We start from the raw sequence: 71,874 nt of genomic DNA, 5'->3' as shown, positions 1-71,874 counted from the left end.
AATAAAATATTTAAAAAAAACCTGCTTCTGCTTGGCATTTAGCCTCTGCTGAACAGTTGAAACTAGGGACTTAGGCTTTAACGAATGTTATTTAAGTGGATAAAATCTGTCTGTAATCAACAACTGGCAGCCAAGATGAAGAGGAAGTACAGACCTTAAACAACTCTAACTACAAAGTTTGAACTAATAACTATAACTTTTTAGTTGTTTTTCCAGGTCTATCAAACATTTGGAAATAATTATTCGCTGTGTTCATGTATTCCACTATGTGCACAATTATTAGGCAAGTAACTACTGTATATTGACCATACCATCATTTTTAGGCAAATTTTCAAGCTCCAAGCTGGACAAACTTAAATACTTAATGGATTTAAGCATAGCTATGATGTGCATCTGTCTAATGAGGGAGGGTATAGCCTAAGGAGCTCAACGCCCTACGTAAAGGTGTGCATAAATATTAGGCAGCTTCTTTTCTTAAAGCAAAATAGGCCATAAAAGAGGCTTAGCTGTCTCTGAAAAGTCAAAAATGACCAAATGTCTCTCAGAGGCATTCAGCACTCTTGAAATTGCTATAATATTGTGCCATGATCACAGAACCATCAAATGTTTTGTTGCAAATAGTAAACAGGTTCGCAAGAAATTAACTCCCAAAGATTTAAGAACAACCTAGCAAGAAGCTACCAGGAACCCATTATCTTCCAGCGCTGTTATATTCCAAAACTGCAACCTACCTGGAGTACCTAGAAGCACAAGATATTCAGTGCACAGAGACATGGCCAAGGTGAGAAGGGCTTAAACCCAACCACCACAAAAATATCTGAAAACAGATTTTTTAAAGGTTTCATGGACTGATGAAATGAAAGTGACTCTTGTCACCCAAAGCTGGATCGGTAACAGGCACAGAGCTCCACTTTGAGTCAGATGCCAACAAAGTGGTGGTGGGGTACTGTTATGGGCAGGTATTATTAAAGATGCACTGGATGGACCTTTTTGGTTGAAATTGAGCTCAAATCGACTCCCAAACCTACTGTCAGTTTTTAGAAGATGCTTTCTTGAAGCAGTAATACAGGAAGAAGCATTTTTTTAAAGAGACAATGATTTTTATTCAAGGCAATGCTCTATCACATTCATCCAGGTACTCTTCTGTGTGGCAAGTCAGTAAAGGCATTAAAGATGAAAAACTTATGACATGGCTTCTTTCTCTCCTGACCTGAACCAAATTGAGATCTTTTGGGCTATTCTAAAAAGGGAGATTTACAGTGACAGAATACAGTCTACCTCTCTAAACAGTGTCTGGAGGACTGTGGTTGCTGCTGCTTAAAAGGCTGATTATCAACAAATCAAAAAAGTTACAGACTCCATGAATCAAATGCTTATCACTGTTATTGTTTCTCATTTGTTTTAGATTTTTTTTTTTAGATCAGGGAATGATGTGTTGCTTATTGATATATTTTAGCCTACTCATGTTGTGAGACAGGTTTTATTTAAGAGATTTTTTATTCTACAGGTCTGGCAGTAATCAGGCATTTTAATTTATTAAAGCACCAGGTTAGGGTTAGGGTTAGGGTCAGTGTTGCCAAGTTTGCTTTTTATAAGGGAACTTGTTTTTCTCTAAAGTTGCTTACAAATCTTGTGAGTTGCAGGCTGTGGTTTTTTAGATCCTGTTTTTGAACGTGAAGTGGCTTATTCGGGCTTGACTTTCTTTCTGAGGAAGGCCCTTTGATTATCTCCCAACTCCCCACAATAAAGCATCGGGTGGTCAGCAGATTTGACCTTTTCAAGCCCGTTTGCTGGCGCTGACTCGGCACACCCCAAACACACGCAAGCAATAGCCCAAAATGACAGAGAAATAATGAGACAGCATGAGAATGAGTATGTTGAGAAGATATGGGAAAAATATAAAATGTTTGTCTTTGAATGTTTTTGTTGAATGTGTTTACTGTCATTTTGCTGTTACATATCAAAAATTAGCTTTTTATCTGTTTAAAAATATTCAGTTAAGTTCCATTCAATTTATTTATATAGTGCCAATTCACAACACGTCATCTCAAGGCATTTTACAAAGTTAATTCAATTGTATTATACAGATTTCAAATCAGGTACATACCTTCCTTACCAATTAATCTTAACTATCAAACAGTTGGATTCAGTTTATTATTCAAATTGGTTAAAAGTTTTTCTATCTATGGAAACCCAGCAGATTGCATCGAGTCAGCGACTTGCAGCATTCACTCGTCCTGGATGAGCATTTAGAGACAGTGGTCGTTTGCATTGACTTTGCAGCAATCCCTCATACTGAGCTTGCATGTAGGTTCAATTCAATTCAAATTCAAAAATACTTTATTAATTTCAAAGGGAAAATAAATGTTGTTATAGCTCATATTATATAGGTTTCTTCAAAGAGCCGTTGTAGATGCTGATGGATGTGGGCAGGAAGGATCTCCTGTAGCGCTCCGTCTTACAGCAGATCTGAAGAAGCCTCAGACTGAAGACACTCTGTTGTTGTAGGACAGTCTCATGAAGAGGATTCTCAGGGTTCTCCATAATGTTCTTCATTTTATGAAGAATCCGTCTTTCCACAATGATCTCCAGAGGTTCCAGAGGAGTCACCAGAACAGAGCCAGCCTTCTTTATCAGCTTGTTGAGATTTTTTAAGTCCCTGGCTCTGATGCTGCTTCCCCAGGAGATTGTTGAGACCTCTTCTGGAGTTTCTGACAAAGCAAATCAGGTTAGATTGTATTAAATGCACTGGAGAAATCAAAGAACATGATCCTCACAGTGCTGCTGGCTTTGTCCAGATGACAGTGGGTTTGTTGGAGCAGGTGTATGATGGCATTTTCAACTCCAACTCCACAGCGATAAGCAAACTGAAGGGGGTCCTGATGGTTTACTGTTTGCTTACTCAGGTGGGCCAGCAGGAGTCTCTCTAGGACCTTCATGATGTGGGATGTCAGGGCAACAGGTCTATAGCCATTGAGGACTGATGGGTGAGTTTTCTTTGGTACCGGAACAAGACAGGAGGTCTTCCACAACACCGGAACCTTCTTCTGGACCAGGCTAAGGTTGAAGAGGTGCTGCAGAATCCCACAGAGCTGCTCTGCACAGGCCTTCAGGACTCTAGGTCTGACATGATCTGGACCTGCAGCCTTATTCAGTCTCTCCAGTTGCATCTTCACTTGACTTCTTGAGACACACAGGTGGAAGGGGGAAGCAAAGGAAGCATCAGCATCTTCTGATATGGTTGAAGGCAAACATGTAGAAGCAGAAGGGTCTAGGGCGGTGTTACTGGACAGCTGTGGGTCCTGTGGATCAAAGGAGGGTGGAATATCTGTTTGGCTGTGATCACGAGAGGAGGATGCGAAGCTTGTTTCTGAACTGAACCTATTGAAGAATTTGTTCAATTCATTGACTCTGTCCAGACCTTCATCGGTCCGATCATCCCTCTGCCTGAAGCCCGTGATCTTCTTCATCCCTGTCCACACATCTCTGATATTGTTTTGCTGGAGCTTGCTCTCCAGCTTCTTCTTGTACACCTCCTTGCTGTCTCTTATCTTGACTTTAAGTTGCTTCTGTAAACTCCTCAATAATTCCCTGTCTCCCTCTCTGAAGGCTCTTTTTTTCTTGTTAAGCAGGTCCTTCAGGTTACTGGTGATCCAAGGTTTGTTATTGGTCAAGCATCTCATGGTTCTGGTGGGGATGGTGTTATCCACACAGAAGTTTATATAGTCGGTTACACACTCAGTCATGGCATTGATGTCCTCTCCATGTGGCTGGCACAGTGCGTCCCAAGTCTGTAGCCTCAAAGCAAACTTGCAGAGCTTCTTCAGCTTCCTGTGACCATTTTCTCACAGTCCTCTTTATTACAGGTTGCCTCTGAACAAGGGGCTTATATTTCGAGCAGAGAAAAACAAGATTGTGATCTGATTTGCCTAGAGGAGGTCTTGCTGTAGAGATGTATGAGTCCTTGACATTTGCATAAAACAAATCCAATGTTTTGTTTTATCTGGTAGAGCAGCTGACAAACTGTTGAAACGTTGGAAGTGTAGCAGAGAGTGAAGCATGGTTAAAGTCACCAGAAATTGCCACAAAAGCATTGGGGTTTTGTGTCTGTAGCTTAGCAACAACTGAGCTGATGGCATCACATGCAGTGTCGGCAACAGCGGAAGGTGGATCGTAAACTGTTGCCAAAATAACACTGGTGAACTCTCTGGGTAAATAATATGGAAGAAAACTTACTGCCAACAGTTCAATATCTGGACTGCAGAGATGACACTTCACAGTTACATGTCCTGGATTACACCATCTGTTGTTCACAAGTATTGCCAGTCCACCTCCTTTACATTTGCCGCTCCTCTTTAAATCTCTGTCTGCTCGTATGGTTAAAAAGCCCGGCAGAGAGACGCTGGAGTCGGGGATATGATCCTGCAGCCATGTCTCAGTAAAACACATAATACTGCATGCCCGGTACTCTGGCTGTGTCCTTTGTAGGGCTTGGAGTTCATCCAACTTGTTTCTCAATGATCTCACATTGCCCATCATAATCGACGGAAGAGATGGTTTGAACTTCCTCCTTCTCTCTCTTCTCTTAGCTCCTGCTCTGCATCCACGGCATCTCCTTTTCAACTCATCAGGGATCTGGGGTTGTAGTTGAAGTATTATTTGAGCTTTTGAGATATTAATCAGCTGCTCCCGGTTGTAAGAAACAACCCCGTTGCCATGGCAATGCATCATAACAAATGTCCAAAAATAGAAAGTATTAGGAAAAATCCTCCAAGCTGCACAGCATCTGACACCGGAGAGGACAATTGTCCAAAAAAAATAAAAAATAATCAACTGTATCCACCACAAGAGGAATAGTTCCCAAAAAAGAATAAATCAGAATCAAAATTAACTGAGTGGCGCAATTCTAGAATAATTAGGTTAGGTTAGGTTGTTAATAATAATAGTTAGGTTAATAATTAGGTTATTAATTCTTAATAATTAGGTTATTCAAAGAATTTCTAATTTTCTAATAACTTCATTTGTATTGTGAAAGCGAACAGCATACTTTTGCTGTTGCTTATGTACAATGCCATAATAAATGTATATATTTATACTGTTTACAAGCTGCTTCTTTTTTACACAGTGTGGTGAGTTGCCCGTTGGGCTTTTTTTGGGCAGGTTTAGACTAAACTGGCTCAGTAATGGTTGAGGTGCAAACACACCCTCCATTTCCGCTACCTGTATGACCCCCTTTCTTTTCCAATAGTTATGGTCAAGCTGACAGAGAGAGGTATCCCAATCATTGTGGTTTTTAGTATAACAATGGCCATCAGTGGGCTCTAGATGGACAAACTGTCTACTTTTAAGGCTATGCTTAAAACTTTCATTTTTGATAAAGCTTATAGTTACAGTGGCTTAGGTTATCCTGAGCTATCTCTGTACGTATGCTGCTATAGGCTTAGGCAGCTGGAGGACATAATGACCTACTCTCCAATTTTGCATTATTTGCTGTTATTTCAGCTTTTAACTTTGTTCTCTCTCTTTTCTCTTCCTAGAAGCTACACCTGGCCTGACTCTGTGTCTACCTGTGACACCTTTCTGGAGAGGGGCATTGTCCAAGCTTCTGCTGGCAACAACTTAATGCTCACCCTCTACCGATGATCCACATAGCCCTGTCTTTCAGTGTTTAACTCTTTCTCTCTCCTAGACATGGCAATTGACTGAGCTTTTACTGTGACTAATTATATGTGCTCTCTTTCAGACTCTATCCTTGAAAACTGGCTCAAAGTTGATCTGTTCTTTCTTTCTAGGTGAAACGACTAAAGGAGCTACATCCACTAACATTTCATTTTCCTTCCCATAGAAAGGACTCCTGGATCAGTGCTTCTTTGTTCTCTTTGTGTCTCTGCTCTGTTCTCTCAAACCCCCAGTCGGTCGTGGCAGATGGCCGCTCACAATGACCCTGGTTCTGTTGGAGGTTTCTTCCTGTTAAAAGGGAGTTTTTCCTCTCCACTGTCGCTACATGCATGCTCAGTATGAGGGATTGCTGCAAAGTCAACGCCAGTGACTGTCCACTGTCTCTACATGCTCATCCGGGAGGAGGGAATGCTACAAGCCACTGACTGGATGCAATCTGCCGGGTTTCCTTAGATAGAAAAACTTTTTATCCAATTTGAATAAATAATAAAAATAATAATAATAAATAAACTGAATCTGACTGCACTGTTCAATGATTAGGATTAATTGGAATGTATGTACCTGACTTTTGTGAAGTGCCTTGAGACGACATGTGTTGTGAATTGGCGCTATATAAATAAACTGAATTGAATTGAATTGTTTCTCTCGCGAGATCTGCCAACACTGAATACAACTGTAGAGTCACATTAGATCTCCCCTTACTGACAGGTTGGTGAAGGAATGGGGCAAAGAGCCACTCACCTCTCATACTGAAATGCATTAATGAAAGTGCAGTGAATGAAGCAGGGCAAATTAGGTTAATCAAAAGCTTTCAGGGATTTTATGAAAATGCATCTAGCCTGCTGACAGTTTCCATCACGGCTAATGCAGCACGGTACTTAACTGGCTGAAAGGAGGCCATCTATGGCTGCTCTCACATAAGTTCCTGTGTGTCTCATCCTGTAGCTATTGTTCTGTTCATCTACATTGCAATTTCAAAAATTACACAGTGCCTAATGGAGATTGGAAAAATGAAACGTGCACAGTCCTGTTTTGATAAAACTAATTGTAGACATTATACGCTCATCAGAAGCTCCTCCTAAAGAAGCTGGGTTTCTGGTCTTACTGGCTTCAGTGTAATGCTTGCTGGAAATCAAAGCATTTGGGTAAATTTTAAAATGATGGTAAAAATGATGGTAAAAATGTAAACAGCAGTATAGTAAACATATCTGCTACTGTGAGTCAAAATGGTTTCCTGCAGTAACATGCATAAAGTAAATTATTTCTAGATTGTTATAGAGCACCGGAATTTCACTCTTCTCTATTTTTTGTGGCATTTCTGTGGCATTTACACGATTCGTAGTCTTTAATACAGTGGCTTGTAGAAATATTCATACCCCTTGAACTTTTCCATGTATTGTCACATTACCACCACAAACATAAATATATTTTATTGGGATTTTGTGTGAAAGACCAACACACAGTTGTATATATACACTGCTCAAAACAATAAAGGGAACACTCAAATAACACATCCTAGATCTGAATGAACGAAATATTTTCATTGAATACTTTGTTCTGTACAAAGTTGAATGTGCTTACAACACTTCTAGGATTGTCCTGCATCAGGAGGAACCCAGGGCCAACCGCAACAGCATATGGTCTCACATGGGGTCTGAGGATCTCATCTCGGTACCTAACGGCAGTCAGGCTACCTCTGGCGAGCACATGGAGGGCATGTGGCCCTCCAAAGAAATGCGACCCCGCACCATTACTGACCCACTGCCAAACCAGTCATGCTGAAGGATGTTGCAGGCAGCAGATCGCTCTCCACGGTGTCTCCAGACTCTGTCACGTCTGTCACGTGCTCAGTGTGAACCTGCATTCATCTGTGAAGAGCACAGGGCACCAGTGGCAAATTTGCCAATCCTAGTGTTATCTGGCAAATGCCAAGCGTCCTGCATGGTGTTGGGCTGTGAGCACAACCCCCATTTGTGGACGTTGGGCCCTCATACAATCCTCATCTTCAAAGCTCGGGAAATCTTTTTGATTTCCCAAGCTTTGAACATCTCACAGAGCACTGTTCAATCCATCGTCAGAAATGGAAAGAGTATGGCACCACTGTAGACCTACCAAGACAAGGCCGTCCACCTAAACTTACATGCCAAACAAGGTGAGCACTGATCGGAGATTCAGCCAAGAAGACCATGGTGACTCTGAACAAACTGCAGAGATCCACAGCTCAGGTGGGGGAATCTGGCCACAGGACAACTATTAGTCGTGCACTGCACAAATGTGGTCTTTATGGAAGAGTGGCAAGAAGAAAGCCGCAGTTAAAAGAAACCCATAAGAGGTCCCGTTTGCAGTTTCCCAGAAACCATGTTGGGGACACAGCAGACATGTGGAAGAAGGAGCTTTGATCAGACAAGACTAAAATTGAATTTTTTGGCCAAAATGCAAAATGTTAAATGTGGCAGAGAACTAACACTGCACATCACTCTGAACACACCATCCCCACTGTCAAATATGGTGGTGGCAGCATCATGCTGTGGGGGTGCTTCTCTTTTTTCATATTTTTTGTTCCTACAAGAAAGCTATTAGTCTAAAAGCTGCCCGACAGTTAGAACAAAACATTGACTGGCTGCTGTTGTCAAAGGGAGCCAGTCACGTAACTTGCCATTGTCAGTTCTCCATTTCTTATTAAAAACATGCAGTTTAACTCTGGGTGAGCAAGGGCAAGATCAATCAGAGGCAGTGTTCAGTTTACACACACAGACACACACAGCCACACACAAACACACACACACATATATACAGGGGTTGGACAATGAAAATAAAACACCTGTCTTTTTAGTGTGGGAGGTTTCATGGCTAAATTGGACCAGCCTGGTAGCCAGTCTTCATTGATTGCACATTGCACCAGTAAGAGCAGAGTGTGAAGGTTCAATTAGCAGGGTAAGAGCACAGTTTTGCTCAAAATATTGAAATGCACACAACATTATGGGTGACATACTAGCGTTCAAAAGAGGACAAATTGTTGGTGCACATCTTGCTGGTGCATCTGTGACCAAGACAGCAAGTCTTTGTGATGTATCAAGAGCCACGGTATCCAGGGTAATGTCAGCATACCACCAAGAAGGACGAACCACATCCAACAGGATTAACTGTGGATGCAAGAGGAAGCTGCCTGAAAGGGATGTTCGGGTGCTAACCCGGATTGTTTCCAAAAAACATAAAACCACGGCTGCCCAAATCACGACAGAATTAAATGTGCACCTCAACTCTCCTGTTTCCACCAGAACTGTCCGTCAGGAGCTCCACATGGTCAATATACACGGCTGGGCTGCTATAGCCAAACCTTTGGTCACTCATGCCAATGCCAAATGTCGGTTTCAATGGTGCAAGGAGCGCAAATCTTGGGCTGTGGACAATGTGAAACATGTATTGTTCTCTGATGAGTCCACCTTTAATGTTTTCCCCACATCCGGGAGAGTTACGGTGTGGAGAAGCCCCAAAGAAGCGTACCAATCAGACTGTTGCATGCCCACAGTAAAGCATGGGGGTGGATCAGTGACGGTTTGGGCTGCCATATCATGGCATTCCCTTGGCCCAATACTTGTGCTAGATGGGCGCGTCACTGCCAAGGACTACCAAACCATTCTTGAGGACCATGTGCCTCCAATGGTTCAAACATTGTATCCTGAAGGCGGTGCCGTGTATCAGGATGACAATGCACCAATACACACAGCAAGACTGGTGAAAGATTGGTTTGATGAACATGAAAGTGAAGTTGAACATCTCCCATGGCCTGCACAGTCACCAGATCTAAATATTATTGAGCCAGTTTGGGGTGTTTTGGAGGACAAGTCAGGAAACGTATTCCTCCACCAGTATCACGTAGTGACCTGGCCACTATCCTGCAAGAAGAATGGCTTAAAATCCATCTGACCACTGTGCAGGACTTGTATATGTCATTCCCAAGACGAATTGACACTGTATTGGCTGCAAAAGGAGGCCCTACACTATATTAATATATTATTGTGGTCTAAACCCAGGTGTTTCAGTTTCATTGTCCAACCCCTGTACATGCACATACACAAGCTGGATGTGCATGTGTATTGTTGCATTGAGAATTGTTGCTTCAAATTGTTGCTTTATAGTTTTAATTAAAGGTTACAAATTTATTTATGGAGTTTATTGTCTCAAGTATTTAACTGTAAAGGCGGGGTATGAAGTCAATAAATTCTAGTGTGATTTTAAGAGAAGTTGTTTGTGGGTTTTTTTTGTGTGTGTGGTGCGTGCTGATTGACTACGCCATTGCTCGGATTCACTCCTTCATTTATTGTTCCATAATACCATACCTCATCCAGGCTGGCTTTTTAGAACAATAGTTAAAGTAGACTCAAAGTGTTTAGCTGTTGATTCCTGATAATCAGGTTGTCCCTGCCTTGGTAATTTGATCACAAATGGTGGGACCCAGCCATAGATTACTGAATTGTACACCTGCAGGTATTAACTTTTCTACACATTTCAGTGTCACACTGACTTCCACTTCAGCACAGGAAGAGGAGGAGTCAGAGCTTAACAAAAACGCTCCAACATGACGGCTTCTTTCCACATGGGTCTCAGACGGGAACCGAAAAGGAGAGGCACGACGCACGTATGACTCCTCTTGGATCCAAAATTGACTACTATCACACCGATCGTATGCAACAAAGTTAAGTAATGACTTTAGTCAAGTGTGACTTGACTTTTCTTCTGAATCCTCCAGAAGCAGCACTTATCGAAGCAGAATTTCCCCACGACCTGGAAATGAAGGCCGGGACAGCATCGCAAGCCTTCCTGCGTGCACATCCAGGTAGCGAGAGCAACCCCTACTGAAGGAGCCGAAAATGCCTTTGCCGTTCTGTTCCGCCGGGCCAACTAAACAGCTGATCCCCTCAAAGCTACTGAGATTAGCTACAACACTAGTCCCTTTAATGCCCACGGGCGGATGACAGGACTTCCCTTAACTCGCCGCCCAGAAACCTTTTTTGGTTCACGTAAGAGGTAGTGTTTGGGATGAGACCATTAGTTACATAATCTAAATAATGTTCATTTAATGACTAACACCATTGAGAATTAGTCATCCAGAAGGTTGAGTTTGATTCAGCAAATCATTTTTTTGAAATATTATTTTAAGAAAATAATGTTTTATCTGATCTTGCAGTGTGAATGGTTGTTTGAAAGTATACCAATTATTGTCTAAGTTGGTTCTGAGTATAACTTCATTTCCAGATTCCTCAAGATAATCCTTGGTTCTCAAACATAAATAACATTGAATGGTAATGTTGCATCACTTTGTTGGTCACGGTTTTCAGCCATTTTTGATTCATTTGTTTATATTGTATATAGTTGGTCTTCCTTATCCTTTCATTTTGCTTGGTAGTTTAGTTGGATTGTTCTAGTACAGTAAAGAGTTTGTTGATTGATTTATGTTTGACTTTGAGTTGACTTATCTTTGTTAATAAATTCTTGTATTTTAAGAAATTGTGTGAATTTATTTTGTGTGTGCTGAGTTTTGCTGTTCAGTATTGTCAGAGCTTGGCTCATCACTTTCTCAATTGTCATAATACCACCGCCTTATTGGGCTAGTATTCACCTGACAACACTTAACAGAGCAAATGATTTTAAAATAAAATATTAATATTAAATATAAAAAAATATATTCATAGTAATAATCACAACACAAATCACTCAGTTTATTGATAAATGCCCTTAGGTAATGATAGCCACACAAGGTCCAACAAAAGTACAGGTCCTTCTCAAAATATTAGCATATTGTGATAAAGTTCATTGTTTTCCATAATGTCATGGTGAAAATTTAACATTCATATATTTTAGATTCATTGCACACTAACTGAAATATTTCAGGTCTTTTATTGTCTTAATACGGATGATTTTGGCATACAGCTCATGAAAACCCAAAATTCCTATCTCACAAAATTAGCATATCTTTAAAAGGGTCTCTAAACGAGCTATGAACCTAATCATCTGAATCAACGAGTTAACTCTAAACACCTGCAAAAGATTCCTGAGGCCTTTAAAACTCCCAGCCTGGTTCATCACTCAAAACCCCAATCATGGGTAAGACTGCCGACCTGACTGCTGTCCAGAAGGCCACTATTGACACCCTCAAGCAAGAGGGTAAGACACAGAAAGAAATTTCTGAACGAATAGGCTGTTCCCAGAGTGCTATATCAAGGCACCTCAGTGGGAAGTCTGTGGGAAGGAAAAAGTGTGGCAGAAAACGCTGCACAACAAGAAGAGGTGACCGGACCCTGAGGAAGATTGTGGAGAAGGGCCGATTCCAGACCTTGGGGGACCTGCGGAAGCAGTGGACTGAGTCTGGAGTAGAAACATCCAGAGCCACCGTGCACAAGCGTGTGCAGGAAATGGGCTACAGTTTCCGCATTCCCCAGGTCAAGCCACTTTTGAACCAGAAACAGCGGCAGAAGCGCCTGACCTGGGCTACAGAGAAGCAGCGCTGGACTGTTGCTCAGTGGTCCAAAGTACTTTTTTCAGATGAAAGCAAATTCTGCATGTCATTCGGAAATCAAGGTGCCAGAGTCTGGAGGAAGACTGGGGAGAAGGAAATGCCAAAATGCCAGAAGTCCAGTGTCAAGTACCCACAGTCAGTGATGGTCTGGGGTGCCGTGTCAGCTGCTGGTGTTGGTCCACTGTGTTTTATCAAGGGCAGGGTCGATGCAGCTAGCTATCAGGAGATTTTGGAGCTCTTCATGCTTCCATTTGCTGAAAAGCTTTATGGAGATGAAGATTTCATTTTTCAGCACGACCTGGCACCTGCTCACAGTACCAAAACCACTGGTAAATGGTTTACTGACCATGGTATCACAGTGCTCAATTGGCCTGCCAACTCTCCTGACCTGAACCCCATAGAGAATCTGTGGGATATTGTGAAGAGAACGTTGAGAGACTCAAGACCCAACACTCTGGATGAGCAAAAGGCCGCTATCGAAGCATCCTGGGCCTCCATAAGACCTCAGCAGTGCCACAGGCTGATTGCCTCCATGCCACGCCGCATTGAAGCAGTCATTTCTGCAAAAGGATTCCCGACCAAGTATTGAGTGCATAACTGTACATGATTATTTGAAGGTTGACGTTTTTTGTATTAAAAACTCTTTTCTTTTATTGGTCGGATGAAATATGCTAATTTTGTGAGAAAGGGATTTTGGGTTTTCATGAGCTGTATGCCAAAATCATCCATATTAAGACAATAAAAGACCTGAAATATTTCAGTTAGTGTGCAATGAATCTAAAATATATTAATGTTAAATTTTCATCATGACATTATGGAAAATAATGAACTTTATCACAATATGCTAATATTTTGAGAAGGACCTGTATATCTGGGGAGGCTCTTAAATTTTTTTCATGTACATGCAGGGGAGCTTTTTGAACATTTTTCAACGTAACACATCAGAGCTTCTAATATTCTAATATCATTTCTGCATTGAGCCTCATGAATATATGCCACTTATTGGGAGTTGAGCCACCTGACCGATATGTATGGTGTTTTGGTCGCAGATATTTAGGCTGTGAATGGCTGCGAAACTGACTTGGAAGGAGAGCCCAGATTGCATTGTAGATGCTACCTAGATGGTATCTAAAGCCACCTGGTCCGTTTTAATGTAGGTTTTTGCAGTTGTCAGTGCAACTCTTTGCTTTCCTTGTCTTGTTCTCAAGAGTGCCAGTTATTCTTGACATGTTCTCAGAACACTGAGTGTTCGTTTGGACAGATGGCTTTTCTGGGTAATGTTTGTCTACTCGTAGGTCTACTGGTCCACGCATCACTGCTCCTACTCATCTTGTCTTTGTGCATTTTGCCAAGGAAGAAATCTTTCCGTGCTTTGTGGAAACATAAAATGCTTACAACGGCCGGATTTTTCACAGGACCTTAAGATGGTCAATTACTCTTAAGACTTAAAAAGTTCCTTTTACCAGTACTTTGTGGTTTAAATCTCAAATTCTCTCATGTAAGTATCTTACCTCATTTGATGTCTGTGTAATTGTGAAACTGACTTGGAAGAAGAGCCCAGACTGTACTACAGATGCTACCTAGATCATATCCAATGCCACCTGGCCCGTTTTAATGTAGGTATTTGCAGTTGTCAGTACAAATTCTTTGCTTTTTCTTGTTTCCTACTCAAGAGTGCCATTTATTCTTGACATGTTGAAGTACAACCGAGTGTTGATCTGGACAGCTGGCTTTTCTTGGACATACCATGTACATTGTAGATGCTACCTAGACGGTATCTAAAGCCACCTGGTCCGTTTTAATGTAGGTTTTTGCAGTTGTCAGTGCAACTCTTTGCTTTCCTTGTCTTGTTCTCAAGAGTGCCAGTTATTCTTGACATGTTCTCAGAACACTGAGTGTTCGTTTGGACAGATGGCTTTTCTGGGTAATGCTATGTACATCTGAGTAGGCTGTTATTTTTGTCATGTACATGTTTAAAATAACCTGGCCGCATGACAACTAAACAAATATGCTACTCAGCTTTGCCTTTGAAACACAGCTATTTTTCAATGGCGTGTGGGCGTCTGTGTACCGTGTTCTCATTGCATGCTTCCTGAAGGTGTTGTGCCCCAGTGGCCTAATGGATAAGGCACTCGCATCCTCAGCCAGGGATTGTGGGTGTGAGTCCCATCTTATGTGAGAGCAAAACAATGCAGCAGGAGCAGAGTGGCGCAGCGGAAGCGTGCTGGGCCCATAACCCAGAGGTCAATGGATCGAAACCATCCTCTGCTATGCCTTGTTTGTTTACAAAGATCTCTGTGCTTTGGATTTTACACAGTTCCAATGACAGAGCTCAGAGACTAGTCGTGCCCTTCCCTGTTGAGGAAGTGGTTCTGCTGTGCATTGACAGCATCTCTTTGCATTTACCCTTGGTAGAGCGTGTCTACTCGTAGGTCTACTGGTCCACGCATCACCGCTCCTACTCATCTTGTCTTTGTGCATTTTGCCAAGGAAGAAATCTTTCCGTGCTTTCTGGAAACATAAAATGCTTACAACGGCCGGATTTTTCACAGGACCTTAAGATGGTCGATTACTCTTAAGACTTAAAAAGTTCCTTTTACAAGTACTTTGTGGTTTAAATCTCAAATTCTCTCATGTAAGTATCTTACCTCATTTGATGTCTGTGTAATTGTGAAACTGACTTGGAAGAAGAGCCCAGACTGTACTACAGATGCTACCTAGATCATATCCAATGCCACCTGGCCCGTTTTAATGTAGGTATTTGCAGTTGTCAGTACAAATTCTTTGCTTTTTCTTGTTTCCTACTCAAGAGTGCCATTTATTCTTGACATGTTGAAGTACAACCGAGTGTTGATCTGGACAGCTGGCTTTTCTTGGACATACCATGTACATTGTAGATGCTACCTAGACGGTATCTAAAGCCACCTGGTCCGTTTTAATGTAGGTTTTTGCAGTTGTCAGTGCAACTCTTTGCTTTCCTTGTCTTGTTCTCAAGAGTGCCAGTTATTCTTGACATGTTCTCAGAACACTGAGTGTTCGTTTGGACAGATGGCTTTTCTGGGTAATGCTATGTACATCTGAGTAGGCTGTTATTTTTGTCATGTACATGTTTAAAATAACCTGGCCGCATGACAACTAAACAAATATGCTACTCAGCTTTGCCTTTGAAACACAGCTATTTTTCAATGGCGTGTGGGCGTCTGTGTACCGTGTTCTCATTGCATGCTTCCTGAAGGTGTTGTGCCCCAGTGGCCTAATGGATAAGGCACTCGCATCCTCAGCCAGGGATTGTGGGTGTGAGTCCCATCTTATGTGGGAGCAAGACAATGCAGCAGGAGCAGAGTGGCGCAGCGGAAGCGTGCTGGGCCCATAACCCAGAGGTCGATGGATCGAAACCATCCTCTGCTATGCCTTATTTGTTTACAAAGATCTCTGTGCTTTGGATTTTACACAGTTCCAATGACAGAGCTCAGAGACTAGTCGTGCCCTTCCCTGTTGAGGAAGTGGTTCTGCTGTGCATTGACAGCATCTCTTTGCATTTACCCTTGGTAGAGCGTGTCTACTCGTAGGTCTACTGGTCCACGCATCACCGCTCCTACTCATCTTGTCTTTGTGCATTTTGCCAAGGAAGAAATCTTTCCGTGCTTTGTGGAAACATAAAATGCTTACAACGGCCGGATTTTTCACAGGACCTTAAGATGGTCAATTACTCTTAAGACTTAAAAAGTTCCTTTTACCAGTACTTTGTGGTTTAAATCTCAAATTCTCTCATGTAAGTATCTTACCTCATTTGATGTCTGTGTAATTGTGAAACTGACTTGGAAGAAGAGCCCAGACTGTACTACAGATGCTACCTAGATCATATTCAATGCCACCTGGCCCGTTTTAATGTAGGTATTTGCAGTTGTCAGTACAAATTCTTTGCTTTTTCTTGTTTCCTACTCAAGAGTGCCATTTATTCTTGACATGTTGAAGTACAACCGAGTGTTGATCTGGACAGCTGGCTTTTCTTGGACATACCATGTACATTGTAGATGCTACCTAGACGGTATCTAAAGCCACCTGGTCCGTTTTAATGTAGGTTTTTGCAGTTGTCAGTGCAACTCTCTGCTTTCCTTGTCTTGTTCTCAAGAGTGCCAGTTATTCTTGACATGTTCTCAGAACACTGAGTGTTTGTTTGGACAGATGGCTTTTCTGGGTAATGCTATGTACATCTGAGTAGGCTGTTATTTCTGTCATGTACATGTTTAAAATAACCTGGCCGCATGACAACTAAACAAATATGCTACTCAGCTTTGCCTTTGAAACACAGCTGTTTTTCAATGGCGTTTGGGCGTCTGTGTACCGTGTTCTCATTGCATGCTTCCTGAAGGTGTTGTGCCCCAGTGGCCTAATGGATAAGGCACTCGCATCCTCAGCCAGGGATTGTGGGTGTGAGTCCCATCTTATGTGAGAGCAAAACAATGCAGCAGGAGCAGAGTGGCGCAGCGGAAGTGTGCTGGGCCCATAACCCAGAGGTCGATGGATCGAAACCATCCTCTGCTATGCCTTGTTTGTTTACAAAGATCTCTGTGCTTTGGATTTTACACAGTTCCAATGACAGAGCTCAGAGACTAGTCGTGCCCTTCCCTGTTGAGGAAGTGGTTCTGCTGTGCATTGACAGCATCTCTTTGCATTTACCCTTGGTAGAGCGTGTCTACTCGTAGGTCTACTGGTCCACGCATCACCGCTCCTACTCATCTTGTCTTTGTGCATTTTGCCAAGGAAGAAATCTTTCCGTGCTTTGTGGAAACATAAAATGCTTACAACGGCCGGATTTTTCACAGGACCTTAAGATGGTCAATTACTCTTAAGACTTAAAAAGTTCCTTTTACCAGTACTTTGTGGTTTAAATCTCAAATTCTCTCATGTAAGTATCTTACCTCATTTGATGTCTGTGTAATTGTGAAACTGACTTGGAAGAAGAGCCCAGACTGTACTACAGATGCTACCTAGATCATATCCAATGCCACCTGGCCCGTTTTAATGTAGGTATTTGCAGTTGTCAGTACAAATTCTTTGCTTTTTCTTGTTTCCTACTCAAGAGTGCCATTTATTCTTGACATGTTGAAGTACAACCGAGTGTTGATCTGGACAGCTGGCTTTTCTTGGATATACCATGTACATTGTAGATGCTACCTAGACGGTATCTAAAGCCACCTGGTCCGTTTTAATGTAGGTTTTTGCAGTTGTCAGTGCAACTCTTTGCTTTCCTTGTCTTGTTCTCAAGAGTGCCAGTTATTCTTGACATGTTCTCAGAACACTGAGTGTTCGTTTGGACAGATGGCTTTTCTGGGTAATGCTATGTACATCTGAGTAGGCTGTTATTTTTGTCATGTACATGTTTAAAATAACCTGGCCGCATGACAACTAAACAAATATGCTACTCAGCTTTGCCTTTGAAACACAGCTATTTTTCAATGGCGTGTGGGCGTCTGTGTACCGTGTTCTCATTGCATGCTTCCTGAAGGTGTTGTGCCCCAGTGGCCTAATGGATAAGGCACTCGCATCCTCAGCCAGGGATTGTGGGTGTGAGTCCCATCTTATGTGAGAGCAAAACAATGCAGCAGGAGCAGAGTGGCGCAGCGGAAGCGTGCTGGGCCCATAACCCAGAGGTCGATGGATCGAAACCATCCTCTGCTATGCCTTGTTTGTTTACAAAGATCTCTGTGCTTTGGATTTTACACAGTTCCAATGACAGAGCTCAGAGACTAGTCGTGCCCTTCCCTGTTGAGGAAGTGGTTCTGCTGTGCATTGACAGCATCTCTTTGCATTTACCCTTGGTAGAGCGTGTCTACTCGTAGGTCTACTGGTCCACGCATCACCGCTCCTACTCATCTTGTCTTTGTGCATTTTGCCAAGGAAGAAATCTTTCCGTGCTTTGTGGAAACATAAAATGCTTACAACGGCCGGATTTTTCACAGGACCTTAAGATGGTCAATTACTCTTAAGACTTAAAAAGTTCCTTTTACCAGTACTTTGTGGTTTAAATCTCAAATTCTCTCATGTAAGTATCTTACCTCATTTGATGTCTGTGTAATTGTGAAACTGACTTGGAAGAAGAGCCCAGACTGTACTACAGATGCTACCTAGATCATATCCAATGCCACCTGGCCCGTTTTAATGTAGGTATTTGCAGTTGTCAGTACAAATTCTTTGCTTTTTCTTGTTTCCTACTCAAGAGTGCCATTTATTCTTGACATGTTGAAGTACAACCGAGTGTTGATCTGGACAGCTGGCTTTTCTTGGACATACCATGTACATTGTAGATGCTACCTAGACGGTATCTAAAGCCACCTGGTCCGTTTTAATGTAGGTTTTTGCAGTTGTCAGTGCAACTCTTTGCTTTCCTTGTCTTGTTCTCAAGAGTGCCAGTTATTCTTGACATGTTCTCAGAACACTGAGTGTTCGTTTGGACAGATGGCTTTTCTGGGTAATGCTATGTACATCTGAGTAGGCTGTTATTTTTGTCATGTACATGTTTAAAATAACCTGGCCGCATGACAACTAAACAAATATGCTACTCAGCTTTGCCTTTGAAACACAGCTATTTTTCAATGGCGTGTGGGCGTCTGTGTACCGTGTTCTCATTGCATGCTTCCTGAAGGTGTTGTGCCCCAGTGGCCTAATGGATAAGGCACTCGCATCCTCAGCCAGGGATTGTGGGTGTGAGTCCCATCTTATGTGAGAGCAAAACAATGCAGCAGGAGCAGAGTGGCGCAGCGGAAGCGTGCTGGGCCCATAACCCAGAGGTCGATGGATCGAAACCATCCTCTGCTATGCCTTGTTTGTTTACAAAGATCTCTGTGCTTTGGATTTTACACAGTTCCAATGACAGAGCTCAGAGACTAGTCGTGCCCTTCCCTGTTGAGGAAGTGGTTCTGCTGTGCATTGACAGCATCTCTTTGCATTTACCCTTGGTAGAGCGTGTCTACTCGTAGGTCTACTGGTCCACGCATCACTGCTCCTACTCATCTTGTCTTTGTGCATTTTGCCAAGGAAGAAATCTTTCCGTGCTTTGTGGAAACATAAAATGCTTACAACGGCCGGATTTTTCACAGGACCTTAAGATGGTCAATTACTCTTAAGACTTAAAAAGTTCCTTTTACCAGTACTTTGTGGTTTAAATCTCAAATTCTCTCATGTAAGTATCTTACCTCATTTGATGTCTGTGTAATTGTGAAACTGACTTGGAAGAAGAGCCCAGACTGTACTACAGATGCTACCTAGATCATATCCAATGCCACCTGGCCCGTTTTAATGTAGGTATTTGCAGTTGTCAGTACAAATTATTTGCTTTTTCTTGTTTCCTACTCAAGAGTGCCATTTATTCTTGACATGTTGAAGTACAACCGAGTGTTGATCTGGACAGCTGGCTTTTCTTGGACATACCATGTACATTGTAGATGCTACCTAGACGGTATCTAAAGCCACCTGGTCCGTTTTAATGTAGGTTTTTGCAGTTGTCAGTGCAACTCTCTGCTTTCCTTGTCTTGTTCTCAAGAGTGCCAGTTATTCTTGACATGTTCTCAGAACACTGAGTGTTCGTTTGGACAGATGGCTTTTCTGGGTAATGCTATGTACATCTGAGTAGGCTGTTATTTTTGTCATGTACATGTTTAAAATAACCTGGCCGCATGACAACTAAACAAATATGCTACTCAGCTTTGCCTTTGAAACACAGCTGTTTTTCAATGGCGTGTGGGCGTCTGTGTACCGTGTTCTCATTGCATGCTTCCTGAAGGTGTTGTGCCCCAGTGGCCTAATGGATAAGGCACTCGCATCCTCAGCCAGGGATTGTGGGTGTGAGTCCCATCTTATGTGAGAGCAAAACAATGCAGCAGGAGCAGAGTGGTGCAGCGGAAGTGTGCTGGGCCCATAACCCAGAGGTCGATGGATCGAAACCATCCTCTGTTATGCCTTGTTTGTTTACAAAGATCTCTGTGCTTTGGATTTTACACAGTTCCAATGACAGAGCTCAGAGACTAGTCGTACCCTTCCCTGTTGAGGAAGTGGTTCTGCTGTGCAATGACAGCATCTCTTTGCATTTACCCTTGATAGAGCGTGTCCACTCGTAGGTCCACTGGTCCACGCATCACCGCTCCTACTCATCTTGTCTTTGTGCATTTTGCCAAGGAAGAAATCTTTCCGTGCTTTGTGGAAACATAAAATGCTTACAACGGCCGGATTTTTCACAGGACCTTAAGATGGTCAATTACTCTTAAGACTTAAAAAGTTCCTTTTACCAGTACTTTGTGGTTTAAATCTCAAATTCTCTCATGTAAGTATCTTACTTCATTTGATGTCTGTGTAATTGTGAAACTGACTTGGAAGAAGAGCCCAGACTGTACTACAGATGCTACCTAGATCATATCCAATGCCACCTGGCCCGTTTTAATGTAGGTATTTGCAGTTGTCAGTACAAATTCTTTGCTTTTTCTTGTTTCCTACTCAAGAGTGCCATTTATTCTTGACATGTTGAAGTACAACCGAGTGTTGATCTGGACAGCTGGCTTTTCTTGGACATACAATGTACATTGTAGATGCTACCTAGACAGTATCTAAAGCCACCTGGTCCGTTTTAATGTAGGTTTTTGCAGTTGTCAGTGCAACTCTTTGCTTTCCTTGTCTTGTTCTCAAGAGTGCCAGTTATTCTTGACATGTTCTCAGAACACTGAGTGTTTGTTTGGACAGATGGCTTTTCTGGGTAATGCTATGTACATCTGAGTAGGCTGTTATTTCTGTCATGTACATGTTTAAAATAACCTGGCCGCATGACAACTAACCAAATATGCTACTCAGCTTTGCCTTTGAAACACAGCTGTTTTTCAATGGCGTTTGGGCGTCTGTGTACCGTGTTCTCATTGCATGCTTCCTGAAGGTGTTGTGCCCCAGTGGCCTAATGGATAAGGCACTCGCATCCTCAGCCAGGGATTGTGGGTGTGAGTCCCATCTTATGTGAGAGCAAAACAATGCAGCAGGAGCAGAGTGGCGCAGCGGAAGCGTGCTGGGCCCATAACCCAGAGGTCGATGGATCGAAACCATCCTCTGCTATGCCTTGTTTGTTTACAAAGATCTCTGTGCTTTGGATTTTACACAGTTCCAATGACAGAGCTCAGAGACTAGTCGTGCCCTTCCCTGTTGAGGAAGTGGTTCTGCTGTGCATTGACAGCATCTCTTTGCATTTACCCTTGGTAGAGCGTGTCTACTCGTAGGTCTACTGGTCCACGCATCACCGCTCCTACTCATCTTGTCTTTGTGCATTTTGCCAAGGAAGAAATCTTTCCGTGCTTTGTGGAAACATAAAATGCTTACAACGGCCGGATTTTTTACAGGACCTTAAGATGGTCAATTACTCTTAAGACTTCAAAAGTTCCTTTTACCAGTACTTTGTGGTTTAAATCTCAAATTCTCTCATGTAAGTATCTTACCTCATTTGATGTCTGTGTAATTGTGAAACTGACTTGGAAGAAGAGCCCAGACTGTACTACAGATGCTACCTAGATCATATTCAATGCCACCTGGCCCGTTTTAATGTAGGTATTTGCAGTTGTCAGTACAAATTCTTTGCTTTTTCTTGTTTCCTACTCAAGAGTGCCATTTATTCTTGACATGTTGAAGTACAACCGAGTGTTGATCTGGACAGCTGGCTTTTCTTGGACATACCATGTACATTGTAGATGCTACCTAGACAGTATCTAAAGCCACCTGGTCCGTTTTAATGTAGGTTTTTGCAGTTGTCAGTGCAACTCTTTGCTTTCCTTGTCTTGTTCTCAAGAGTGCCAGTTATTCTTGACATGTTCTCAGAACACTGAGTGTTCGTTTGGACAGATGGCTTTTCTGGGTAATGCTATGTACATCTGAGTAGGCTGTTATTTTTGTCATGTACATGTTTAAAATAACCTGGCCGCATGACAACTAAACAAATATGCTACTCAGCTTTGCCTTTGAAACACAGCTGTTTTTCAATGGCGTTTGGGCGTCTGTGTACCGTGTTCTCATTGCATGCTTCCTGAAGGTGTTGTGCCCCAGTGGCCTAATGGATAAGGCACTCGCATCCTCAGCCAGGGATTGTGGGTGTGAGTCCCATCTTATGTGAGAGCAAAACAACATAGCAGGAGCAGAGTGGCGCAGCGGAAGTGTGCTGGGCCCATAACCCAGAGGTCGATGGATCGAAACCATCCTCTTCTATGCCTTGTTTGTTTACAAAGATCTCTGTGCTTTGGATTTTACACAGTTCCAATGACAGAGCTCAGAGACTAGTTGTGCCCTTCCCTGTTGAGGAAGTGGTTCTGCTGTGCATTGACAGCATCTCTTTGCATTTACCCTTGGTAGAGCGTGTCCACTCGTAGGTCCACTGGTCCACGCATCACCGCTCCTACTCATCTTGTCTTTGTGTATTTTGCCAAGGAAGAAATCTTTCCGTGCTTTGTGGAAACATAAAATGCTTACAACGGCCGGATTTTTCACAGGACCTTAAGATGGTCAATTACTCTTAAGACTTAAAAAGTTCCTTTTACCAGTACTTTGTGGTTTAAATCTCAAATTCTCTCATGTATGTATCTTACCTCATTTGATGTCTGTGTAATTGTGAAACTGACTTGGAAGAAGAGCCCAGACTGTACTACAGATGCTACCTAGATCATATCCATTGCCACCTGGCCCGTTTTAATGTAGGTATTTGCAGTTGTCAGTACAAATTCTTTGCTTTTTCTTGTTTCCTACTCAAGAGTGCCATTTATTCTTGCCATGTTGAAGTACAACCGAGTGTTGATCTGGACAGCTGGCTTTTCTTGGACATACAATGTACATTGTAGATGCTACCTAGACGGTATCTAAAGCCACCTGGTCCGTTTTAATGTAGGTTTTTGCAGTTGTCAGTGCAACTCTTTGCTTTCCTTGTCTTGTTCTCAAGAGTGCCAGTTATTCTTGACATGTTCTCAGAACACTGAGTGTTTGTTTGGACAGATGGCTTTTCTGGGTAATGCTATGTACATCTGAGTAGGCTGTTATTTCTGTCATGTACATGTTTAAAATAACCTGGCCGCATGACAACTAACCAAATATGCTACTCAGCTTTGCCTTTGAAACACAGCTGTTTTTCAATGGCGTTTGGGCGTCTGTGTACCGTGTTCTCATTGCATGCTTCCTGAAGGTGTTGTGCCCCAGTGGCCTAATGGATAAGGCACTCGCATCCTCAGCCAGGGATTGTGGGTGTGAGTCCCATCTTATGTGAGAGCAAAACAATGCAGCAGGAGCAGAGTGGCGCAGCGGAAGCGTGCTGGGCCCATAACCCAGAGGTCGATGGATCGAAACCATCCTCTGCTATGCCTTGTTTGTTTACAAAGATCTCTGTGCTTTGGATTTTACACAGTTCCAATGACAGAGCTCAGAGACTAGTCGTGCCCTTCCCTGTTGAGGACGTGGTTCTGCTGTGCATTGACAGCATCTCTTTGCATTTACCCTTGGTAGAGCGTGTCTACTCGTAGGTCTACTGGTCCACGCATCACCGCTCCTACTCATCTTGTCTTTGTGCATTTTGCCAAGGAAGAAATCTTTCCGTGCTTTGTGGAAACATAAAATGCTTACAACGGCCGGATTTTTTACAGGACTTTAAGATGGTCAATTACTCTTAAGACTTAAAAAGTTCCTTTTACCAGTACTTTGTGGTTTAAATCTCAAATTCTCTCATGTAAGTATCTTACTTCATTTGATGTCTGTGTAATTGTGAAACTGACTTGGAAGAAGAGCCCAGACTGTACTACAGATGCTACCTAGATCATATTCAATGCCACCTGGCCCGTTTTAATGTAGGTATTTGCAGTTGTCAGTACAAATTCTTTGCTTTTTCTTGTTTCCTACTCAAGAGTGCCATTTATTCTTGACATGTTGAAGTACAACCGAGTGTTGATCTGGACAGCTGGCTTTTCTTGGACATACAATGTACATTGTAGATGCTACCTAGACGGTATCTAAAGCCACCTGGTCCGTTTTAATGTAGGTTTTTGCAGTTGTCAGTGCAACTCTTTGCTTTCCTTGTCTTGTTCTCAAGAGTGCCAGTTATTCTTGACATGTTCTCAGAACACTGAGTGTTCGTTTGGACAGATGGCTTTTCTGGGTAATGCTATGTACATCTGAGTAGGCTGTTATTTTTGTCATGTACATGTTTAAAATAACCTGGCCGCATGACAACTAAACAAATATGCTACTCAGCTTTGCCTTTGAAACACAGCTGTTTTTCAATGGCGTTTGGGCGTCTGTGTACCGTGTTCTCATTGCATGCTTCCTGAAGGTGTTGTGCCCCAGTGGCCTAATGGATAAGGCACTCGCATCCTCAGCCAGGGATTGTGGGTGTGAGTCCCATCTTATGTGAGAGCAAAACAACACAGCAGGAGCAGAGTGTCGCAGCGGAAGCGTGCTGGGCCCATAACCCAGAGGTCGATGGATCGAAACCATCCTCTGCTATGCCTTGTTTGTTTACAAAGATCTCTGTGCTTTGGATTTTACACAGTTCCAATGACAGAGCTCAGAGACTAGTCGTACCCTTCCCTGTTGAGGAAGTGGTTCTGCTGTGCATTGACAGCATCTCTTTGCATTTACCCTTGGTAGAGCGTGTCCACTCGTAGGTCCACTGGTCCACGCATCACCGCTCCTACTCATCTTGTCTTTGTGCATTTTGCCAAGGAAGAAATCTTTCCGTGCTTTGTGGAAACATAAAATGCTTACAACGGCCGGATTTTTCACAGGACCTTAAGATGGTCAATTACTCTTAAGACTTAAAAAGTTCCTTTTACCAGTACTTTGTGGTTTAAATCTCAAATTCTCTCATGTAAGTATCTTACTTCATTTGATGTCTGTGTAATTGTGAAACTGACTTGGAAGAAGAGCCCAGACTGTACTACAGATGCTACCTAGATCATATTCAATGCCACCTGGCCCGTTTTAATGTAGGTATTTGCAGTTGTCAGTACAAATTCTTTGCTTTTTCTTGTTTCCTACTCAAGAGTGCCATTTATTCTTGACATGTTGAAGTACAACCGAGTGTTGATCTGGACAGCTGGCTTTTCTTGGACATACAATGTACATTGTAGATGCTACCTAGACGGTATCTAAAGCCACCTGGTCCGTTTTAATGTAGGTTTTTGCAGTTGTCAGTGCAACTCTTTGCTTTCCTTGTCTTGTTCTCAAGAGTGCCAGTTATTCTTGACATGTTCTCAGAACACTGAGTGTTCGTTTGGACAGATGGCTTTTCTGGGTAATGCTATGTACATCTGAGTAGGCTGTTATTTTTGTCATGTACATGTTTAAAATAACCTGGCCGCATGACAACTAAACAAATATGCTACTCAGCTTTGCCTTTGAAACACAGCTGTTTTTCAATGGCGTTTGGGCGTCTGTGTACCGTGTTCTCATTGCATGCTTCCTGAAGGTGTTGTGCCCCAGTGGCCTAATGGATAAGGCACTCGCATCCTCAGCCAGGGATTGTGGGTGTGAGTCCCATCTTATGTGAGAGCAAAACAATGCAGCAGGAGCAGAGTGGCGCAGCGGAAGCGTGCTGGGCCCATAACCCAGAGGTCGATGGATCGAAACCATCCTCTGCTATGCCTTGTTTGTTTACAAAGATCTCTGTGCTTTGGATTTTACACAGTTCCAATGACAGAGCTCAGAGACTAGTCGTGCCCTTCCCTGTTGAGGACGTGGTTCTGCTGTGCATTGACAGCATCTCTTTGCATTTACCCTTGGTAGAGCGTGTCTACTCGTAGGTCTACTGGTCCACGCATCACCGCTCCTACTCATCTTGTCTTTGTGCATTTTGCCAAGGAAGAAATCTTTCCGTGCTTTGTGGAAACATAAAATGCTTACAACGGCCGGATTTTTTACAGGACCTTAAGATGGTCAATTACTCTTAAGACTTAAAAAGTTCCTTTTACCAGTACTTTGTGGTTTAAATCTCAAATTCTCTCATGTAAGTATCTTACCTCATTTGATGTCTGTGTAATTGTGAAACTGACTTGGAAGAAGAGCCCAGACTGTACTACAGATGCTACCTAGATCATATTCAATGCCACCTGGCCCGTTTTAATGTAGGTATTTGCAGTTGTCAGTACAAATTCTTTGCTTTTTCTTGTTTCCTACTCAAGAGTGCCATTTATTCTTGACATGTTGAAGTACAACCGAGTGTTGATCTGGACAGCTGGCTTTTCTTGGACATACCATGTACATTGTAGATGCTACCTAGACGGTATCTAAAGCCACCTGGTCCGTTTTAATGTAGGTTTTTGCAGTTGTCAGTGCAACTCTTTGCTTTCCTTGTCTTGTTCTCAAGAGTGCCAGTTATTCTTGACATGTTCTCAGAACACTGAGTGTTCGTTTGGACAGATGGCTTTTCTGGGTAATGCTATGTACATCTGAGTAGGCTGTTATTTTTGTCATGTACATGTTTAAAATAACCTGGCCGCATGACAACTAAACAAATATGCTACTCAGCTTTGCCTTTGAAACACAGCTGTTTTTCAATGGCGTTTGGGCGTCTGTGTACCGTGTTCTCATTGCATGCTTCCTGAAGGTGTTGTGCCCCAGTGGCCTAATGGATAAGGCACTTGCATCCTCAGCCAGGGATTGTGGGTGTGAGTCCCATCTTATGTGAGAGCAAAACAACATAGCAGGAGCAGAGTGGCGCAGCGGAAGTTTGCTGGGCCCATAACCCAGAGGTCGATGGATCGAAACCATCCTCTTCTATGCCTTGTTTGTTTACAAAGATCTCTGTGCTTTGGATTTTACACAGTTCCAATGACAGAGCTCAGAGACTAGTTGTGCCCTTCCCTGTTGAGGAAGTGGTTCTGCTGTGCATTGACAGCATCTCTTTGCATTTACCCTTGGTAGAGCGTGTCCACTCGTAGGTCCACTGGTCCACGCATCACCGCTCCTACTCATCTTGTCTTTGTGTATTTTGCCAAGGAAGAAATCTTTCCGTGCTTTGTGGAAACATAAAATGCTTACAACGGCCGGATTTTTCACAGGACCTTAAGATGGTCAATTACTCTTAAGACTTAAAAAGTTCCTTTTACCAGTACTTTGTGGTTTAAATCTCAAATTCTCTCATGTATGTATCTTACCTCATTTGATGTCTGTGTAATTGTGAAACTGACTTGGAAGAAGAGCCCAGACTGTACTACAGATGCTACCTAGATCATATCCATTGCCACCTGGCCCGTTTTAATGTAGGTATTTGCAGTTGTCAGTACAAATTCTTTGCTTTTTCTTGTTTCCTACTCAAGAGTGCCATTTATTCTTGCCATGTTGAAGTACAACCGAGTGTTGATCTGGACAGCTGGCTTTTCTTGGACATACCATGTACATTGTAGATGCTACCTAGACGGTATCTAAAGCCACCTGGTCCGTTTTAATGTAGGTTTTTGCAGTTGTCAGTGCAACTCTTTGCTTTCCTTGTCTTGTTCTCAAGAGTGCCAGTTATTCTTGACATGTTCTCAGAACACTGAGTGTTTGTTTGGACAGATGGCTTTTCTGGGTAATGCTATGTACATCTGAGTAGGCTGTTATTTTTGTCATGTACATGTTTAAAATAACCTGGCCGCATGACAACTAAACAAATATGCTACTCAGCTTTGCCTTTGAAACACAGCTGTTTTTCAATGGCGTTTGGGTGTCTGTGTACCGTGTTCTCATTGACTGCTTCCTGAAGGTGTTGTGCCCCAGTGGCCTAATGGATAAGGCACTCGCATCCTCAGCCAGGGATTGTGGGTGTGAGTCCCGTCTTATGTGAGAGCAAAACAACGTAGCAGGAGCAGAGTGGCGCAGCGGAAGCGTGCTGGGCCCATAACCCAGAGGTCGATGGATCGAAACCATCCTCTGCTATGCCTTGTTTGTTTACAAAGATCTCTGTGCTTTGGATTTTACACAGTTCCAATGACAGAGCTCAGAGACTAATCGTGCCCTTCCCTGTTGAGGAAGTGGTTCTGCTGTGCATTGACAGCATCTCTTTGCATTTACCCTTGGTAGAGCGTGTCCACTCGTAGGTCTACTGGTCCATGCATCACCGCTCCTACTCATCTTGTCTTTGTGCATTTTGCCAAGGAAGAAATCTTTCCGTGCTTTGTGGAAACATAAAATGCTTACAACGGCCGGATTTTTCACAGGACCTTAAGATGGTCAATTACTCTTAAGACTTAAAAAGTTCCTTTTACCAGTACTTTGTGGTTTAAATCTCAAATTCTCTCATGTAAGTATCTTACCTCATTTGATGTCTGTGTAATTGTGAAACTGACTTGGAAGAAGAGCCCAGACTGTTCTACAGATGCTACCTAGATCATATCCAATGCCACCTGGCCCGTTTTAATGTAGGTATTTGCAGTTGTCAGTACAAATTCTTTGCTTTTTCTTGTTTCCTACTCAAGAGTGCCATTTATTCTTGACATGTTGAAGTACAACCGAGTGTTGATCTGGACAGCTGGCTTTTCTTGGACATACCATGTACATTGTAGATGCTACCTAGACGGTATCTAAAGCCACCTGGTCCGTTTTAATGTAGGTTTTTGCAGTTGTCAGTGCAACTCTTTGCTTTCCTTGTCTTGTTCTCAAGAGTGCCAGTTATTCTTGACATGTTCTCAGAACACTGAGTGTTTGTTTGGACAGATGGCTTTTCTGGGTAATGCTATGTACATCTGAGTAGGCTGTTATTTTTGTCATGTACATGTTTAAAATAACCTGGCCGCATGACAACTAAACAAATATGCTACTCAGCTTTGCCTTTGAAACACAGCTGTTTTTCAATGGCGTTTGGGTGTCTGTGTAACGTGTTCTCATTGACTGCTTCCTGAAGGTGTTGTGCCCCAGTGGCCTAATGGATAAGGCACTCGCATCCTCAGCCAGGGATTGTGGGTGTGAGTCCCGTCTTATGTGAGAGCAAAACAACGTAGCAGGAGCAGAGTGGCGCAGCGGAAGCGTGCTGGGCCCATAACCCAGAGGTCGATGGATCGAAACCATCCTCTGCTATGCCTTGTTTGTTTACAAAGATCTCTGTGCTTTGGATTTTACACAGTTCCAATGACAGAGCTCAGAGACTAATCGTGCCCTTCCCTGTTGAGGAAGTGGTTCTGCTGTGCATTGACAGCATCTCTTTGCATTTACCCTTGGTAGAGCGTGTCCACTCGTAGGTCTACTGGTCCATGCATCACCGCTCCTACTCATCTTGTCTTTGTGCATTTTGCCAAGGAAGAAATCTTTCCGTGCTTTGTGGAAACATAAAATGCTTACAACGGCCGGATTTTTCACAGGACCTTAAGATGGTCAATTACTCTTAAGACTTAAAAAGTTCCTTTTACCAGTACTTTGTGGTTTAAATCTCAAATTCTCTCATGTAAGTATCTTACCTCATTTGATGTCTGTGTAATTGTGAAACTGACTTGGAAGAAGAGCCCAGACTGTTCTACAGATGCTACCTAGATCATATCCAATGCCACCTGGCCCGTTTTAATGTAGGTATTTGCAGTTGTCAGTACAAATTCTTTGCTTTTTCTTGTTTCCTACTCAAGAGTGCCATTTATTCTTGACATGTTGAAGTACAACCGAGTGTTGATCTGGACAGCTGGCTTTTCTTGGACATACCATGTACATTGTAGATGCTACCTAGACGGTATCTAAAGCCACCTGGTCAGTTTTAATGTAGGTTTTTGCAGTTGTCAGTGCAACTCTTTGCTTTCCTTGTCTTGTTCTCAAGAGTGCCAGTTATTCTTGACATGTTCTCAGAACACTGAGTGTTTGTTTGGACAGATGGCTTTTCCGGGTAATGCTATGTACATCTGAGTAGGCTGTTATTTTTGTCATGTACATGTTTAAAATAACCTGGCCGCATGACAACTAAACAAATATGCTACTCAGCTTTGCCTTTGAAACACAGCTGTTTTTCAATGGCTTTTGGGTGTCTGTGTACCGTGTTCTCATTGACTGCTTCCTGAAGGTGTTGTGCCCCAGTGGCCTAATGGATAAGGCACTCGCATCCTCAGCCAGGGATTGTGGGTTTGATTCCCATCTTATGTGAGAGCAAAACAACACAGCAGGAGCAGAGTGGCGCAGCGGAAGCGTGCTGGGCCCATAACCCAGAGGTCGATGGATCAAAACCATCCTCTGCTATGCCTTGTTTGTTTACAAAGATCTCTGTGCTTTGGATTTTACACAGTTCCAATGATAGAGCTCAGAGACTAGTCGTGCCCTTCCCTGTTGAGGAAGTGGTTCTGCTGTGCATTGACAGCATCTCTTTGCATTTACCCTTGGTAGAGCGTGTCCACTCGTAGGTCTACTGGTCCATGCATCACCGCTCCTACTCATCTTGTCTTTGTGCATTTTGCCAAGGAAGAAATCTTTCCGTGCTTTGTGGAAACATAAAATGCTTACAACGGCCGGATTTTTCACAGGACCTTAAGATGGTCAATTACTCTTAAGACTTAAAAAGTTCCTTTTACCAGTATTGTGGTTTAAATCTCAAATTCTCTCATGTAAGTATCTTACCTCATTTGATGTCTGTGTAATTGTGAAACTGACTTGGAAGAAGAGCCCAGACTGTACTACAGATGCTACCTAGATCATATCCAATGCCACCTGGCCTGTTTTAATGTAGGTATTTGCAGTTGTCAGTACCAATTCTTTGCTTTTTCTTGTTTCCTACTCAAGAGTGCCATTTATTCTTGACATGTTGAAGTACAACCGAGTGTTGATCTGGACAGCTGGCTTTTCTTGGACATACCATGTACATTGTAGATGCTACCTAGACGGTATCTAAAGCCACCTGGTCAGTTTTAATGTAGGTTTTTGCAGTTGTCAGTGCAACTCTTTGCTTTCCTAGTCTTGTTCTCAAGAGTGCCAGTTATTCTTGACATGTTCTCAGAACACTGAGTGTTTGTTTGGACAGATGGCTTTTCTGGGTAATGCTATGTACATCTGAGTAGGCTGTTATTTCTGTCATGTACATGTTTAAAATAACCTGGCCGCATGACAACTAAACAAATATGCTACTCAGCTTTGCCTTTGAAACACAGCTGTTTTTCAATGGCGTTTGGGCGTCTGTGTACCGTGTTCTCATTGACTGCTTCCTGAAGGTGTTGTGCCCCAGTGGCCTAATGGATAAGGCACTCGCATCCTCAGCCAGGGATTGTGGGTGTGAGTCCCATCTTATGTGAGAGCAAAACAATGCAGCAGGAGCAGAGTGGCGCAGCGGAAGCGTGCTGGGCCCATAACCCAGAGGTCGATGGATCGAAACCATCCTCTGCTATGCCTTGTTTGTTTACAAAGATCTCTGTGCTTTGGATTTTACACAGTTCCAATGACAGAGCTCAGAGACTAGTCGTGCCCTTCCCTGTTGAGGAAGTGGTTCTGCTGTGCATTGACAGCATCTCTTTGCATTTACCCTTGGTAGAGCGTGTCCACTCGTAGGTCTACTGGTCCATGCATCACCGCTCCTACTCATCTTGTCTTTGTGCATTTTGCCAAGGAAGAAATCTTTCCGTGCTTTGTGGAAACATAAAATGCTTACAACGGCCGGATTTTTCACAGGACCTTAAGATGGTCAATTACTCTTAAGACTTAAAAAGTTCCTTTTACCAGTACTTTGTGGTTTAAATCTCAAATTCTCTCATGTAAGTATCTTACCTCATTTGATGTCTGTGTAATTGTGAAACTGACTTGGAAGAAGAGCCCAGACTGTACTACAGATGCTACCTAGATCATATCCAATGCCACCTGGCCCGTTTTAATGTAGGTATTTGCAGTTGTCAGTACAAATTCTTTGCTTTTTCTTGTTTCCTACTCAAGAGTGCCATTTATTCTTGACATGTTGAAGTACAACCGAGTGTTGATCTGGACAGCTGGCTTTTCTTGGACATACCATGTACATTGTAGATGCTACCTAGACGGTATCTAAAGCCACCTGGTCCGTTTTAATGTAGGTTTTTGCAGTTGTCAGTGCAACTCTTTGCTTTCCTTGTCTTGTTCTCAAGAGTGCCAGTTATTCTTGACATGTTCTCAGAACACTGAGTGTTTGTTTGGACAGATGGCTTTTCCGGGTAATGCTATGTACATCTGAGTAGGCTGTTATTTTTGTCATGTACATGTTTAAAATAACCTGGCCGCATGACAACTAAACAAATATGCTACTCAGCTTTGCCTTTGAAACACAGCTGTTTTTCAATGGCTTTTGGGTGTCTGTGTACCGTGTTCTCATTGACTGCTTCCTGAAGGTGTTGTGCCCCAGTGGCCTAATGGATAAGGCACTCGCATCCTCAGCCAGGGATTGTGGGTTTGACTCCCATCTTATGTGAGAGCAAAACAACACAGCAGGAGCAGAGTGGCGCAGCGGAAGCGTGCTGGGCCCATAACCCAGAGGTCGATGGATCGAAACCATCCTCTGCTATGCTTTGTTTGTTTACAAAGATCTCTGTGCTTTGGATTTTACACAGTTCCAATGATAGAGCTCAGAGACTAGTCGTGCCCTTCCCTGTTGAGGAAGTGGTTCTGCTGTGCATTGACAGCATCTCTTTGCATTTACCCTTGGTAGAGCGTGTCCACTCGTAGGTCTACTGGTCCATGCATCACCGCTCCTACTCATCTTGTCTTTGTGCATTTTGCCAAGGAAGAAATCTTTCCGTGCTTTGTGGAAACATAAAATGCTTACAACGGCCGGATTTTTCACAGGACCTTAAGATGGTCAATTACTCTTAAGACTTAAAAAGTTCCTTTTACCAGTACTTTGTGGTTTAAATCTCAAATTCTCTCATGTAAGTATCTTACCTCATTTGATGTCTGTGTAATTGTGAAACTGACTTGGAAGAAGAGCCCAGACTGTACTACAGATGCTACCTAGATCATATCCAATGCCACCTGGCCCGTTTTAATGTAGGTATTTGCAGTTGTCAGTACAAATTCTTTGCTTTTTCTTGTTTCCTACTCAAGAGTGCCATTTATTCTTGACATGTTGAAGTACAACCGAGTGTTGATCTGGACAGCTGGCTTTTCTTGGACATACCATGTACATTGTAGATGATACCTAGACGGTATCTAAAGCCACCTGGTCCGTTTTAATGTAGGTTTTTGCAGTTGTCAGTGCAACTCTTTGCTTTCCTTGTCTTGTTCTCAAGAGTGCCAGTTATTCTTGACATGTTCTCAGAACACTGAGTGTTTGTTTGGACAGATGGCTTTTCTGGGTAATGCTATGTACATCTGAGTAGGCTGTTATTTTTGTCATGTACATGTTTAAAATAACCTGGCCGCATGACAACTAAACAAATATGCTACTCAGCTTTGCCTTTGAAACACAGCTGTTTTTCAATGGCGTTTGGGTGTCTGTGTACCATGTTCTCATTGACTGCTTCCTGAAGGTGTTGTGCCCCAGTGGCCTAATGGATAAGGCACTCGCATCCTCAGCCAGGGATTGTGGGTTTGAGTCCCATCTTATGTGAGAGCAAAACAACACAGCAGGAGCAGAGTGGCGCAGCGGAAGCGTGCTGGGCCCATAACCCAGAGGTCGATGGATCGAAACCATCCTCTGCTATGCCTTGTTTGTTTACAAAGATCTCTGTGCTTTGGATTTTACACAGTTCCAATGACAGAGCTCAGAGACTAGTCGTGCCCTTCCCTGTTGAGGACGTGGTTCTGCTGTGCATTGACAGCATCTCTTTGCATTTACCCTTGGTAGAGCGTGTCTACTCGTAGGTCTACTGGTCCACGCATCACCGCTCCTACTCATCTTGTCTTTGTGCATTTTGCCAAGGAAGAAATCTTTCCGTGCTTTGTGGAAACATAAAATGCTTACAACGGCCGGATTTTTTACAGGACTTTAAGATGGTCAATTACTCTTAAGACTTAAAAAGTTCCTTTTACCAGTACTTTGTGGTTTAAATCTCAAATTCTCTCATGTAAGTATCTTACTTCATTTGATGTCTGTGTAATTGTGAAACTGACTTGGAAGAAGAGCCCAGACTGTACTACAGATGCTACCTAGATCATATTCAATGCCACCTGGCCCGTTTTAATGTAGGTATTTGCAGTTGTCAGTACAAATTCTTTGCTTTTTCTTGTTTCCTACTCAAGAGTGCCATTTATTCTTGACATGTTGAAGTACAACCGAGTGTTGATCTGGACAGCTGGCTTTTCTTGGACATACAATGTACATTGTAGATGCTACCTAGACGGTATCTAAAGCCACCTGGTCCGTTTTAATGTAGGTTTTTGCAGTTGTCAGTGCAACTCTTTGCTTTCCTTGTCTTGTTCTCAAGAGTGCCAGTTATTCTTGACATGTTCTCAGAACACTGAGTGTTTGTTTGGACAGATGGCTTTTCTGGGTAATGCTATGTACATCTGAGTAGGCTGTTATTTCTGTCATGTACATGTTTAAAATAACCTGGCCGCATGACAACTAAACAAATATGCTACTCAGCTTTGCCTTTGAAACACAGCTGTTTTTCAATGGCGTTTGGGCGTCTGTGTACCGTGTTCTCATTGACTGCTTCCTGAAGGTGTTGTGCCCCAGTGGCCTAATGGATAAGGCACTCGCATCCTCAGCCAGGGATTGTGGGTGTGAGTCCCATCTTATGTGAGAGCAAAACAATGCAGCAGGAGCAGAGTGGCGCAGCGGAAGCGTGCTGGGCCCATAACCCAGAGGTCGATGGATCGAAACCATCCTCTGCTATGCCTTGTTTGTTTACAAAGATCTCTGTGCTTTGGATTTTACACAGTTCCAATGACAGAGCTCAGAGACTAGTCGTGCCCTTCCCTGTTGAGGAAGTGGTTCTGCTGTGCATTGACAGCATCTCTTTGCATTTACCCTTGGTAGAGCGTGTCCACTCGTAGGTCTACTGGTCCATGCATCACCGCTCCTACTCATCTTGTCTTTGTGCATTTTGCCAAGGAAGAAATCTTTCCGTGCTTTGTGGAAACATAAAATGCTTACAACGGCCGGATTTTTCACAGGACCTTAAGATGGTCAATTACTCTTAAGACTTAAAAAGTTCCTTTTACCAGTACTTTGTGGTTTAAATCTCAAATTCTCTCATGTAAGTATCTTACCTCATTTGATGTCTGTGTAATTGTGAAACTGACTTGGAAGAAGAGCCCATACTGTACTACAGATGCTACCTAGATCATATCCAATGCCACCTGGCCCGTTTTAATGTAGGTATTTGCAGTTGTCAGTACAAATTCTTTGCTTTTTCTTGTTTCCTACTCAAGAGTGCCATTTATTCTTGACATGTTGAAGTACAACCGAGTGTTGATCTGGACAGCTGGCTTTTCTTGGACATACCATGTACATTGTAGATGCTACCTAGACGGTATCTAAAGCCACCTGGTCCGTTTTAATGTAGGTTTTTGCAGTTGTCAGTGCAACTCTTTGCTTTCCTTGTCTTGTTCTCAAGAGTGCCAGTTATTCTTGACATGTTCTCAGAACACTGAGTGTTTGTTTGGACAGATGGCTTTTCCGGGTAATGCTATGTACATCTGAGTAGGCTGTTATTTTTGTCATGTACATGTTTAAAATAACCTGGCCGCATGACAACTAAACAAATATGCTACTCAGCTTTGCCTTTGAAACACAGCTGTTTTTCAATGGCTTTTGGGTGTCTGTGTACCGTGTTCTCATTGACTGCTTCCTGAAGGTGTTGTGCCCCAGTGGCCTAATGGATAAGGCACTCGCATCCTCAGCCAGGGATTGTGGGTTTGACTCCCATCTTATGTGAGAGCAAAACAACACAGCAGGAGCAGAGTGGCGCAGCGGAAGCGTGCTGGGCCCATAACCCAGAGGTCGATGGATCGAAACCATCCTCTGCTATGCTTTGTTTGTTTACAAAGATCTCTGTGCTTTGGATTTTACACAGTTCCAATGATAGAGCTCAGAGACTAGTCGTGCCCTTCCCTGTTGAGGAAGTGGTTCTGCTGTGCATTGACAGCATCTCTTTGCATTTACCCTTGGTAGAGCGTGTCCACTCGTAGGTCTACTGGTCCATGCATCACCGCTCCTACTCATCTTGTCTTTGTGCATTTTGCCAAGGAAGAAATCTTTCCGTGCTTTGTGGAAACATAAAATGCTTACAACGGCCGGATTTTTCACAGGACCTTAAGATGGTCAATTACTCTTAAGACTTAAAAAGTTCCTTTTACCAGTACTTTGTGGTTTAAATCTCAAATTCTCTCATGTAAGTATCTTACCTCATTTGATGTCTGTGTAATTGTGAAACTGACTTGGAAGAAGAGCCCAGACTGTACTACAGATGCTACCTAGATCATATCCAATGCCACCTGGCCCGTTTTAATGTAGGTATTTGCAGTTGTCAGTACAAATTCTTTGCTTTTTCTTGTTTCCTACTCAAGAGTGCCATTTATTCTTGACATGTTGAAGTACAACCGAGTGTTGATCTGGACAGCTGGCTTTTCTTGGACATACCATGTACATTGTAGATGATACCTAGACGGTATCTAAAGCCACCTGGTCCGTTTTAATGTAGGTTTTTGCAGTTGTCAGTGCAACTCTTTGCTTTCCTTGTCTTGTTCTCAAGAGTGCCAGTTATTCTTGACATGTTCTCAGAACACTGAGTGTTTGTTTGGACAGATGGCTTTTCTGGGTAATGCTATGTACATCTGAGTAGGCTGTTATTTTTGTCATGTACATGTTTAAAATAACCTGGCCGCATGACAACTAAACAAATATGCTACTCAGCTTTGCCTTTGAAACACAGCTGTTTTTCAATGGCGTTTGGGTGTCTGTGTACCATGTTCTCATTGACTGCTTCCTGAAGGTGTTGTGCCCCAGTGGCCTAATGGATAAGGCACTCGCATCCTCAGCCAGGGATTGTGGGTTTGAGTCCCATCTTATGTGAGAGCAAAACAACACAGCAGGAGCAGAGTGGCGCAGCGGAAGCGTGCTGGGCCCATAACCCAGAGGTCGATGGATCGAAACCATCCTCTGCTATGCCTTGTTTGTTTACAAAGATCTCTGTGCTTTGGATTTTACACAGTTCCAATGACAGAGCTCAGAGACTAGTTGTGCCCTTCCCTGTTGAGGAAGTGGTTCTGCTGTGCATTGACAGCATCTCTTTGCATTTACCCTTGGTAGAGCGTGTCCACTTGTAGGTCTACTGGTCCATGCATCACCACTCCTACTCATCTTGTCTTTGTGCATTTTGCCAAGGAAGAAATCTTTCCGTGCTTTGTGGAAACATAAAATGCTTACAACGGCCGGATTTTTCACAGGACCTTAAGATGGTCAATTACTCTTAAGACTTAAAAAGTTCCTTTTACCAGTACTTTGTGGTTTAAATCTCAAATTCTCTCATGTAAGTATCTTACTTCATTTGATGTCTGTGTAATTGTGAAACCGACTTGGAAGAAGAGCCCAGACAGTATTACAGATGCTACCATCTTGTCTTTGTGCTTTTCTGCGCTTTGTGGAAACATAAAATGCTTACAATGGCCGGATTTTTCATAGAACCTTAAGATGGTCAATTACTCTTATGAAGCCTCATGAATAAATGCCACTTATTAGTAGTTGAGCCACCTGACCGATATGCATGGTGTTTTGGTCGCAGATATTTAGGCTGTGAATGGCTGCTAAACTGACTTGGAAGGAGAGCCCAGATTGCACTGTAGATGTTACCTAGATGGTATCTAAAGCCACCTGGTCCGTTTTAATGTAGGTTTTTGCAGTTATCAGTGCAAACTCTTTGCTTTCCTTGTCTTGTTCTCAAGAGTGCCAGTTATTCTTGACATGTTCTCAGAACACTGAGTGTTCGTTTGGACAGATGGCTTTTCTGGGTAATGCTATGTACATCTGAGTAGATTGCTTTTCTGGGTATGTGATTGACAGGGGTTGGACAATGAAACTGAAACACCTGGATTTAGTCCACAATAATTTATTAGTATGGTGTAGGGCCTCCTTTTGCGGCCAATTCAGTCTCACCTGTTCGGTCGTTCACTGTCGAAACGCGTTGATCCACTTTCCCGGTTCCCCTCGGCCGATCCGGCGGTTACCAACACAGAATTCACTGTGCAGGATTTTTGTTCCCCAGACGTTCTGGAGGCTGCGCAGACTGGAACCCCACACGCACCTCTGGGTGCCAGGACGGCAGATTTTTAGCGTTCCGGCTCAAAGGACCACATAAATGTTAGAGTTAAAAAGCTGACAATTACAGACAAGTGTATGAATAAGACACAAGGTGAAAGTAAGTTTGACTTGCAAGGGTGAGACAGTCCTCTGCCAAACAGCAACTTCCTTCTCACAAAGGGAGAAGTCCTTGTACCAGCCTTTTATTTACAACTCACATTCTTATAAGTAAAAAGCGGGAATTGGTTCAGCCAATTATTACAGAGATTTCAACATAAAAAGCAGTCATTCCCATGTATGGTATGAGCATGTCATGTCCAGAGAGTGATCCCACTCCAGACCACATTCCTTAACTCTCCACTCCCTCTTACACACTAAAAAACAATCACAGGAATTATCTTAACTAGAGTAGAACTTAAAACATAAACCTAGTTTAAACTAAACAATGATAAATTATATACATTTTTCCAACAGAAACTAGTCTTTAAGAGAGAGCTAACGTCAGCTGGCATGACCACGTATTTCTGACTGTCAGCTCACTTGATCGCAGTTTGAGGTAAGAAGGCACAATAAGGAGGTTGATAAGTAGCGTCATATTTTCTCTAAACCCTTTGACTGTATTAAGTTTTGTTTTCTGGTGCTTTTGAAATGGCATTGCGCGGGCATGATGGAAGGGTTTCAGTTGTATTCATCATTGTCACTGTTGACTCCATTTCATATATTGGAGTAGGCAGAGAAATGTATTGTTACATCAGCCTCAACAAGAGTATTTTTCACCAGCTGCCTCCAATCTTTTCTTTTTTCCTACTTCCATAGCAGCTTGCTCTTTAACATCCTTTGACCATCATATTAGCTATCCCTCCTGCGCTTGTCCAAACCTTCTCACCCTTGCTTCTTTAGCTTTAACAGATCTTATCCCATCCCTTTTATCACTCACCATATAAATTCTGTTGGTTGAGCTGAGAATAAATATATTTGTATGTTATTATCAATTTAATTTGATAAAGTATAGAAATAAAGCCCAGCCTTTCAGGCTTATTGTTGATAGATTTGACACAAAATAAATTAATATGCTTTATTAATAGAACTAATAAGATTTAGGTTTACAGATAATAAAACAGACATTTCAATTGTTACATTTAATTGTCAACCAAGTGTTTCACATTGCCCACACTAAAATACATTATTTCAATATTTAAGAACCAAATTGTCCCTCAACAATTTGTGTTTGGAAAGCTGAGATGCACCCCTTTGTGTTTTTAAATACAGACTCATAGCTGAAACATGATGCTCTGATTCAGATTAAAGACAGTCAGCTCAGTTTTGTAACCATAGAAGTGCCCTCCAGTTGAAATGTCTTTTAGTCATAATCTGCCTGTGTTAGGGAGTTTGAGGGAGTTAAGTTGAGTTTGAAGTCTGTCTGCTTTCTCTGCACTGCCATGTTCTTCAGTTGCTATTTCAGTTAATTCATTTTTGTGTTCAGATTACCTTCTTTGATTCCTGTTAGATGTTTTAGTTTCTATTTCCTTGTAGATCTGTTTTCTCCCTGTTTAGTTTCTTTAGCTTCCTTGTTTACTTATTTCTGTTCACCTAAATGTTTCTGTTATCTCCCTGGACTCCCTGCTCATTAGTGTTAATTAGCCTCCCTTCTTTCGTTGCCTTGAATCTCTCTTTTCCTCCAGCTCATGGATGTCAAACTCCAGTGCTCGAGGGCTGGTGTCCTCAAACTTTTAAATGTGTTCCTGGTCCAACACACCTGAACCTATCTTTCAATGTTATCCACTGGATCCAGTTGCTAACTTCCCCCTTCCAAGTCTCTGTGTTCCTGCCTGTACGTTCAATTCTATAAGTTTATCTGTTCATATCATTAAAAGCATTCATCTGCTCACCATGCGGCTCCAGTCCTCCTGCTTGCACTTTGGTCCTGCTCCACCTCCACACACCCTTACACTCTTACCTCAATTCAATAATGCAGAAATCAAGTAGGGGGACCAAGACAGACACGTGGGAGTGGATAGAAGACAGTATAACCTTGAAGAGGCTTCAGCATTCACTTCACAGAGCACTGTTTTTCAAAACCTGTTGCTCATTGTTTATGAATTTTGCTGCTAGACTGGACAATTTGTCAGACAACCTAGAAAGTCAAACAAACAGAACACTACTAATGTCCCATTATAAATATTTTTACGTTTTACGTTGGCCTTGAAAAGTGCATTTGGCCATGTGGCACATGTACTGAGAGTAGGAAATAAGGCAGAATTAAATATTTAGGCCAGCGTAGGGCAAGAGCATGAGGTTAGAATCATGTTCCTGGAACTGCAGCTAAAAATGTTTATCACATGTATAAATTCTACAAGCTCATAAATGTGTAAGTTACAATTATATTAAAAATGACATTGAAAGTATACAGATTAAAATGTCAAAGTAATCAATGTAACCTTGAACAGCGGGTCAGATGACAGATGGTTGTGTCAATGCATGGATTTGTTCTCCACCGGATTGTTATGTTACGGAGCTGAGCACAGGTTAGTGTTGTTTGTGCATGCGGTTTTCTCTCTCTCACCTGTTCCTGCAGGGTGTGACAGGCAGGTGCAATCACACAGCTAAGGATCATCAGGGGTATTCAAGGAAGAGCTCTTAAGCAGCCCTAAAGGAGGCGTCAGATTGTTAACTCACCTGAGTGGTAATCAGACCAGCAGACTAGCTCTGTTACTCGTTTTCCTGAATGTGTCTTACAATTCAATTCAATTCAAAAATACTTTATTAATCCCAAAGAGAAATTAAATGTTGTTGTAGCTCATTATGAAGGTTTCTTCAAAGAGCCGTTGTAGATGCTGATGGCTGTGGGCAGGAAGGATCTCTTGTAGCGTTCTGTCTTACAGCACATCTGAAGAAGCCTCTGACTGAAGACACGCTGTTGTTGTACAACAGTCTCATGAAGAGAATGCTCAGGGTTCTTCATAATGTTCTTCATTTTATGAAGAATCCTTCTTTGCACAATGATGTCCAGAGTTTCCAGAGGAGTCCCCAGAACAGAGCCAGCCTTCTTAATTAGCTTGTTGAGCTTTTTGAAGTCCCTGGCTCTGATGCTGCTTCCCCAGCAGATGATGGCAGAAGAGATCACTCTCTCCACAACAAACTTATAGAAGATACAGGGGTTGGACAATTAAACTGAAACACCTGGTTTTAGACCACAATAATTTATTAGTATGGTGTAGGGCCTCCATTTGCGGCCAATATGTCAATTCGTCTTGGGAATGACATATACAAGTCCTGCACAGTGGTCAGAGGGATTTTAAGCCATTCTTCTTGCAGGATAGTGGCCAGGTCACTACGTGATACTGGTGGAGGAAAACCTTTCCTGACTCACTCCTCCAAAACACCCCAAAGTGGCTCAATAATATTTAGATCTGGTGACTGTGCAGGCCATGGGAGATGTTCAACTTCACTTTCATGTTCATCAAACCAATCTTTCACCAGTCTTGCTGTGTGTATTGGTGCATTGTCATCCTGATACACGGCACCGCCTTCAGGATACAATGTTTGAACCATTGGATGCACATGGTCCTCAAGAATGGTTCGGTAGTCCTTGGCAGTGACGTGCCCATCTAGCACAAGTATTGGGCCAAGGGAATGCCATGATATGGCAGCCCAAACCATCACTGATCCACCCCCTTGCTTCACTCTGGGTATGCAACAGTCTGGGTGGTACGCTTCTTTGGGACTTCTCCACACCGTAACTTTCCCAGATGTGGGGAAAACAGTAAAGGTGGACTCATCAGAGAACAATACATGTTTCACATTGTCCACAGCCCAAGATTTGCGCTCCTTGCACCATTGAAACCGACGTTTGGCATTGGCATGAGTGACCAAAGGTTTGGCTATAGCAGCCCGGCCATGTATATTGACCCTGTGGAGCTCCTGACGGACAGTTCTGGTGGAAACAGGAGAGTTGAGGTGCACATTTAAATCTGCCATGACTAGGGCAGCCCTGGTTTTATATTTTTTGGATACAAACCGGGTTAGCACCCGAACATCCCTTTCAGACAGCTTCCTTTTGGGTCCACAGTTAATCCTGTTGGATGTGGTTCGTCCTTCTTGGTGGTATGCTGACATTACCCTGGATACCGTGGCTCTTGATACATCACTAAGACTTGCTGTCTTGGTCACAGATGCACCAGCAAGATGTGCACCAACAATTTGTCCTCTTTTGAACTCTGGTATGTCACCCATAATGTTGTGTGCATTTCAATATTTTGAGCAAAACTGTGCTCTTACCCTGCTAATTGAACCTTCACACTCTGCTCTTACTGGTGCAATGTGCAATCAATGAAGACTGTCTACCAGGCTGGTCCAATTTAGCCATGAAACTTCCCACACTAAAATGACAGGTGTTTCAGTTTCATTGTCCAACCCCTGTATGCAGCATCTTGTTGCAAACACCAAAGGACCTAAGCTTCCTCAAGAAGTACAGTCTGCTCTGTCCCTTCTTGTAGATGGCTTCACAGTTGCATCTCTACTCTAGTCTGTTGTCCAGGTGAACACTGAGGTATTTAATCCTCCACCACTTCCACTTCTTCTCCTATGATGGAAATAGTTTTTGACTTATTCCTGTTTCTCTTAAAGTCTACAATTATCTCCTTTGTTTTAGTCACGTTCAAGATGAGATGATTGTTTCCACACCATGCCACAAAGCGGTCCACCACCTTCCTGTACTCATCTTCTTGTCCATCTCTGATCCACCCCACGACTGCAGAATCATCCGAGTATTTCTGCAGATGACAGGAGTCTGTCTTGTACTGGAAGTCTGAGGAGTTCAGAGTGAAAAGGAATGGTGAGAGTACAGTCCTCTGTGGTGCTCCTGTGCTGCTGACTACCTGGTTAGACTCACAACCCTTCAGTCTCACAAACTGTGGTCTGTTTGTCAGGTAGTCTTTGATCCAGGAGATTGTTGAGGCCTCCACCTGAGTCTTCTGGAGTTTCTGTCAAAGCAAATCAAGTTGGATTGTGTTAAATGCACTGGAGAAATCAAAGACCATGATCCTCACAGAGCTGCTGGCTTTGTCCAGATGACAGTGGGTTTGTTGAAGCAGGTGTATGATGGCATCTTCAACTCCAACTCCACAGCAATAAGCAAACTGAAGGGGGTCCTGATAGTTTATTGTTTGCTTACTCAGGTGGGCCAACAGGAGTCTCTCCAGGACCTTCATGATGTGGGATGTCAGGGCAACAGTTGTTACTGGACAGCTGTGGGTCCTGTGGGTCAAAAGAGGGTGGGATGTCTGTTTGGCTGTGAGCAGGAGAGGAGGATGCTGAGCTTGTTACTGAACTGAACCTATTGAATAATGTGTTCAGTTCATTGGCTCTGTCCAGACCTTCATCGGACTGATCATCCTTCCGCTTGAAGCCTGTGATCTTCTTCATCCCTGACCACACATCTCTGATATTGTTTTGCCGGAACTTCCTCTTGTACACCTCCTTGCTGTCTCTTATCTTGACTTTAAGTTGCTTCTGTATACTCCTCAATAATTCCCTGTCTCTTTTTTTTTCTTGTTAAGCAGGTCCTTCCGGTCACCGGTGATCCAAGGTTTGTTATTGGGGAAGCATCTCACGGTTCTGGTGGGGATGATGTTATCCACACAGATGTTTATATAGTCGGTTACACTCTCAGTCATGGGATTTATGTCCTCTCCATGTGGCTGGCACAGTGCGTCCCAGTCTGTAGCCTCAAACCAACCTTGCAGAGCTTCTTCAGCTTCCTGTGACCATTTTCTCACAGTCCTCTTTATTACAGGTTGTATCTGAACAAGGGGCTTATATTTCGAGCAGAGAAAAACAAAATTGTGATCTGATTTGCCAAGAGGAGGTCTTGCTGTAGAGATGTATGAGTCCTTGACATTTGCATAAAACAAATCCAATGTTTTGTTTTCTCTGGTAGATCAGCTGACAAACTGTTGAAACGTTGGAAGTGTATAAGAGAGTGAACCGTGGTTAAAATCACCAGAAATTGCCACAAAAGCATGGGGGTTTTGTGTCTGTAGCTTAGCAACAACTGAGCTGATGGCTTCACATGCAGTGTCGGCAACAGCGGAAGGTGGAACGTAAACTGTTGCCAAAATAACACTGGTAAACTCTGGGTAAATAATATGGATGAAATCTTACTGCCAACAGTTCAATATCTGGACTGCAGAGATAACACTTCACAGTAACATGTCCTGGATTACACCATCTGTTGTTCACAAATACTGCCAGTCCACCTCCTTTACATTTGCCACTCCTCTTTAAATCTCTGCTCATCTGGTTAAAAGGCCCGGCAGAGAGACGCTGGAGTTGGGGATATGATCCTACAGCCCTGTCTCAGTAAAACACATAATACTGCATGCCCGGTACTCTGGCTTGGTCCTTTGCACCTGAGTTTTGTGCTCCTCTCTCCCAGCATGGATCTATACACCAAAGACCCAGACCCCCGGCAGGTGGTCCGTGTTCAAGTTTACAGTTGGCTGGAAGTACTTCACTGTGCTTACCCGACCGTAAGCCTCTTTCAGTTTTCCTGGGACCTGTAAACCAAGGGAAGTACTTACCTTCCCCGGCAAACCTGCCTTGTAAATTCCTGCCGGTCCACCCTTCAACTCCACACATCGCTACTTGAAAAATATCAGGGAGAACCTCACCCGTCACAGTTGAGCCTTCCCTGTCAACCTCAGTCTCCGTGGCATTACTCACCTCGCTCCCTGAAACCATCTCCTCCATTAAACAGTAAGAATTATTCTATCTCTCTATTCAAGACTGAACATTTCCTCCAAGCTCCTGTACTCACTCACCTTTCTCTTTAACATTAATTATAAAAGTGTTCTATGTAATGAACATCAGTATCCAACTTTGAGTCAGGAAGACATTGGTGTTTTGGTCACAGAGAGGAAATTGAGTTAGGAAGGTAAGAAATACAGTGGCTTGTAAAAGTATTCATACCCCTTGAACCTTTCCACATATTGTCACATTACAACCACAAACATAAATATATTTTATTGGAAATTTATGTGAAAGACCAACACAAAGTGGAATACAGTTGTGTAGTGGAACGAAAATTATATATGACTTAAAAACGTTTTTACAAATACAAAACTGAAAAGGGCATTGTGCACAAGTAGTCAGTCCCCCTGAGATGATACTTTCAGGAACCACCTTTTGCTGCCATTACAGCTGCAAGGGGTTTTTAGGGTATGTCTCTACCAGCTTTGCACATGTAGTGGCTGAAATTTATGCCCATTCTTCTTTGCAAAACAGCTCAAGCTCAGTCAGATTAGATGGAGAGCGTTTGTGAACAGCAGTTTTCAGATCTTGCCACAGATTCTCGATTGGGTTTAGATCTGGACTTTGACTGGGCCATTCTAACAAGTGAATATGTTTTGCTTTAAACCATTCCATTGTAGCCCTGACTTTATGTTTAAGTTCGTTGTCCTGCTAGAAGGTGAACCTCCACCCCATTCTCAAGTCTTTTGCAGACTCCAAAAGGTTTTCTTCCAAGATTGCCCTGAATTTGGCTCCAATCCAACTCTCTGACCACCTTCCCTGTCCCTGCTGAAGAGAAGCACCTCAACAGCATGTGTCAGAGTCTGTATGTGTGTGTGTGTGTCATTATTTAGTCATCAGCAATCATCAGGCAACTTCTTCAGGCAGCTGGGTGCACTCGGAATAAAGGGGGCTGAATACTTTTGCACACATCGTTTTATTTGTAAAAAATATTTGAAAACATGTATACTTTTTGTTTCATATACCACTTTGTGTGGTCTTTCAAATAATTTTCCAATTAAAATCTATTCATGTTTGTGGTTGATATGTTACAATATGTGGAATGGTTCAAGGGGTATGAATACTTTAACAAGCCACTGTATCAATGCATGGATACTAAATGGGAGTAAAGATGTAACCTGACCCTGAGCCTATGAGAAAAATTCCCGAACAAGCCTCTGAACTTCAAATTTACCACAAGTGGAGCACAGCAGCTGAATTTGACTTTAAACCAGGTCAAGTATGATGTGAGGAGTATTAGTAAAAGACGATCAAGCCTAAACTCTGTGTTTTCTCTTTCATATTCCATAACGGGCTTTGAATGGAAGGGATTTAAAATGTAGTCTGGCTAATATGCTTTGGCCAACAATTCAATTCACTTCAGTTTTATTTATATAGCGCCAATTCACAACACATGTTTTCTCAAGGCACTTCACAACAGTCAGGTACATACATTCCTATTAGTCCTAACCATTGAACAGTGCAGTCAAGGTTAGTTATTTATTCAAATTGGATAAAACGTTTTTCTGTCTAAGGAAACCCAGCAGGTTATATCCAGTCAGTGACTTGCAGCATTCACTCCTCCTGGATGAGCATGTAGAGACAGTGGACAGTGACCGGGGTTGACTTTGCAGCAATCCCTTATACTGAGCATGCATGTAGCGACAGCGGAGAAGAAAAACTCCCCTTTAGCAGGAAGAAACCTCCAGCAGAACCAGGCTCAGTGTGAGCGGCCATCTGTCACGATAAACTGGAGGTTAGAGAGAACAGAGCAGAGACACAAAGAGAACGAAGAAGCACTGATCCAGGAGTCCTTTACAACAATGTCGTCTCAAGCCACCCCACAAAGGGTCCCACTGATGGTCATTGTTATACTAAAAACCACAAGGATTGGGATACCTCTCTCTATCAGATTGACCATAACCATTGGAAAAGAGAGGCGGTCATACAGGTAGCAGAAATGGAGGGTGTGTTTGCACCTCAACCATAACTGAGCCGGTTTAGGCTAAACCTGACTCCCCCTTACTCCAACCAACAGGGAGGGAGTAAGGCTCCCTCCCTGATAACCTAAGCCACTCTAATGATAAGCTTTATCAAAAAGAAAAGTTTTATGCCTAGCCTTAAAAGTAGACAGGGTGTCTGCCTCACAGACCAAAACCGTGAGCTGGTTCCACAGGAGAGGAGCCTGATAAGTAAAGGATCTGTCTCCCATTCTACTTCAGTCTGATGATGGACTGTTTACACTGTCGGGAGGACGTTAACAGGCACAAAGCCAAGCAGCCAACTTGTACAGAGGACATGAGAAGAAAGAAAAGGGTAAGCGGGGACACGTTGACCTTTACATATCACGCATTCACATCTGTGTTTTTTATTCCTTTTTTCTGTCTTTCTTCGCTTTCTTCCTCTTGCATTTCTTCATGTTTTCTTTTCTTTCTTTTTCATCTATCTTATTTTCTTTCATCTACAGCCTGTTGGAATACGTTGCTGCTCTGGTATTCTGCATGGTTTTCTTTGATTCTGAGAGTCCTCATCTTGTCAGACTTCAAAGAGCATCTGTTGCTACGGAGCAAGTCAAAACTCCTCCCGAAGCCTTATCAAAACACACAGTGCACGTTGTTTCTTGTCATAGTCCATGCCTTTGTTCCCATTTCCTCTTATTTTTACCACCAGATGAACAAGCATAACTGACAATGAAATATAAATTTTAAAAAGAGGTGAGTGGAGGTCTTGGTGCATAAATAGCTTTAAGAATAGTTTTCATGCCAAAGAGACATTTGCCAGTCTGTTTAGATACAGTGCATATTTGCCTCTAACAAATTCATTCTGTTTACTTTTTTGTCACACTTAAATGTTTCAGATCATCAGTACTGAGGTAGGGTGGATAATGGACTATTGAACACTGGAAGCTAATCAGGAGGCAATCAGAAGCATCTAGTGGAAGAAGGAACATAGGCAACTAGAAGAAGGGTGGCCAAATAACACTGAAGAGCAGGGAACCTGGAAAACAACAGAACATTTTAGTGCACAGAATAGGAAACTGCAAAACATAAACAGGGTCTAACACAAGAGTAAACGATAAAATAATGAATCTAAACATGAAGTCAAATAACAGCAACTGAAAAACGTACAAGACAATGTGGGAGAATAAAGTTACTAATTTAAAAATGATGAAGAGACAACTGGTTTCCTCTCAAGAGCTGACGTGGGGGAACTTTTATTCAGAAAACATCTCTAAATACATCTTTGTTAGAAGTATGATTATTGATTGATTAATCCTTATCAATAATTATAATTAAAAATCATAATTTGACAAAATTAATTTCTTAACCAAAATCCTCATTTATGAATCGAGACCAGAGATGTCTTCTGATGTTGTAATTGTGGCTCAACGCCTTTGATAATTACAACCGTTAAATACTCAGTAATAATTAATAACTATTACCGGAGATGTCACTGTTTAATCAACCGTTTCTGCCGAAACGTGTGGAACTTTTAACCTTATCTTGACTGACGAATCACTCTTGCACAAAATAAACCCAGAAACACCTTCTCTTTATCTATGTGAATATTTATTAAATCACAGCCTGATACAATCCGTTCTTCTGATTTAATAATCTTCACCTACTCAAACATGCAAAGTTCTACACAAAAGGGGTAAAATATCTAACTAAACAAAAATAAAGCAAAACAGCAGTGGGTGCGAATGGGATCAACCAGCAGATATGGCAAAAATTATAATATGACAAAAGGATATGGTTGTGAGTGGAGGTTGGGGCGCAGCTCCACTGTAACTCAGTTATACTCAGTCATAAAACCTCCCCCAACTCTTGAGCAGACAGAGTTAAAAAACTTTTGGCGGCAAGCTAGCAAGCAGTGAGGTTGAAGACAAAGAAAATGGGGAATTTCACCATGAGGTTATTTTAACAGTCCAGTCTCAGCGCATCTGCGCTTGCTCTCAGTTGTTCAATAACCACGCAAAACACACACAAAGCTGGGGAGCGCAGCTGCCTCCAGACGTCAAACACGGCACATCAAAGTTTCAATAACAAGGTTACATGCACATATCATTCAGAACTCGTACTCGTACTCGTAGTCTTCCGCTTTATCCGGGACCGGGTCGCGGGGGCAGCAGACTCAGCACAGGCGCCCAGACGTCCCTCTCCCCAGACACCTCTTCCAGCTCCTCCAGGGGGAGCCCAAGGCGTTCCCAGGCCAGCCGAGAGACATAGTCCCTCCAACGTGTCCTGGGCCGTCCCCTGGGCCTCCTCCCGGTGGGACGTGCCACCCGAGGAAGGCGTCCAGGAGGCATCCGGTATAGATGCCCAAGCCACCTCAACTGGCTCCTCTCGATGTGGAGGAGCAGCGGCTCTACTCCGAGCCCCTCCCGGATGGCCGAGCTCCTCACCCTATCTCTAAGGGAGTGCCCGGCCACCCTACGGAGGAAGCTCATTTCAGCCGCTTGTATCCGGGATCTCGTTCTTTCGGTCATGACCCAAAGTTCCTGGCCATAGGTGAGGGTAGGAATGTAGACCGGCCGCTAAATCGAGAGCTTCACTTTTCGGCTCAGCTCTCTCTTCACCACAACGGACCGGCACAGCGCCCCCATTACTGTGGCAGCCGCAACAATCTGTCTGTCGATCTCCCGCTCCATTCTTCCCTCATTCGTGAACAAGACCCCAAGATACTTAAACTCCTCCACTTGAGGCAGGAATTCCTCTCCAACCTGAAGAGGACAAGCCACCCTTTTCCGGTCGAGAACCATGGCCTTGGACTTGGAGGAGCTGATCTTCATCCCAGCCGCTTCACACTCAGCTGCGAACCACCCCAGTGCATGCTGTAGGTCTTGGCTAGATGGGGCCAGCAGGACCACATCATCTGCAAAAAGAAGAGACAAAATCCTCTGGTCCCCAAACCAGACATCCTCCGGCCCTTGGCTGCACCTAGAAATCCTGTCCATAAAAGTTATGAACAGGACCGGTGACAAAGGGCAGCCCTGCCGGAGTCCAACATGCACCGGGAACAGGTCCGACTTAGTGCCGGCAATGCGAACCAAATGCCTGCACCGCTTGTACAGAGACCGGATGGCCCCTAGTAAAGAGCCACCGATTCCATACTCCTGGAGCACCCCCCACAGGGCATCACGAGGGACGCAGTCGAATGCTTTCTCCAGGTCCACAAAACACATGTGGAGCGGTTGGGCAAACTCCCATGAACCCTCGAGTACCCTGTAGAGGGTATAGAGCTGGTCCAGTGTCCCACGGCCGGGACGAAAACCACACTGCTCCTCCTGAATCCGGGGTTCAACTATCGGCCGGACTCTCCTCTCCAATACCCTGGCGTAGGCCTTACCAGGGAGGCTGTGGAGTGTGATCCCCCTGTAGTTGGAACACACCCTCCGGTCACCCTTCTTATGTAGGGGGACCACCACCCCAGTCTGCCAATCCAAAGGTACTGTCTCCATCTGCAACGCAATGTTGAAGAGGCGTGTCAACCATGACAGCCCCACAACATCCAAAGACTTGAGGTAATCAGGGCGGATCTCATCCAATCTTGAAGCCTTGCCACCGCGGAGCTTTTTAACCACCTCGGTGACTTCAGCATGGGTGATGAAAGAGTCCAACCCCGGGTCCCCAGCCTCTGTTTCCACCAGGGAAGGCGTGATGGCAGGATTGAGGAGATCCTCGAAGTACTCCTTCCACCGGTCGATAATGTCCCCAGTCGAGGTCAGCAGTTCCCCACCCCCACTGTAAACAGTGTTGGCGAAGCACTGCTTCCCCCTTCTGAGGCACTGGACGGTTTGCCAGAATCGCTTCGGGGCCAACCGCTAATCCTTCTCCATAGCCTCACCAAACCCCTCCCAGGTCCGAGTATTTGCCTCTGCCACCGCCCGGGCCGCGGCACGCTTGGCCCACCCATCAGCCGCCTCAGGAGTCCCACACGCCAACCACAGCCTATAGGACTCCTTCTTCAGCTTGATAGCGTCCCTTACTGCCGGTGTCCACCACCGGGTTCGGGGATTGCCGCCGCGACAGGCACCGCAGACCTTACGGCCGCAGCTACGGGCAGCAGCATCGACAATAGATGTGGAGAACATGGTCCATTCGGACTCTATGTCTCCAACATCCCTCGGAATCTGGTCAAAGCTCTCCTGGAGGTGAGAGTTGAATACATCCCTGGCCAAGGGGTCCGCCAGACGCTCCCAGCAGACCCTCACTATGCGCTTGGGCCTGCCAAGTCTGTCCGGCTTTCTCCTCCTCCAGCGGATCCAACTCACCACCCGGTGGTGATCAGTGGACAGCTCAGCCAATCTCTTCACCCGAGTGTCCAAAACATGCAGCCGAAGGTCTGATGATACGACAATAAAGTCAATCATTGACCTCCTGCCTTGGGTATCCTGGTGCCAAGTGCACTGATGGACACCCTTATGTTTGAGCTTGGTGTTCATTATGGACAATCCGTGACTAGCACAGAAGTCCAATAACAGAACACCGCTTGGATTCAGATCGGGGAGGCCATTCCTCCCAATCACGCCTCTACAGGTGTCACTGTCGTTTCCCATGTGGGAATTGAAGTCCCCCAGCAGAATAATGGAGTCCCCAGGAGGGGCACTATCCAGCACCCCCGACAGGGACGCCAAGAAGGCCGGGTACTCTGCACTACCACTCGGCCCGTAGGCCGAAATGATAGTCAGAGACCTCTCCCTAACCCGAAGGCGCAGGGATGCAACCCTCTCATCCACCAGGGTAAACACCAACATGAGACGGCTGAGCTGGGGGGCAACAAGCAAACCCGCCACAGCCCGCCGCCTCTCCCTGCTGGCCACTCCAGAGTAGAAGAGAGTCCAGCCCCTCTCGAGGAGATGGGTTCCAGAGCCCACGCTGTGCGTGGAGGCGAGCCCGACTATTTCTAGTTGATATCTCTCGACCTCCCGCACCAGCTCAGGCTCCTTCCCCCCCAGCGAGGTGACATTCCATGTCCCTAGAGCCAGCCTAAGCATCCGGGGATTGGGCCGCCGAGGTCTCCACCAACTTTCGCCGCCCAATTCTCTTTGCACCGGTCCCTCACGCTTCCCCCTGCAGGTGGTGGGCCCACTGGGGGATGGTCTCGAGGAGCAACCCGGCCACAAGGCGCTCTCCGACGAGTCCCGACCCCAGGCCTGGCTCCAGGGTGGGACCCTGGCTCCGCCGTACCGGGCGACGTCACGTGCCTCGATTCTGTAGTCGTCATGAGGGATTCTCGAACCGCTCTTTGCCTGACCCGTCACCTAGAGCCTGTTTGCCATGGGAGACCCTACCAGGGGCATTTAAGCCCCAGAAAACATATCCTCTAGGATCATTCGAGCACTCAAACCCCTCCACCACGTTAAGGTGGCGGTTCACGGACAGGCACATTAGATTAAATGGTGAATCTCATCGCACTAAAACCTACTGTACCCTGCCCAGGCTTTCTAAGAAAGAAATAAAAATAAAGGATGGGTTTTACTTGTTGAAATCTTCTTTCTCTGCGGAGTCGAGAGCGAATGGAGGGGGGAGTTGAAAGTTACTGTGCGTCCACAGTTAACTTCAGGAAAAGCGGTCAATTTTCGTCCTCTGGCCTCCTTGGTGAAAGGGAAAATATGATCTGACCATCAAAGTCGATTAGAACAAAACAAGGTGGCTCCTTGAAACCCCGTGGTTTTTTAGTTACGTGTTAAACTCACGTCTTCGATCGGCAAAGTGAAATTTCTGGCCTTCTTAGTGCGGGTAACATAATAGCATCCAAAAGATCAGACACTTGTTTAGCATTCAAGATAGGTTTTCCATCTGATTTCAAAAAGGAGCGATGTTTCCACAAGGCCCCGAAATCATGCACCACTCCGAAACAATATCTTGAGTCTGTGTAAATAGTTACAGTCTTTCCTTCTGCCAACTTACAAGCTTCAGTCAAAGCAATTAATTCAGCTGTTTGAGCTGAGTAATGCGCTGGCAAAGGACCTGAGCGCAAAACAGCTGAGTCAGAGCACACTGCAAATCCTACTTGGGTCAGACCTACTGCAGAACGGGAGGAAGACCCATCTACATACAAGATAAGATCAGGGTTAGTCAAAGGGGTGTCTTGCAAGTCAGGACGAGGGGTACAAACAACATTTAAGACAGCTGCACAGTCATGACTTTCACCATCCTCCTCGGTAGGCAGAAGTGTGGTTGGATTTAAAGTGTTACAACGTTTAATTGTAATGTTGGGCATGTCCAATAATATTGAAGAATACCTCAGCCACCTTGCTGCTGATAGATGAGATGTCTTTTGTTCCAGGACGATGATGGAAACAGAATGTGGAACAAAAACTGTCAGTGGATTATATCCAACAACGTCACGTGATGCCAACACTGCTTTCTCAGCTGCAGCAACAGCTCGCAAACAACCAGGCAGCCCAGCTGCAACTGGATCAAGCTTACTGAAATAATAAGCCACAGGTCGCAATTTATCACCATGAGATTGCAACAACACAGATGACATGAAACCAGATTTTTCATCCACCATTTGAATAAATGGCTTGTCAGAGTTTGGTAAAGCCAATGCAGGCACAGAAGACAGGGCTGTTTTTAAATCAATGAAAGCCAGTTCTGCCTCATCTGTCCATTCAATTTTGTCTGCAGCTGCCAAGCTCCTCCCATATGTTAAACTGGCCAAAGGCGCTTCCAGCTCAGAGTAATTCAGAATGTGAGCTCTGCAATAACCTGTCATACCCAAAAATGACATAATTTGTTTCTTGGTGACAGGTTTTGGGATTTTCAGAACAGCTTCAATGCGCTGAGGGGACAGTTTTCTGCTTTTATGTGAGAGAACATGACCAAGAAATGTCACTTCTTCCTGTACAAACTGCATTTTAGATCGTGAAACTTTGTGACCCTTCTTATGAAGATGTTGAAGCAGTTTCAAGGTGTCTTTCCTACACTGATCCGCTGATCCTGCTGATAATAATAAATCATCAACATACTGTGTAAGGACAGTTCCAGGAGACAGAGTCAAATCAGCCAAAGAGTCCTTCAGAGCTGTGTTAAAAATAGTTGGACTCTCTGTGTAGCCCTGACAAAGACGAGTAAAACAATACGGCTTCCCATCAAACTCAAAAGCAAACCAATACTGACTGTCCTTGTGTACAGGGACAGAAAAAAACGCATTTGCCAGATCTATCACTGAAAAATATTTAGCTTCTGGTGGAATTTGTGACAGAATCATAGAAGGGTTCGGAACTGATGGTGCACGGGCCACAACAGAGTGGTTGACAGCCTGAAGGTCCATGACAAATCTCCATTCGTCAGGCTCTCCAGGGGGCCTAATTTTTTTCACAGGGAACAACGGTGTTCTCACAGGTGAATTTGGACAGGGTACAATTACCCCAGCTTTAAGGAGGGAATCAAAAACAGGACGAATTCCCTCCAAAGCTTCCTTCTTCAATAAGTATTGTTTCTGACATGGCTTGTAGTTTGATTTAGGAGTAACAACAACTGGCTCACAATCTGTAATAAGACCAACATCATATTTGTGAGCAGCCCACAATGAATCAGGCAGCTCTTCAAGATCTGCATCCGCAGAAGAAGCCGTAGCTAAAAACAGATGTGAATGTGAAATCAGTTGCACTGTATGATTACAGGAAACAACAGTGGGACAATGTCTTTTAAAAGCATTTTGAGAAGGAGACGCAAACACATATGGGACATCTGTCTCCCTCCAATCCGTGGCAAGGAGACAACATCTAACAAAAAACCCCACATCCTTCCATTCCATATTTTCAGACTTGGCCAATGTTACATGCGGCACCGAACCAGAAACTTGAAAAAGATGCAGCTGTTCAGAGGTCAAAGTCACAGATAAAGCTGCTATGTGATCATTCCAGTACATGTCAGAGAGGTGCACTCTCTCATTTGTAATTTTGTACCAACTGTCCTCATAATCAAAATCAGGTCCTTCAGATACATGTGATGTACAATGCAGATCATCTGCACTCATTATCTCACTATCAGGTGTCACAGCATTTACTGCCAATGTGACAAAATGTTGAGGTACAGGACCAACTGGAAGCTTCCACTCATATGCATATAAGGGTTGATCTGGGGCCCAATGTACTGCAGTGTAGTCATAGTCAAAGTTTTTCTGAGTGTGAACTGTCAATCCATCAGGGTTTGAAATAATAGCAATATTTAATCTGCACATCAAATCTCTACCCATCAAATTTAAAGGACACAAAGGAGACACCAAAAAAGAGTGTTTTAACTGCACTCCCTGTGGAGTGGAACACTTTAGAGGAACAGAAAAACTTTCCCTAACTGTTTCACCTGAAGCACAGACAGAATGAACATAACAACCACTCAGTTTTGGCTGCTCTTTAATACATTTAGCTGATAAAACAGAGTGTGTCGCTCCTGAATCTACAACAAAAGAAATTTCTTCATCCATCACCATCATAGAAAAGAGGCATTCTTTTAAAAGCAGGGTTCTGTGTATGGAGATATGTGCCTGGTAAAACTACAGAGGCACCTTCTAAGTGTAATATGGCCTCTGTAAGCAACCTATGTGAATCAGTATTTTCATGCAACTGTGTATGTGTTTGTGAAACCTCACGCTCCTTAAGAGACCCCTCCTCAATGCAAGTGGCAGCCAGATCCAGGGTCCCGTCCTCCTCCCGTCAGTTACCGGTGTCCGGCTGCTGCAGTTTCTCTGGACATTCATTCCTCCAGTGTCCCAACTTTCCACATTTATGGCAAGCATCGGAGCGGGACCACTGTCCCCTTCCCCGACCTCTGCCCCGGCGTCCCCGGCCTCGTCCTCGAGGAAAAGAACCACGTTGATTTGTACTGCAGTACAGGGTCAAGGCAGCGTTATGCAAATCAGTCTCTCTTTTGTCCGCTTTTTTCTTCTTCCTGTCGTTGATAACATCATCGCTTTGTAAAGCATGTCTTTTCAGCTCCTCAAAACGCACCCCATGTCTCCAACCAACATAAAGAGTCTTAGTTTGTGCTGCGATCTCAGGGAGAAGTCCTTCCATAATATATCCACACAGCATCTTTTCCCAGGGGCCCAAAACAGTAAAGTCAGCGGGGCGCTCCATACCTGAATGTTTATTGAACGCTTCTTCCATCCGGTAAAGAAAATCAGCGACAGTCTCATCAGGACGTTGTTTAACTTGTTGTAGCACGGCACAATCACTCCTCTGTGGAAATTTTGTGATCAAGTCAGTGCACAAATGTTCTATGGCATTATACCATGGTCCATTACGATGATTTAAATCACCATTTTCACCTCCAGTTGTCACGCCAAGGCGCACTGCAGGATCTGGCAATCTCAGACCAACTAACTCTCCAGGTTTGATTTTTGCTGCCAGGAGCCGGCGAATTTCTGTGCCGGTAGGTCTCATTTCATGGCATAAAGCTTTAAATTCCATAGCAAACTTTCTTCCGTCTCCTACGGGATCCGGAAGTAAGGCGGCGCTGGCTTGGATGTCTGCTGCAGTCCACGGTCGAAACACCAACTGAGGCTCATTTGTTCCGGCTACTTCCAACATAGGGCATTGATACTCTTCTTCCTCTTTTTTATCTTCTTCTCGTTGTCTTCCACTTCGTAGCCATGTAAACTCATGAAAGTTAACAGGAGAGGAGAGGAAAGGTATTTTGTGGTCCTTTGATGAACCCGGTCGCTGCTCATCTGTAGGCTGGTGCATAATCACACCTTCCGCTCCGCTGGGGCCGCTGTGCTGAGTGAGGTCAGCCTGCACTGCAGGTGGATGTGTGAGTTGATTCACGGGCTGATACTGAAGCGGACTGGCGAGTTGTCCTGGCTGACTTGCGGACAGATTTGCTGGTTGGCCCGCTTGGATATAGACAGGAGGGTGAAGCATCACTAGGTCTATATGGAGGTGGAAACGTGGGGTCATCAACGGCACGACCAGCATTGTCATACCTGTTTCCCACGTCCCCGGACAAATCTTTTCCCCCTGCCATTTGTTTCAATTCGGATTTTCTTTCCCTACGCATAGCCTCCGTAATCCATTCATTCCAACATTGTACCCATTTTTCTCTCTGATCTAAATCTTGTTTTTTAATCCTTTTTTTATTTTTTATTTTCTCCCAATCACCATCCATCAACTGTTTTATTTTATTCAACTGATTTACACTCAAACTTCCACCTTGTGGAAAACCAAACTTGTCCTCCCAAATTAAAGCACATGTAACACAATCATCTCCCCCTTTTTCTTTCATTATTTTATAAATCGCAGAGTCTGGAGAAGGAGACACCCCTGATGCCTTTGAGGTTCCGGAACCCATTTTTTCTTTTTACCTGTTCAGCGGCACGTCTGCCGACTGGCTTTTCTCCTTTATGAGGTGTAGAAAATTGCAAAAAACCACCCGCAAAACCCTTTGTTCTGCTTTTTGTTATCGTTTCCAATAACAACCTCCCTGTTTACCTCTTCAGGGTGACCAGGCCCTCAGCTGATGTCCTCCCTCTCACAACTCCAGAACCTAATTAATTAATTAGGAGATGATGGTTAATGTGTAAAAAAAAAAAAACATTATATCATACAGAGCAACTTCTCACCCAGATATATTTGTAGACAATTAGTTTGGATCCAATCAACCAGAAGCCGCAGGCGAGCACCCGGACTCCACTACCGTAATATGAAGGTGGACTGAGGACAACGTCTCAGGCTGGCCAGGCGTCCGTGTCCCCTCCTGCGGTCTCCTCTGGCACGTTAGATCCTGTTTGTGACGCTAAAATTGTTGTGGAATTTAATTATCAAAGTGGAGAGAAGTTGACTCACAAGAAGAGAGAAAATACGGACTTTGTCTTAATATGTTTTATTCAAAGGCATTCAGCGTTTGAATGACTCTGTCACCGAGCAAGTCAGTTAAACAGAGCCCCGAACGCTATTTTCACACAGTATTTATACCAGAACAAGACAATGTTATCTCAACTGCAAAGAGTCCATGTTCATGACCCCAACCCTTCTTCAGTTCAACAGTGACAAGGTTATCTAGGCACAGACCTAACTGCCCTTCCTGACATTGTCCTAAAGATAGGTCTGAACCATCAAACGTCTGACAGCTTCTTCCTCTAACAGATGTTCTGAGGAGTAAGATAAAAAAGGTCATACACTGTAAATTGCTTACTGCAAGAATTCCCATCACAGTATCACAAGATTTCCTGGTTGGACTGCAACAACAGACCCATTAATCATTTCTCACACCAAGAACCTTTTCCCAATGTAATCTATTATCTGAAGGCTTGCATGTTTACTCAGAGTGAACAATTCTTCACAGAATTCATCTTATAATGGTAAAAACAGTAATAACACTTTTTAATCTAATCAAACAAAGCTTTATGCTTCCACAAAAACAGACTATGCACTCAAACCCAAAACCTAACACAGGCAGATCGTGACATTACCCCTTCCCTTAAGGGCAGATCCAAGAAGCCCTTCATAGTCCGTGGAAACGAACCAAAAACACAAAACAACTCTAACAATAGGGCAGGCGGAGGGGGCCTCAGAAGGAAGGCAAGAACCAAAATACAAAACTATCTGACCAGGGTTGGCGGAGGGGGGTTCAGAAGGAGGAAGGGGCAAGAACCAGTACACAAGATAGAGTTCAGGTGGACGGCCAGAGTAGGCACACAGTTCAGGCGGACAGCCGGGAGGTCATCCCAAGGAGAAACCGAGTTTAGCTGGCCAGAAGTGTTGAGCTCTCGGCGGCCTGCGATGATGACGAATGACAAAAGCGGTTCGACCTCTGGCGACACCTCAGGTCCTGCTTCTGAGGGTCAGCACGACATCTCTGCTCCTGCTTTTACTGAGGGTATTCCCGACGCCTCAGCTCACGTGCCTGCTTCTACTGAGGGTATTCCCAACGCCTCAGCTCACGCGCCTGGTTCTACTGAGGGTGAGCACGATTCATCATCTTGTGCTTCTGAGAATCAGCGCAACGGCTCTACTCCTCCTAACCAGCCATCATCACAGCTGTCTCCACCTGACCATCCGTCCATCACGTTGTTCCCGCTTCCGGTTCCTGAGTTCCGTGAGGGGTTCGAGAGCTAATTGCCTCAGTCTCCAGAGCCTCGACGACAACTCAACTGCAGATCATCTGAGCTCCACTGCAGATCATCTGGGCTCTATCGTGAGTTCCTTCAACGTTCCAATGGCTCCTCCAAGATTCCCACCGTCATTCTCCAGGGCCTCACCGAGAGTTCCTCTAGTTCCACCATGGTTCCAAGGCTCCCGAGCTTCACCGTTAAAAGATTCCCAGAGGGTCCTGTATGCTTTACGGGCCGCCAAGGGTTCAACATCACTGTCAGCCTCCAGGTCCTTGTCCTCGCCGCTGTCACCAGCTACCAAGATCTCAACACCCCTGGTCTCCTGAACACTGCCTCTAGGGATGACCTCCCGGCCATCCACCCGAACTCTGTGCCTCCTCAGGATGACTTCCCAGCAGTATGCCTCAACTCTGTGCCTACTCGGAATGACCTCCTGGTTGTCCGCCTCAACTCTGTGCCTCACCAAGACGTTCTTCCAGCTGTCATCCTGAACACTGTCTTTTTTCTTGGTCCCAAGACTCAGGCCCCTACCGTCCTCCTGGACATATCCTAATCCCTCAATCCCCCTCCCAGCCAAAGACCCTATTCTGGCCCACCCATAACTGCACACACATGGCCTACCCTAAAGGCCAGGGACACCCAAGATGCATCCCCCACCTGGCGCACAGTCAGCCTAAGGTGTAAACCTTTCTTAATAGAAAAGGTTTTTGTTTTTTTTCTGTGTCCTCTCCAGCAGAGGAGCACTCAGGATTTTAGTCTGAGTGCCAAGCAGAAGCCCAACACATTTACTTTCACAACTGGAGCATTACGGTAATGTTATAATGCTCCACTTGATATTCATAAAATACATTTTATTAGAAACTGTTTTATGGATGTATTATTCTGTGGCTTTTCTAATCATCTCTTTGCTTAAATATATCTGCCCTTGTTGCTCATCTGCCGCACCGCTCACTGCTACAGCTTACACAACATAACTGTTGATATCACATAAGATGCAACACATAGTCGAGGATAAACTGATACAAGAGGATGACACCTTTTAGGAGGGTTAAGAACAGGCACAGATAAAAGTAGGACTCACGCTCCATTCTTTGCTCCTCTCGGTTCATCCCTACGATGGGCTGAGGGGGGCCTACTACCGAAGGTGAATGCCACTCTGTATCTGTTCAATTGCATACTCTGTACACTGATCATTTTGGCATTAAATCTTGATTTTATACTTAACCATTTCTCATTATTTCACAAGGTAACTTCTTTGTGAGACCAACCCCGCAAGGAGGACCCCAGGCAACGGCTGCAGGGGGGACCAAGCCTTCAGTACAGACCGCAGTGATCTCTTTCGTTGTCCAATGAGCTAACCCCTCCCTCCTACTTCCCCATGTCTAAAGGGATTGCTCAATACAGCTCTCTATCCAAAGGGTCCGGACTTCCCTAAACCTGAAAGGTCTTACTAAGCAGGTTTACTGAAAGTTCTGTTTAAGCTGGTGTCCGGAAATGACTCGTCTAGCCTCTGAGAGCATTCATCCAAAAGTCTCGCCCTTCTTCAACTGGAGGTCCGGGCGACCGAGTAGCCTCTCGCAGTCATCCACACCTTCGACAGTCACTTTTGTTCACGGCTGCTCATTCCCTAATTTACAACTGGCTCTTGGTATATGGGCTAGGTTAATTTTAGTATCTCAGCACGAGCCCCAAGGCCACTGTTTTAACAAACTTGACTAAGGCAACCTATGAAAACCTGCTAAAATATCTTAGAACCAGGCAACAAGACTTTTTACCACCAATGAAAAACCAACAATACGGTGACTCGAATAATTGAATGTCCACGATTTGACTAGAATTTTATATGCTTTCTTTAATTAGGGACACTTTTGCAGGGGTCAGTAACAGCTTAAATTCGGCAACACAAAATAATTTCAATAATAGAAATGAATCAATCAACTCAACCTGTCATTCCCTGATGTTGAAACAAGGGGGTTTGAAGAGGCTTTGAAGACGGAGGCTCATCCATGCACCTGATGGAGAAGATTCTTCAGGTAACAACGAGTGATTTCTTGGAGGGAATACAACTTAATCTTCAGTTTTCTTCCTTTAAGTGGCAGGCACTGATGCTCCAGGCTTTGATGGTTAAACAGGATCTTTGTTGTTATATGTCTCCGAAGACTAGTTTCCAGAGGCTGAAGAGTTGAAGGAAACCCTGAGACATAAATGAGGTTGATTCAGGACTTCCAGAAGCCTGAAACTTAGAGCAATCAGCTGTTCACCGATCAAGTTCACTTCTGTTGTCTGGATAAAAAGGCTTTAGATGAAATCAGATTCTTAATTTTGAGGCACAGTCCTTTCTGGGCTCACGGGTTGCTCCTCTTTTTTTATGCAGTTGATCAGTGGGGCTGTGTCTCTGTTCCTTTTCCATCCAAGCTTATTTTCTCCGTCCGAACTTGTTCGCTGGTTTTCTGCGAGGAAAACACCCCGTTTCTGCTCTCAGCGTTGTTTTTGTAGCGCTTGATGCCTTCACCGGTCAGGCCCTTATTAGGCTTCTTAGCTATTGCACAACCTTTTCAGCTCAGCTTCTTGATCATTGCTCAATACTTTAGTCATGGTCATTGTGACCTACTAATTCTGCTTCTCAGCCTTGGAGATGCCAATAATAGCCACGCTGGTGTGTAGTCGTATCCTCCCGTCGCTGTCAGCATGCAGCTGGCTCTCGTCACTCCCAGTCATCCTACAGTTCTTTCCCTAATCTGCTCAGTTTTAAACTTTACACAGTATTACACATTTCATTCTTCAGCCTTCAGCATTCACTTTAAAACACTGTTGCAAAACCATCACTTCATTATTTTTATTCATGCCTTACAAATGATTAATGTTATATTTCTTTCATATATAGCTGATTGAGAATGTCAAACCTTAATGTTTTTTCCCTCTAATTCTCAGTTCTTAACCACATTTCAATAATAAATCTTTTAACTTGTTAATCAAAGACTACTAATTTTATTCAATACATGTGAAAGAATATAAAATCATCATACATAATTTCTTTGGATATACTTGTTTATACTTCTGCAAAAGATAAGACAGATAACATGTGGCAGATAATATGTGGCTCCACACAGGGCTCTCCAGTCTCTCAGCTCCAGAATATGAGAACATGCTTGTCCTCACTGCTTCAACAGTGTGTTTTAATAATTATTGCATGGATTACACATAAGGATATAAGGATATTTATTGTAACTTTTATGGAGTTAACTGTGAGCAGTTACTAAATGTTGCATGGATTACATGGAAAGATCTCACCTTATTTTGACATCTCATCAGGTAGGCAGAAATACCTGTTTTAAAACATTTTCCGCAAGGTGGCTATTAGACAGACGCCTTTACTGCAAGGCTCGGATCTTACGTCTCTTTTTCTGGACTTTCACTGATCCAGATTTAAGTACTGAGTGACATCCACTTAGTCTATATTGTTGTGGAAAATGGTGAAAAAGATGAAGAGGTAAAAAGACGTCAGAAATAGAGAACTCATGCATGAGATAGAAAAAACTAATCAGTGATTTAACGAAGAAAGGTTTGAATAAGATAGCGTATTCGGCCCGAGGAGCGGGGATCGGTTAACCTCAGGGTGATTGATTGGTTGAATTAATTGGTGAATTGATCTATATGGATTTAATCTGTGGATTGGATAATTAATTGATTGATGACTCAATGATCTTGACACTGCGGAAAACTTGCGTACGAAGTTAAAGAAAATAAGTCCCCACCTGTTTTTACAGGCACACCTCACGTGAAACAGTAGTATTGATGTTGATTGAGAGTAATAAAAAAATTTCTCACAGTGGTTGAATAAGATAGAGAATTGGCTTTGGAGGATCGAAGATTGGTTGGAACTCCAGCGTAGCAAAAGATATTCTCCACCTGTTTTTACAAGCTCGCCTCAGTAAACAGTAATATGGTGAATGATGATTAATGTTTTTACATAACTTGTACTGTGTGAAAGAGATCGGTGGATTGAGGAAGTGTGTAGTCCTGAAAGCTAGCGGTGATAACAAGGACTGCACGCTGAATCCATCCTCCGGTGATTTTAACAGATGGTTTCAGGTTCAGAATGATCAAATTAGACTCAAATTTAACACAAGATGAAATACACCTTAACAGAATTACTGGACTGGACTGAAATGGAGAAAACTTACGTTAACTGAAACAAACTTTAGTCACTTGAAATAAATACAAAGTGTAATTAAAAGGGATGTGTTTATAAAACTGGGTAAGACAAACTAAGCTTATAAGACATAACATGCTCTTCATTTCTGTGTTCATCAATTTCATTAAGCCTTCTAAACAGATGAGGAGTGAGTTTTTTCCACAGGTATCAGTTACAGTTAAATGTAATTGAACCAGATTTTAAAAAATGGTATCTATGGTTGAGATTTAATACTTACTTTCACAATTTAATGAACACAATACTCTGACCCTTTTTGAATCCTACACATAAAAAGAGACCGATTGAGGTATGGAAAGACAGTAAAACAAGCACTAGAACTAATTAAATTAGCACTTCACATTATTAGAAGAATAGCAACTAATAAAAACTAGTGACCCCACTCTTAAATATAATAATGACTTTCTGCATTAGAAAATATAGATAGATCTAAATAAGGCTAGATTAGAATAGAAAATTCAGAGCCGTTATAATCTTGCTGATGAATACTGTTGGAATAATTGAATATAGATTTATCTTATATTTTCTCCTATTCTTTAACTTGACTATTTTATCTTATAATCATTCAAGATGTGTGTGAGTAAAGGATGTGTGAGTTTTGTCTGCAGGCAAAGATCATAAATAGGAGCTGAACTAGCAGAGAAGGAAGCAGTCCAGTTGAGGAGGTCATAAAGATGAAGGCTGATTACACTCAACAAAAGGCACAACTGACCCTACAAGTTGGAGGAGACTGTGGGAAATTTGTTGTTAAAAGATAAAGCTGTTTATGACCTGTTTACGATGCAGCTGTTGTTTTCCCCCATCCTTTAGAGAACAATGTTTTTGTAAACTAGGGACCCCCGAAAGACAATAAAAAGAGGAAGCGGTCGGATAGGCTTCAGAGCGGTGCGAGATCTGTAACTGAGCATATCTTGACCGTCTCTCCTCGCAAAGCGAGTAAAAGGAACTAATACTTTGTCTCTCTTTTCTTTTTGTGTTGTTATAAATATTGTTAGGTTGGTTAAACCTGACATTAATTTGGTCCTTCGAGAGCCGGATTCCAACTACGCCTGATGGTTCCAGCGGGTCAGTAGACTCCAGGAAAAGACCGTGCGCACGGAGTGAGCAGAGGAAATTACAGACAATGCACCACAATTACAGACAATGCACCACAACACCAACACCCTGAGGAGGACATCTGGCAAGAGACTGTCCTGATAAGAGAAAATAATGATTTAGCATGACTAGGACAGAAAACAAGTTAAATTGTTCCTAGTACCTCAGATACCATGAAAACAAAATATCAAAAACACAGGGGCAGGATATTCTCTTAAGTTTCCAGGACCTTCTCTCCCTAGATAGTATTAAATAAAGTAACCCCTATAAAAGTCATGGTAACTTATGTTTATACAGAAAGGAAGAGTACGTCAGTTGCTGAAGTAGTGTTAGAGGAAGACACTAGAAAGCTCTGCAACATGTGGTCACCTCCACACATATCTTTATTCAAGGATAAAGAACTCAAGGGGCATGATATGGGGAGAATAGTGCAGAGGGTAAAAGATGTCACAGACTGGTTTGTAAAAATAATGAATACAGAAACTAGTGCATCCACAGGATTAATTAGAAAATTATTATTATGGACAGTGACAGTGCAGGAAGGGATACATTTGCATACAAAACAACAATGAGAACTATTCCTTACTGAACAGGAGGAACAGTGTTTGAATGAAGTCCCTGATAAATTATGGTCAACAGACCCTACTGATGTGGGTTTAGTAAAGGAGCATTACCTGTTCAAATTAGAGCAAAAACAGAATACAGGCCCAGAATAAATAATACCCTTTGAAATATGATGCTCGTGAAGGAATAAAACCAGTAATAAAGGATTTAATAACTGCAGGGGTGATAATAAAATGTGAGGACTCACCATGTAACACCCCCATTTTTCCAGTTAAAAAACAACCTCCATCAACAGGAAAGATAGGCAGTTCTGGTTTGCCTTTACCTTTGAGGGACAAAGATATACTTATACCAGACTACCTCAAGGTTACTGTGAAAGTCCAACTATATACTTTCAGGTAATGAGTGCAAGTATGGCCAAGTTTGACCCTCCAGGAGGTAGTCAGAGTTGATTATATGTTGATGATGTGCTACTAGCCTCTCCTGATGAGGAGACTTGTAAAAATGATACAATAGCATTATTAAAACATTTAGCAGAAGAAGGACAAAGTTAGTAAAAAGAAACTTCAATTGTTTAAAAATGAGGTTAAATACTTAGGTCACAATCTTAGCGCAGGGGGACGCACAATTGTAGAAGAAAGAAAGACGGCAATATTACAAGTTCTAAAACCAGTAACAAAAAAGCAAATTATGTCCTTCCTTGGACTAACTAATTATTGTAGAAACTGGGTGCCAAATTATGCAGAAATAGTAACTCCATTAAACAAATGAATGTATGAGGAAGAGCTGAAAATGACGTCTAAATTGAAATGGAGTGTAGAAGCTGAAGAAGCATTTACCAACATAAAACAAGTTCTAGTTTCCAGTACTGCTTTAGCATTACCAGATTATAGTAAACCGTTTGTTCAGATGGTAGATTGCAAGGGACATTTTATGACTTCAGTTCTGGTTCAACAACATGGAGATAAAATGAAAATAATAGCCTATTTCTTTTCAAAACTAGATAGTGTTGCGTGTGTGCAACCATATTATGTGAGAGCTGTAATTGCAGCCTAAAATGACAGTTGCAGTGCTGCAATAGTGTTGTTTAACCTTTTAACCTTAAGAGTTTCCCATGCAGTTTCAGCATTAATACTGCAGAATTAGGAAAAAAAAAAGAAGAAAAAAATTAGAAGTGATTTGCAGGATCACGAAATAGTTTATGTGAATAATTTCTCTAAAAAGATGAGAGGGAGAAGACACAAACAGGATATGCATTGGTGACAATGGATATAGTGTTAGAAAAGATGCAACTACAAAGCTCACTACAGGAGATAGAAATGTGGAAAAAACATGGAGCTGAATTAAAAGATGAAAACTATATTTGACCAGATAATAAACCTGTCCTACCAAAGAACCTATAAATGGAAGCAATATTTGAGCCATCGTGTTTTCATAATGTCTCAACAGGGGGGAATAGTAGGACAGATATATTAATATTATATAACATATTGATTAAATTCTAAAAAATTCTTATTAAAAATTTTTGTAAAACATGTTTAGCATGTGAAGAACATTATTCACAAGGGAATTTAAGACAACGAAGGGGACAATTTGCAAAACTAAGATACCCTTTTCAAACAATTCATATGGATTTTATTGAGTTAAACCATAGTGAAGGGAAAAAGTTTTGTTTAGTCATTATAGATGCATTTTCTAAATGGATAGAACTACTTCCAATTAAACATTACAACTACCTCAGGGCTAACACCCTATGAAATGTTATGTGGAAGACCATACAGATTACCACAGTTAAAAAATAAGTGGGAGTTAGATGAAGAAGCTAACCTAGTTGATTATATGAGGAGTATGTTAGAAAGCAACAGAAATAAATTTAAACTAATGAGGAATGTTCTATTTCCCAGCAGGAAAACTAACTAGTGAAACCAGGAGACTGGGTGTTAATAAGGAGTGTAAAGAAGAAGCATTGTTATTCACCTAAGTGGGATGATCCATATTAGGTATTATTAACCACTGCAAGGGCAGTACAATAACTGAGAGATGAACCTGGATTCACCTTACACATTGTAAAAAGATCATTTCGGTTGAAAGCTCCGTCAGGGGAAGTGATTTATAGACTGATAATAGGGTGGACCCAGACATTTAGAGTCTGGAGAGACCCGAAAGTCAGTGAAGACAATTAAGACACTGGAAACATTTAGAGGAGTGAAAATTTCAGCCAAAATGATTTCTAGATGGATGTGCAATGCTTTCCGATGCTGGGTGGTTATATATATATATATATTTTTTTTTTTTTCTTATATTGATTTTTTTGTTTTTCTGGTACTTCTGGGAACCAGTCAAGATGAATTAGAATATAACAACATCTGTTATGAGTTATATGAAACAAGTAGCACTAAATCAAGGAAGGCAAGATAACCTAACTATGTGTACTAAACAAACTTCTTATACTTATGGTATTCAAGTGTGCATGAAATCTAAAACCATAGCTGTGGTGCTGATCCCACTCATTAGCTTGACCAAACAAGGAAGGAAAGGACAGGATTATAGAAGTTATAAATGGTACTTAACTAATGATAGAAGAGACACCTCATGGTCCATGATGGTAGCTGATGAAGGAAATAATTGGAAACCAGAGTGGGGCACCACTGCTTATGCTAGTCATCAAAAGAAGTTGTTTAAGTTCCATAAAGCTGATAATGTAATCCAGGTTACAAAGCGAAGAGAGTGAAAATTATGTTAGGAAAGTTAACCATAAATGACTAAGTTCCAGGTTATTACAGGAGTATCAGGAACAAATAATAACTGATTATTGATGGTAGAGCAAGCGGCTAACATGACTAAAAGTGATTGTGTTGTGTGTTTGGGTTCCAGGCTTTTATTATACATAATTCCAACTGTGATACCACAACTCTGTGTGATGGAAGTAATGAATCAAACTAATACTAATGAAATGTGTCAGCACAAGGATTCTGTTTTTCCTGTAATTAGAGCAGAGAAGGATAAATCAGTTTTCCATTAGCGAGTCACCACTGGACACTATACATGTATAAATATGACAGAGAGAGGTAATAAATTGGTAAATCTCATTGCAGTATGGTGTATTACAATTGTAAAAGTAAACAAGTGTTTTAAACTAGTCTCTATAGGAGAAATTTGGTGGTGGTTGTTTGATTGATTACCTTCAAAAGTAACAGGACTCTGTGCTTAATTACTTTATGGTTATATCCTATGTTAGTAGATGAAGTAACAGATGGACTATTTAGTGTTAAATCCACATGATTGGTGTGATAGGAAGTGCAGAGAAGCAGCTTGGCAGATTGAGGGAGGCTCTACATACATAGATGGTATAGATGAAGATAAATTAACTGATCAAGTAGCTGCAAGATTTGAATCAAGTATCTGTTGGTGGTGTACGATGAACAGAAACGTAGACAGGATCAACTATATTCACTACAATGTACAAAAACGAGGAAATTGGACACAAAGCGGGTTTGAACTGTCCATGACCGATTGGCTTCAACTTCCCTGATGGCATTCCAGAATAGAATTGCTTTGGACATGTTGTTAGCTGAAAAAGGAAACGTTTGTGCTATTTTTGGAGAAAAATGTTGCACATTCACACCTAACAACACGGCTGCTGGCTCATGGCAGCCTAACGAAAGCCATAGAAGGTTTGAGATCTCTAAATGGCAAAATGAAAGAGCATTATGGAGTAGACGCCTCGATGTGGGACTCCTGGCTGGATGTGTTTGGGAAGTATAAAATTTTAGTATCATGAGTAATAATTTCCTTTGCAGTGTTTGCTGAAATTTTGACATTGTGTGGATATTGTTGAATGCCCTGCTTTTGTACTGTTAACCGTCTCATTACCACAGCTATTTCTCCTATGGAAGCAGAGTTACACAACTCTATCCGTTATTTAAACATCAGGATGATGAAGATGACGAGGATGGTATTGACCACTTTTCTGACCTGTATGCAGATCCATTTCTATATGATTCTGTGATTTAAATGTCAGTAAGTACCTCTTGTCTTTGTACTCATGAAAATAATCTTACAGTAAAAAAATTTGACAGAAGTGGCTGTTAAGTGATATGAGAATATGAGCACATATAAGATATACAGGGGGGAAATGTTGGAATAATTGAATTTAGATTTATCTTATATTTTGTCCTATTCTTTAACTTGACTATTTTATCTTATAATCATTCAAGATGTGTGTGAGTAAAGGATGTGTGAGTTTTGTCTGCAGGCAAAGATCATAAATAGGAGCTGAACTAGCAGAGAAGGAAGCAGTCCAGTTGAGGAGGTCATAAAGATGAAGGCTGATTACACTCAACAAAAGGCACAACTGACCCTACAAGTTGGAGGAGACTGTGGGAAATTTGTTGTTAAAAGATAAAGCTGTTTATGACCTGTTTACGATGCAGTTGTTGTTTTCCCCCATCCTTTAGAGAACAATGTTTTTGTAAACTAGGGACCCACGAAAGACAATAAAAAGAGGAAGCGGTCGGATAGGCTTCAGAGCGGTGCGAGATCTGTAACTGAGCATATCTTGACCGTCTCTCCTCGCAAAGCGAGTAAAAGGAACTAATACTTTGTCTCTCTTTTCTTTTTGTGTTGTTATAAATATTGTTAGGTTGGTTAAACCTGACAAATACCACAAAAATTGTTATGGAACCAGATGATTACAAGAGAGCAGCTTTATCAGGGCCAAACAGAAACATTTGCAGGGAAGATCCGATGTCCTTCAACCTGATTTTGATTTTATTTAACCCTATCATGGCACATATAATGTATGGAAAGAAATAAAAGGTATAAATGGCAGCACTGACAACTTATTATTTCAAGGGTAACCCCTTCAGATGTACCATCTCATTTTTGCGAGGGTCCTTGCAGAACAGGAAAATAAACAACAGTAATACGAATCAAACAAATGTGAAAAAATCTCAGAAATACCCACAACATTCTCAAGGACCCACAAACACACACTCTCACAACCACCAGCATAGCAACTGAATGGCACATAGACTTAACATCAACACACAAAAGAAGACAACACATACGCAGATGCAGAGTTCATGTGCATATCTCTGTGAGGATTAAGTCCAGAATAAATGAACCTTTGTTCTTACTGAAAGCAAGAGAAAGATGTTTTACAATAAAGTAACTAAAGCCAAATTAGATCTATGAATAGCAGTGATACAGCAAGTAACTGAGGTAAGGTATTCCAAATTGATGTAGCTTTAAACTGAAATGCAAACTGTCAAATGTTTCCTTATTCTTGTTGTAAAACACATAAAGATAACTGATCAGTATTTCTCAGACCATATTGTAAATTGAATTGGATTAAGTATTTCTAAATCCAGAGTATTTCAAAATTTGAGGGGATGAAGATTAGTTTCTGTGGCATGGCCACAAATAACATCAGCGTGTTCTAGGATTGGCAGCACCAGTTGTGTGAAAACTCTTTACGAGCTGGAAGGGAAAAACATTCTCAGAACGATAATGTGACAATTTGAAGGCAACAGGCTTTCAAACAATATTAAATTTAGGATTTAGCTCGACCAGTTAGACTCAGATTTGATCTGACTCCAAAAGATGTTTTTTTGAAAACTTTACAACAAATAATTGCAGTGATAAACTTGGAAAAACTTTCACTCATTTAAGACTTACAGCAGGAGGAAAAATGCTGTTAACTTTATACAATTTGAAAAGAATGAACCTACCATTACCCTCTGACAAAATTAAAATTAATGTCCTATATTAAAACTTTGTTTTCACCAAAAGTGGTAGTTGCATTAAATGATACAGTTTATTTAATTGATGGAATTAAAAACAATAAAATCCCTAGCGGATTATGCATACCGATTTATGCATAAATACATTCATTGTGGTAGGTAAAAGTACAAATTAATTTTTCAACATTCACTACTTGATGCTCCAAGAAGGTGACAAGAGCCAAGTATCCATAGTTTTTGTGTCAAACCACCAGGTGCGACAAAGGTAGGCTATCCTTTCCTTTTTCTGAACGAAATGATTCTGTTTATAACTAATCTATTTACTTTTTATCTTCTTTTACTCCTTAAGCTGGTACACAGCAATACTGGAATGGTTTATTTTTGTCTTCTTTGTATAAAATAATAATGGAAATAACAATGTACAAATACGATTATGTGTTGTGAAATGAAGAAGGTGAAAGAAAGAAAAATGCTGATTTCACTACCCAAGTTTGTGATTTCTTGTTTGTGTTAATTTGTTGTATTGGGATGACTGTATGATCACATTATTTTCAGGCATTGCTGGTCATAATACTCATGATTTCTCTGGAAAGGTTAATGAAGAGTCGTCCCACTATATTGCCTGATGATGTGAGTGATAACCCTAAACATATATTTTTCTCCTAGGTGAAGAAGGCCTAAGAGCATGAGGCCACTGCCCCAGGACTTGACCCCCTGTGACCCTAACCGAGGGACACCCCAGATGCCCCAAACCCGGACACCCCCCGTATCCCCAACAACGCCCCACAAAACGGAGCCAAAAGTCCCTCACCCCCACTAACGACATTCCCCAGGAACCCTGAGCCCACCCCAGACCTACTCAGGAGCAGCATATCTACCAGGCCAGTAATCTACATCCACTGGCACAGACTCCCCAAAAAGCATCACATGCAGCCACCAGATATCACCCCCAAGAGCCACCAATGCCCCACCCCAGTGGGGGCCACTGCCCCAGGACTTGACCCCCTGTGACCCTAACCGAGGGACACCCCAGATGCCCCAAACCCGGACACCCCCCGTATCCCCAACA

General features: G+C 42.8%; 15 non-coding genes across 15 annotated transcripts; all 15 read left to right on the top strand.

Moving 5' to 3' along the window:
• The first annotated feature begins 15,532 nt into the window (after positions 1–15,532).
• trnam-cau lies at positions 15,533–15,604 on the top strand. The gene has a single exon. It is a non-coding gene; the product is annotated as a tRNA-Met (tRNA).
• A 2,202-nt stretch (positions 15,605–17,806) lies between these two features.
• trnam-cau lies at positions 17,807–17,878 on the top strand. Its single transcript has one exon. It is a non-coding gene; the product is annotated as a tRNA-Met (tRNA).
• A 1,065-nt stretch (positions 17,879–18,943) lies between these two features.
• trnam-cau lies at positions 18,944–19,015 on the top strand. The gene has a single exon. It is a non-coding gene; the product is annotated as a tRNA-Met (tRNA).
• Positions 19,016–21,217: 2,202 nt separating this feature from the next.
• trnam-cau lies at positions 21,218–21,289 on the top strand. The gene has a single exon. It is a non-coding gene; the product is annotated as a tRNA-Met (tRNA).
• Positions 21,290–23,491: 2,202 nt separating this feature from the next.
• trnam-cau lies at positions 23,492–23,563 on the top strand. Its single transcript has one exon. It is a non-coding gene; the product is annotated as a tRNA-Met (tRNA).
• Positions 23,564–25,765: 2,202 nt separating this feature from the next.
• On the top strand, positions 25,766–25,837 carry trnam-cau. The gene has a single exon. It is a non-coding gene; the product is annotated as a tRNA-Met (tRNA).
• Positions 25,838–28,039: 2,202 nt separating this feature from the next.
• Positions 28,040–28,111, top strand: trnam-cau. The gene has a single exon. It is a non-coding gene; the product is annotated as a tRNA-Met (tRNA).
• Positions 28,112–29,176: 1,065 nt separating this feature from the next.
• trnam-cau lies at positions 29,177–29,248 on the top strand. The gene has a single exon. It is a non-coding gene; the product is annotated as a tRNA-Met (tRNA).
• A 1,065-nt stretch (positions 29,249–30,313) lies between these two features.
• On the top strand, positions 30,314–30,385 carry trnam-cau. Its single transcript has one exon. It is a non-coding gene; the product is annotated as a tRNA-Met (tRNA).
• A 1,063-nt stretch (positions 30,386–31,448) lies between these two features.
• trnam-cau lies at positions 31,449–31,520 on the top strand. Its single transcript has one exon. It is a non-coding gene; the product is annotated as a tRNA-Met (tRNA).
• Positions 31,521–32,585: 1,065 nt separating this feature from the next.
• trnam-cau lies at positions 32,586–32,657 on the top strand. Its single transcript has one exon. It is a non-coding gene; the product is annotated as a tRNA-Met (tRNA).
• A 1,065-nt stretch (positions 32,658–33,722) lies between these two features.
• Positions 33,723–33,794, top strand: trnam-cau. Its single transcript has one exon. It is a non-coding gene; the product is annotated as a tRNA-Met (tRNA).
• Positions 33,795–34,859: 1,065 nt separating this feature from the next.
• trnam-cau lies at positions 34,860–34,931 on the top strand. Its single transcript has one exon. It is a non-coding gene; the product is annotated as a tRNA-Met (tRNA).
• Positions 34,932–35,996: 1,065 nt separating this feature from the next.
• On the top strand, positions 35,997–36,068 carry trnam-cau. Its single transcript has one exon. It is a non-coding gene; the product is annotated as a tRNA-Met (tRNA).
• Positions 36,069–37,133: 1,065 nt separating this feature from the next.
• Positions 37,134–37,205, top strand: trnam-cau. The gene has a single exon. It is a non-coding gene; the product is annotated as a tRNA-Met (tRNA).
• Positions 37,206–71,874: the final 34,669 nt, after the last annotated feature.

This window comes from Girardinichthys multiradiatus, chromosome 12 (genome assembly GCF_021462225.1).
Source record: "Girardinichthys multiradiatus isolate DD_20200921_A chromosome 12, DD_fGirMul_XY1, whole genome shotgun sequence".
Classification (NCBI taxonomy): Eukaryota; Metazoa; Chordata; class Actinopteri; order Cyprinodontiformes; family Goodeidae; genus Girardinichthys; species Girardinichthys multiradiatus.
This window is presented reverse-complemented; position numbering and strand designations above follow the sequence as displayed.